Source organism: Chiloscyllium plagiosum, unplaced genomic scaffold, assembly GCF_037043375.1.
Source record: "Chiloscyllium plagiosum isolate Xiang-an unplaced genomic scaffold, Cpla_swu_hap1 HiC_scaffold_7, whole genome shotgun sequence".
Lineage (NCBI taxonomy): Eukaryota > Metazoa > Chordata > Chondrichthyes > Orectolobiformes > Hemiscylliidae > Chiloscyllium > Chiloscyllium plagiosum.
Genome location: NW_028270145.1, coordinates 12,534,944 through 12,607,032, shown reverse-complemented (window position 1 = coordinate 12,607,032; position 72,089 = coordinate 12,534,944). Strand labels below are relative to the sequence as shown.

Below are 72,089 nucleotides of genomic sequence, written 5' to 3'. Positions count from 1 at the left end.
TGCTACCTCTCCATGCAGTTGGTGGGATGATGGTGAGTGACAGCAAGTGGGACAGAGATCCTCCCTATTTCTCAAACCCTTCCTCCAAACATCAAAGCTTAAAGATCTCTACAGACATCTCCTTTGAATGTACATAGCACTGATATATATTATCATGAAGTTATATTTTGTTCCATTGTTGTGACAGGAGGAGATCAAATTACTTATGAAAATAACTCTGTAGAACCATGTATTTCAAATATCAAGTTAATTACAGGTATCAACAACTATCTCTGAACAACTGAACTGCTCATACCTCAGTTATTGGGCAGTTTGACAGCAGATTGTAGAACAGAATGCAGCAGAGACTTATAACCTTTGCTTTATATGTAAACTCTAAAACTGTATTGCGTCTGGAGTATGATTACAAGTTGCAGGATGAGGTAAGCAATCACACTGCACTGTCCATCAAATGTACACAAGAAATATATAGATGAATAAAATTGTGTTTGGTTGATCTTGCTGATTTTCCCAATAAGGCTCACTTCCAATGAAGAAAAATAATTTTGTCCTTGAGGATATTCATTGTAGAAATTACCTCCTTTAAACAGTGAGACACAAAATGCTCTTCATAGATCAATTTAGCAAGCTGCACAGCAAGATATCAGCAAAAATAGAATGATTCAAATGCATCAGTTCCTTTTCACACAGAAAGCAGCAATTAGTGCACAATGTATGCTCTAAATCTGCTTCACTTTAATTACTAAGATGAACATTGGTGACAGTGTTCAGTCTTTTGTTACAAGTGTCACTACCATAAAATAAAGCATTATATTTAATTGAAAAGCCAAAAGAAATTAACTTTCTCACATCTTAAATGTCTACTTCTGGCCTCTGAGATGACAAATAACTCAGCTTCTTGGAGTTTAGAAACTTCATGAAAATAACTCTTACATCTACCATGCCCTGAGTCTGCAGACTTAGCTAAAAAATTTCCTCACACTTTGTGTCTTTCACAACCATCAGTACTTCACAGTCATTGAAACATTTTTGTGGTGTGGTAATGTAGGAAATGTGACAGCCAATTTACACTCAGTGAGCTCCCATAGACTACAAAATGACCATGACAATTTTTTTGTGATATTTGTTGCTGCGTAAGTTTTGGTAAAGGTGCTGTAAACTGTGGGAAGTATGTGAATGATTTTTCATGTGATATGTGTAAGTTTTGGTTTCTGTTTTTTTGATTTAATAACTGATGGGTTTTCAGTATGCCTGAAGTTAGTAATTAATTTGCAAATATTTCCTTTTTAGAACAGTTTTTTGAGTGCTGGTTTTAGAGTGAATAAGTTTTGTGCGTCACAAGAAAGACTTTTGTTGATTTAGATTGTTTACGACCCGGTAAGTTAAATAATCTGCTGTCAAACGTCCCAATAACTGAGGTATGAGCAGTCCAGTTGTTCAGAGATAGTTGTTGAGTTCTAGAACTAATGAGTTCTAGAAATTTTTTTTTGAAGCTATAGGGAAGCTTCATGGAGAATTACCAGGCGATGTGGAGAGTTCTTCAAGAAATTGATCTTTTATTTGCAAACAAAAGCTGTGACAACCAGAAAGCGAATTCATAATTGTCCCCGAATCTCGGGGTCCATTTTTTAAAATACTTTTTAGTTATCATGTTTTCTTTGAGTTTACTAGCATGTTCAATTGTGTTAGGGCTACCTTTCTGCAGTTATGCAACAAACCAATGATGTTAGTTCATGTTCTCTCTGCTTCTTCCACTATGGGTTTTTCCTACTTCAAACTTAATCCATAACATAGTGATTATGTTTATTACATCTGCCACAATGGTTTCCCTACTCCAAGCTCAATCTTACTCTGTTATATTATGATTAGATATTTATTATTACATCTGCCACATGGTCTTGCCTTAGGTTGACCCTATTACATCATGCTAACATTTACTTATATGTCATGTGCTTTGATTAACCTGATTAATGCTGCCATTGCTACTTAACCTAATTGTATTACCTAACAAACATAATTATACCACCATTGTTCTATACCTGATTAATGTAGTATTCCACAGATCCTTGTAACATTCCACCAATCCTCATGTTTAACCCTTCTCATGCTCTTATCTCTTTATTTTCCATAGCACCTATAGCTGAGAGAGACTTTGAGATTCATTTTTGACTTTTAATTTCACTTTCGACTTTGAGTTGGGCAGTTCTGTGAAATCCTTGGAATAGAATGGTTTTGTGGACCAGTGTTACAGAGAAGTAAAATATATATATTGAACGAGGTTACCTTAGAGTGAGGAATTTGTGTTTGTCAGAAATATTGAGATAAAACCCTGAAGAGATTGCTCAGAGCTCTCATTACATTTAACAGGAAGAAGCTATCTGCAGTAAAAGTTGAAGTGACAAGTAGCTTAAATCTATCAAGGTGTTAGACATACTGATTTGAATATTGTATGAGTGGTGCTTTTGGTATCATTCAAAAGCTGCTGTTTCTTTTCAATTTACAAAGGAGTGCTTGGGGTTGGTGGGATTCTACTTTTATTCTGTATTTAAACATTTTGAATTTGTATTCCCAGTAGAAAGTTTGGATTCTTCAATTTCATCTTCACTTCTTTTGTTGACAAACTTCTGTTTTATTGACAAAGGAAAACCTGCAGCTTATGTTTAACGGAGAGAACACTATGTTTAAATCTAAACAAATCGCAATATTGAAACAAGGTTTTTGTCTGGAATGTGATTTGCCTGGTAATGATATCCGCTGGGATCATAACAACAGGAATGTCAGCCTTGCTTTTAGCTTCAGCCCTGGAGTGTGACATAAACATGGAAATTTGTGGCTCAGAAACAGGAATACAACCAATTGAGTCAGGACTTAGTTAAAAGCAACATCTCCTGGACTCCCTATTGGATTTATGACTGATAGTCTCATTTTTGTGGCCTCCCAAGTTCTAGTCCTGCCCACAAGTGGAAACATCATGTCCATGTACAAACTACTGAACACCTATAATAACCTTTAACACTCATATCAGCCAGCTCTCTCTTTTCCAAAGGAAAGAAGCCTGTCTATCTAACTATCCAAAGACTATTACACAACAGCCTAACAGTATCATTCCCACAACCATACCCAGACACCTCCATCTCTATCTCTGGTAAGTCCTCCTGTCCCACTGGGTGTCTATTTGCTTTTGTGTAAAGGGAAGAAAGGGAATCATTTAGTTGTACATTAATCGATGTTTAATTACATTCACATGAAGGGTATTAATTCCAGATGGCCTTGTGCTCGTCTGTGGTGCAACAGTAGTCTCCTTACCTCCAAGCCAGAACTGCTTGGTGCCAGTCCCACTTCAGGATATGATGACCATCGAAGTGGGGGTCATAACACTCACATAGACTGATCACTTTATTTGGGTCTTGTGGCACAGTGCCAGTATCATTATACCTGGACCAGAAGGTGCAGTTTTAAATCCCATATGTCCTGGAGCTGTCTAACAGATTGATTATACCTAGGAGCAGTGGGTCTTGTGATAGTGTCCTTGCCTTTAGGTAGTATGTGTTCAAGTTCCACCTGCACTGGAAGTGTGTCATAACAGTTTGATTAAAATCAATTTTAAATAGGAATAAGGTTAAAGAGAGCTTCTGCTATGCATTGTGTTTCTTTGCAAAACCTGATAAAATGATCAAGTCTTGGCTTGCATGTTCTGTCATTTATCCCCCAGCAATTGATTCCCGACAGCTCTCCTGTCAGATACAAATCGAGCAACTTGTCACAGAGTCACCACATTCGGAGGAACATGGCAACATGTGGAGTGTGTGGGGTCATTATTGTCCTGTAAATGAAAAGTTGATGTCTCCTAAGAGAATATTACTAATTTCAGGCAGTTTAAACAGGTTAAACTATCTTGTGACTCTCCTGCAGCCTCAGATTTTCCCTGAAATGACTATGGTCTAAACATTTCTAAGTGTTTGGACAACAATGTGTGAAATGATGTGGACTAAATAGAACAACTTGATGGATGCAATAGATTTGTACAGAATAATGGGCTGGTAAAGTCTAATTATCTCTGCAGATTGTGCATTTATCTGGGCTCTGCCTGGTGAGTGTGGCTCAGGGACTTTAACTAGTCAGTAGCTGAATCTATTCACAATCCCCAGATTGCAATGTCCCATTAGAAAATTCAGTTTGTCCTCCATTTGTTCTTCTCTAGGATCCATGCACAAACCAGACCACACACAGTTCAATAATTTTCCTTCCAAGTTTATTTCCACACGTTACAAATTTCATTAGAGCGTTGAAATAAAACATTACCTGCTACGCAAGTTCACCTCCGTTATCGTGACAGTGGTTTACACCTACCCTATGTGGAAGCAAAAAAGCACCCTTGACAAAGTATACACTGCTTCAAATAGCCTTGAGATGGAATACCCCAGGGCCTTATTCATTGTAGCTGGTGACTTCAATGCTCCATCATTCAGAATACTATTAACACATCTTCTGTCCCACCAGAAGTCCAAACATACTTGATGATTGCGACACAACTAACAATGATACCTACTATTCTATTCTCCGCCCACATTTTGGAAAGTCAGACTGTGCTCCTTCTCCTAGTTCACGAGCAGAACTTGAAACGTGAGGACCCAGTATAGAAAGTAGTGCAGTATTGGTCTGAGGTAACAGATCAGCTCCTGCATGATTGTTTAGAGTCGGTGATCCGTATTCAAGAACTCAATGGCCAACATTAATCATTATGCCACCACCGTTACTGACCTCATCAGTAAGGGTGTCGAGGACTGTGTACCAAAGAAGTTAATCCAAGTGACCCCCAACTGGAAGCCATAGATGAAAAGGGGGACCCACTCTCTACTGAATTCCAAATCTCAGGCATTCAAGACAGGTGACCCTGACCTATACAGGGGGATATCTACATATGATTTTCGCAAAGCTATCAGAGATACCAAGAAACAATACCAGGCAAAGGGAGTCACAGACTAACCGCATGAACACACATTCATTCTGGCAAGGATTACGCAACATTCCAAAACTACAAAGCAAAGTTAAGTAGAATTGCTGGCAACAACACATCCTCCCCAATGAGTTCAATGCATTTTATGCTCGTTTTGACCAGAAGGACAGTGAAATGATGTTACTGGCCCCAATAGCCTTGGGTGAGCCTGTATCCAGAGTCACTACTATAGATGTTCGATCAGCCTTCTTGAGTATGAACCAGTGGAAAGTGCCCTACCCAGCTGGAGTTCCTGGCCATGCACTCAGATCCTGTGTGGACCAGCTTGGTACGAGTATTTGCAAATACCTTTGACCTCTCCTACTCCAAGAAGACTACTATCATCCGGTGCCAAAGAAAATTCATGCAGCGTGCCTCAATTACTACTGCCCATGGGGAAGGGGGTTCCTGCTCCTGGAGATCTCAGCAATAAGCTATCATGACAGCCTGAGCCTCCTGATGCAGCTTCATCGCCTGGTTCTGGTGCTCAGAGTGGTTGGAAGAGCTAATTCTCTGTCTGTCGACCCCATTGTGGGAGAGATCTCCCTTACTCCCAGCTGGGTCTCAGTGTCTATCAGTTCTGTCCTGGGGAGCAGCACGTGGCTGAGGGGAAGAAGCAGCTGCTGTTGCTACTGGTGTTAGACTTCCAGCTCCTCTTGTTCCTCATGCTCTGGTGAATTTTGACGGCAGTGAATGCATATTGATTCATTAATTCTGGCAAATTGATTAATCCTGTTCGGATTTCCATGAATTCAGATATTCCTGTCAAGCTGTCATCGTAACTTTCAGAAGAAATGTTATGTACAATAACACCTCACTCTGTCACAGTTACAGATTGATAGCCTCAGAAAGTAGCAAAGTTTGACTCCTATCACTGGAATATATCATGGAATTTATCTCCAGAAATTCACTAAGTTCTCAGATCTCCAGCTTATTAAGATTTCAGTTCTAACAGCTAAGGGTTACAAATACCCTAACTCTTCAGCTCTTTAGCTTCACCGTCCCTTGCCTTTCAGTTTCACTGCAATGATTGGTCCCCTTTCTGAGCTGTTACCTGGTTCTGGTGAGTCCCACTTTGTGCAGGAAAACCTCAGAGAGAGAGAGAGCAAAGTGGCTCAGGGTTTATGTGTTGAAAAGAAGATGCAATATCTATGAACCTTTGTTAACAGTCATCCATCCCCGTCAATATTTAGGAATGCCATCCAAATGCACAGCACTATGTAGGGTCCCCTGCACATACTGGGGCCTTGTAGAATAATAAGGAAGACTCCTCTATTGGCTCTGTAGTGGCAGTGTATGCTAGCACAGAACCATCTCCATTCACTCCCTTTCATTCTTACCAGAGACATCCACAGGCCCACTGGTGACACCAGCACAACCCTGAAAAGCTGATATTGAGAAACAGATAGGACACAGTAGGATAAACATAAGGAGAATTTCACTTGCGATGCTCCCTCGTTTGCGATATCTCCACTGGCATCTGACTTTTACACTGCTCCTCTCTTGGAGGTCTTGACTAAACTCAGAGGACTGCAACAATTCTCTCTCCTTGAGACTCTCCTGTGTCATCACAGGGTGAACGTTGGTTTAGAGATGATCATTTGGATTATCCTTAACCTGTGACATTGCAGTTAGCTCCAAGTAGTGGTCAGACTGAGACTGAAATGTGAGCAGGGTTAGTTCAAAGTGGCAACTTGGTGTGAAACATCCAGCCTGCATTGACCGGCTGTTGGAATTATACAATGCACAATGGAAATCCGTGTCAGAATGAAGTGTGGCATTGATGTTAAAGATAAATGTCCCAATGTCCAGAATACAGCTCCCAATGGCTGCAGGCAGCATGCATCCTAATCAACTACTTCAAATATTGATCCACATTCTTCCTGAAGGATGCTTTGAACAGTGTTTCCCTCAACTATCCCATTTAACAAGGCATTCCGAAAGATTGATGGGGATGGTTATTAACTGTGAATTAAAAAATAAAGTAAAGGGTGTAGAGCTGACATTGAGAAATGGATGGGATTCAGTGCGATAACGTGAGGAGAGTTTTAGTTGCATTGCTCCATTATTATCATATGACCACTGGCATTGATTGTTTTTTTGGTGGGAACTAACTCTTTCTTGTTTGGATCCACTTGTCTTTGTTGTTTTGTTTCTCAAATCATGTCTGTGGACTGTTTGACAGAAACTGCATTTAGTTCATTCATCCTGACATCAGTTGTGTACCTGTGGCAGAAGCAGAAATTAGAGACAGAAAATACTGGATTGCAACAAGTACAACTGGTGTTTATTGTATGACCTCCTTCTATATAGTGAAATCATTTAAACTGTAAAAATTGAATAGATTCTAGGAGGAAAAGCCGTTCATAGAATCCCTACAGTGCAGGGGCAGGCCATTCAGCCTACCAATCTGTGCCAAGCCCCTGAGGAGTATCCCACCAATACCAATTCCCTGTAGTCCTGCATTTCCCATGACTAATCCACCTGACTTACACATCTCTAGGCATTGTAGTCAATTTAGTATGGCCAATCCACCTAACCAGCGCATCTTTGAATTGTGGGAGACAGGGAGAATGTGCAAACTCCACACAGTCACCTGAGGGTGGAATCAAACATGGACCCCTGGCACTGTGAGGCAGTCGTACTAACCACTGAATCACCATAATGTCCAATTATTTTTTTCCCTTCCTTGTAATGTTATTTGTGCCTGCTTAGTATTAAAAGGGACTTCCCGTTGTTTTTGAAGTTAGAAAACCGATAACTTCTTCAGATCAATTCACAGTTTATGTCTCAAAAGCCACTTACTCAAATCATCTTTGACGAATTTCTTTAGCACCTTATCCCCTTCATTGTCCAAGTTTTAAAGCTGCCCTCTGTGTTTCTGGATAATCTGTAAAGCTGATTATTCACTTTTTCATACCTTCCCTCTCAGCCTCTGTCCTTACCCATTCACTCTATCCCAATACTACACCCAATATCAGTCATATCAACAGCTCTCGGCAACATATATCAACAAACCTTTCACAGCAGCAACCTTCCCAGTATCAGCTGTTCATGTTCCCTTCACAAAACATATCTGTTCCTAACTGCTATCATCCATAATTGATTGGTGGAGCATTCAATGGGCTGAATGGCACTACGGATCCCATAACCATGCCCACTCAAGCCACTGTCTCCGCCCCCATCTCGAACTCCAGCCCCACTCCAGGTCCGAGCTCCCATCTCAGCTCGAATTCCAGCCCCACTCCAGGTCCTAGCTCCCATCCCACCTCGAATTCCAGCCCCACTCCAGGTCCGAGCTCCCATCTCAGCTCGAATTCCAGCCCCACTCCAGGTCCTAGCTCCCATCCCACCTCGAATTCCAGCCCCACTCCAGGCCCTAGCTCCCATCCCACCTCGAATTCCAGCCCCACTCCAAGCCCTAGCTCCCATCCCATCTCGAATTCCAGCCCCACTCCAGGCCCTAGCTCCCATCCCACCTCGAATTCCAGCCCCACTCCAGGCCCTAGCTCCCATCCCACCTCGAACTCCAGCCCCACTCCAGGCCCTAGCTCCCATCCCACCTCGAATTCCAGCCCCACTCCAGGCCCTAGCTCCCATCCCACCTCGAATTCCAGCCCCACTACAGGCCCTAGCTCCCATCTCAGCTCGAACTCCAGCCCCACTCCAGGCCCTAGCTCCCATCTCAGCTCGAATTCCAGCCCCACTCCAGGTCCTAGCTCCCTTCCCAATTCGAATTCCAGCCCCACTCCAGGTCCTAGTTCCCATCCCACCTCGAACTCCAACGCCATTCCAGTTCCTAGTTCCCATCCCACCTCGAACTCCAGCCCCACTCCAGGTCCTAGTTCCCATCCCACCTCGAATTCCAGTCCCACTCCAGGTCCTCCCTTCTCACCTACCCGTTCCACCCTCCTCTCTGACCTTTCACCTTTACCCCCACTTCCATTCACCTATTGCACTCTCAGCTACCTTCTTCCCAGTTCCACCCCCCTCCCATTTATCTCTCCACCCCCGAGGCTCCCAGCTTCATTTCTGATGAAGGGCCTATGCCCGAAACGTCGACTCTTCTGCTCCTCGAATGCTGTCTGACCTGCTGTGCTTTTCCAGCAACACCCTCTCAACTCTGATCTCCAGCATCGGCTGACCTCACTGTCTCCTACTTCTACTCCTATGTTTTCTGATCTTACATGAGAGTTAGCATTCCCTCTGTGATATCACAGTTCATCCAACTTACCCGAATACTGTAAAAGGTTTCACTTTGCAGAAAGGGTTGGGTAAACCACCTTGGGTTTCATTTAGGTCACAATGCCAGAATGAATTTGAACACAAAGCCTTGCTAACATGCACAGAATAGGTCTCGAGGGCAATGAGCAATGATGTGAATGTTCCGTAGCCCTTATCTTGGTGGAGGATGGTTCCAACACTTCTGAAGCACTGCTTGCCTTTTTTGATTTTGGGTTATTATGCAGCTGAATTATGGAGCAATGCTGGCTTGGCATTATAAGAGATTACTTATGTTTTCTTTGGGACAATAGACTGAAATGGAATTTGGACCGTAGCTGAAAAACAGGAGATTTTGCAATTTGAAAATGAAGTGCTACTCCTTTGCGATACAATGTTGCTGTTTGAACAGTGAAGGGAAGAATTCATGATTGATGTACCGAGAGCCTTTTGTGTGAAAGAAATGCTACCTAACAACAGTTGTCTGATTTGTTGAGCTAAAAACAATGACTGCAGATGCTGGAAACCAGATTCTGGATCAGTGGTGCTGGAAGAGCACAGCAATTCAGGCAGCATCCGAGGACAGGCAAAATCGACGTTTCGGGCAAAAGCCCTTCATCAGGAATAAAGGCAGAGAGCCTGAAGCGTGGAGAGATAAGCTAGAGGAGGGTGGGGGTGGGGAGAGAGTGGCATAGAGTACAATAGGTCAGTGGGGAAGGAGATGAAGGTGATAGGTCAGGGAGGAGAGGGTGGAATGGATAGGTGGAAAAGGAGCTGGGCAGGTCGGACAAGTCCGGACAGGTCAGGGGATCGAGTTTCTGGAGGTTAGAAGCTAGGATGAGGTGGGGGAAGGGGAAATGAGGAAACTGTTGAAATCCACATTGATGCCCTGGGGTTGAAGTGTTCCGAGGCGGAAGATGAGGCGTTCTTCCTCCAGGCGTCTGGTGGTGAGGGAGCGGCGGTGGAGGAGGCCCAGCACCTCCATATCCTCGGCAGAGTGGGAGGGGGAGTTGAAATGTTGAGCCACTGGGCGATGTGGTTGATTGGTGCGGGTGTCTCTGAGATGTTCCCTAAAGCGCTCTGCTAGGAGGCGTCCAGTCTCCCCAATGTAGAGGAGACCGCATCGGGAGCAACGGATACAGTAGATGATATTAGTGGATGTGCAGGTAAAACTTTGATGGATGTGGAAAGCTCCTTTGGGGCCTTGGATAGAGGTGAGGGAGGAGGCGTGGGCGCAGGTTTTACAGTTCCTGCGGTGGCAGGGGAAAGTGCCAGGATGGAAGGGTGGGTCGTAGGGGGGCATGGACCTGACCAGGTAGTCACGGAGGGAACGGTCTTTGCGGAAGGCGGAGAGGGGTGGGGAGGGAAATATATCCCTGGTGGTGGGGTCTGTTTGGAGGTGGCGGAAATGTCGGCGGATGATTTGGTTTATGCGAAGGTTGGTAGGGTGGAAGGTGAGCACCAGGGGCGTTCTGTCCTTGTTGCGGTTGGAGGGGTTGGGTCTGAGGGCGGAGGTGCGGGATGTGGATGAGATGCGTTGGAGGGCACCTTTAACCAGGTGGGAAGGGAAACTGCGGTCTCTAAAGAAGGAGGCCATCTTGTTGAGCTACTGAGTTCTAAAAGCTGTAATTGGCAATGCAGCAGTGAGTGCAACGTTCAGAGCCTACAAATAGAAAGCATCCATTTGAAAAAGACAGGAAAACAAAGAAAGCTGAAAAAGAAAGAGTTCTAAAACAAGGTTGTGCCTAGGTTCACTTCATCAAATATCTAATCAAAGAATAATTGGTAACTGCTTGCGCTTTGGACAGTCGATCTCCAGAATTTTGCTGTCTCTAACTACATTCTTTTTACCTATATTTTTTCCACTCATAGCAGATGTGTTGAACTGTTTGTCTTTTAGAATCACAGAAACTGTCATATAGATCTATAGCACAGAAAAACACCATTTGACTCATTATGTCAACACCAATCAAAACAACCAGCTAACTCTTCATTCCCATTATCCAGACTTGGCCCATAAACTTGTATAAGGCGAAAGTGAGGACTGAAGATGTTGGAGATCAGAGTTGAAAGTGTGGTGCTGGAAAAACACAGCAGATGAGGCGGCATCCGAGGAACAGGCGAATCAACATTTCGGGCATAAGCCCTTCATCAAAAATGAGACTTAATTCCTGATGAAGGGCTTTTGCTCCAAACATCGACTCTCCTGCTCCTCTGATGCTGCCTGACCTGCTGTACTTTTCCAGCATCACACTCTCGACCATAACTTGTATGCCTCGGCATCGCAAATGCAGAACTAAATGCCTACATAGAACATAGAACAGTACAATACAGTACAGACCTTGCGGCCTTTGATGTTGTGCCAACCTTTTATCCTACTCTAAGATCAAACTAACCTACATATCCTTCATTTTGCTATTATCCATGTGCCTATCCAAGAGTCGCTTAAATGTCCCTAAAGTATCTGACTCTACTACCACTGTTGGCTGTGCATTCCCACACACACATGCCACTCTCTGTGTAAATAACCAACCTCTGACATCTCCCCGAAACTCTCCTCCAATCACCTTAAAATTATGCCCCCTTGTGATAGACATTTCTGCCCTGAGAAAACATCTCTGACTATCCACTCTATCTATGCCTCTCATCATCTTGTATATAGCTATCAAGTCACCTTTCACTCTTCTATGCTCCAACGAGAAATGCCTAAGCTCCCTGAACATTTCTTCATAAGAAATGCCCTCCAGTCCAGGCAGCATCCTGGTAAATCTCTTCTGTACCTTCTCTAAAGTTTCCACATCTTTCCTATAATGAGGTACCAGAACCGAACACAAAATTGCAAGTGTGATCTAACCAGGGTTCTCTCGAGCTGCATCATAACCTCGTGGCTCTTAAACTCAATTCCCCTGCTAATGAAAGCCAATACACCATAAGTCTTCTTAACAACCCTAGCGTCGAGATTAGAGTGGTGCTGGAAAAGCACAGCGCTCAGGCAGCATCCGAGGAGCAGGAAAATCGATGTTTCGGGCAAAAGCCCTTCATCAGGAATAGAGGCAGGGTGCCTGCAGAGTGGAGAGATAAATGAGAGGGGGGTTGGGGGTGGGGGAAGGTAGCAAAGAGTACAATGGGTGAATGGGGATGGAGATGAAGGTGTTAGGTCAGAGAGGAGGGTGGAGTGACTAGGTGGAAAGGAAGTTGGGAGGTAGGACAGGTCACGGGGACGGCACTGAGCTGGAAGGTTGGAGCTGGGGTGAGGAGGGGGAAGGGGAAATGAGGAAACTGGTGAAATCCACATTGATGCCCTGGGGTTGAAGTGTTCAGAGGCGGAAGATGAGGCGTTCTTCCTCCAGGCATTTGGTGGTGAGGGAGCGGCGGTGAAGGAGGCCCAGGACCTCCATGTCCTCGGCAGAGTGGGAGGGGAAGTTGAAATGTTGGGCCACAGGGTGGTGTGGTTGATTGGTGCGGGTGTTCCAGAGATGTTCCCTAAAGCATTCTGCTAGGAGGTGTCCAGTTTCCCCAGTGTAGAGGAGTCCGCTTCGAGAGCAACGGATACAATAAATGGTATCGGTGGATGTGCAGGTAAAACTTTGATGGATGTGGAAGGCTCCTTTAGGGCCTTGGATGGTGGTGAGGGAGGAGGTGTGGGCGCAGGTTTTGCGATTCCTGCGGTGGTAGGGGAGGGTGCCAGGAAGGGAGGGTGGGTTGTTGGAGGGCGTGGACCTGACCAGATAGTCACGGAGGGAACTGTCTTTGCAGAAAGTGAAAATGGTTGGGGAGGGAAATATATCCCTGGAAGTGGGGTCCGTTTGGAGGTGGTGGAAATGTCATTGGATGATGTGGTTTATGCGAAGGTTGGTAGGGTGGAAGGTGAGCACCAGGGGGTTCTGTCCTTGTTACGGTTGGAGGGGTGGGGTCTAAGGGCAGGGGGGGGATGTGAATAAGATGCGTTGGAGGGCATCTTAAACCACGTGGGAAGGGAAATTGCGGTCTCTAAAGAAGGAGGCCATCTGGTGTGTTCTGTGGTGGAACTGGTCCTCCTGGGAGCAGGTACGGCGGAGGCAGAGGAATTGGGAATACAGGATGGCATTTTTGCAGGAGGTAGGGTGGGAAGAGGTGTAATCCAGGCAGCTGTGGGAGTCAGTGGGTTTGTAAATAATGTCAGTGTCAAGTCGGTCGTCATTAATGGAGATGGAAAGGTACAGGAAGGGGAGGGAGGTGTCAGAGATGGTCCAGGTAAATTTAAGGTCGGGGTGGAATGTGTTGGTGAAGTTGATGAATTGCTCAACCTCCTCACGGGAGCACGAGGCGGCGCCAATGCAGTCATCAATGTAGCGGAGGAAGAGGTGGGGAGTGGTGCCGGTGTAACTACGGAAGATGGACTGTTCCACGTAACCAACAAAGAGACAGGCATAGCTGGGGCCCATACGGGTGCCCACAGCTACCCCTTTGGTCTGGAGGAAGTGGGAGGATTCGAAGGAGAAATTGTTAAGGGTGAGGACCAGTTCAGCCAAACGAATGAGTGTGTCGGTGGAAGGGTACTGTTGGGGATGTCGGGAGAGGAAGAAATAGAGGGCTTGGAGGCCCTGGTCATGGCGGATGGAGGTGTAGAGGGACTGGATATCAATGGTGAAGATGAGGCGTTGGGGGCCAGGGAAATGGAAGTCTTGGAGGAGGTGGAGGGCGTGGGTGGTGTCTCGAACGTATGTGGGGAGTTCCTGGGCTAGGGGCGATAGAACAGTGTCGAGGTAGGTAGAGATGAGTTCAGTGGGGCAGGAGCATGCTGAAACAATGGGTCGGCCAGGATGGTCAGGTTTGTGGATCTTGGGAAGGAGGTAGAATCGGGCAATGCGGGGTTCCCGAACTATGAGGTTGGAAGCTATGGGTGGGAGATCTCCTGAGGTGATGAGATTCTGTATGGTCTGAGATATGACAGTTTGGTGATGGGGGGTGGGGTCATGGCTGAGGGGGCGGTAGGAGGAGGTGTCCTCAAGTTGGCGTCTGGCTTCAGCGGTGTAGAGGTCAGTGTGCCAAACTACCACTGCACACCCCCTTTATCTGCTGGCTTGATGGTGAGGTTGGGATTGGTGCAGTAGTTTTTAACCTTTTTACCTACTTCTTAACAACTCTAACAACTTGGGTAGAAACTTTGAGGGATCAATGGACATAGACCCCAAGATCCCTCTGTTCCTCCACACTGCCAAGAATCCTGCCTTTAACCTTGTATTCTGCATTCAGATTTGACTTTCCAAAATGAATCACTTCACACTTTTCCCTGTTAAACTCCATCTGCCTCTTATAGCCAGCCCAACTCTGCATCCTGTCAATGTTCCATTGCAACATATGATAGTTCTCCACACTATCCACCACTACACCAATCTTTGTGTCATCGTCAAACTTACTAACCCACTCTTCCACTTCCTCATCCAAGTCATTTATAAAGATCATAAAGAGCAGAGATCCTGGAACTGATCCTTGCAGAACACCACTGGTCACCCATGCTGAATATTTTCCATCTACTACCACCCTCTGTCTTCCATGGGCCAGTCAATTCCATATCCAGACAGACAGGTTTCCCTGTATCCCATGCCTCCTTTCTTTCTGAATGAGCCTACCATGGGGAACCTTATCAAATGTTTTGCTAAAATCCATGTACAACACTTCGACTGCTCTTCCCTTCATCAATGTGTTTTGTCACTTCTTCAAAGAATTCATTAAGTCTTGTGAAGCGTGACCTGCTCCTGCCAAAGGCAGAAGTGGGTACTGCAGATGTTGGAGATTAGAGTCAAGATTAGAGTGGTGCTGGAAAAGCATAGCAGGTCAGGCAGCATCCGAGGAGTAGGAAAATCAACATTTCGGGCAAACACCCTTCATCAGGAATGAATGCCCTTGCCCCTCACAAAGCCATGCTGACTATCTCTAATCAAACTATGCTTTTCCAAATAATCATAAATCCTGTCTCTCAGAAACCACTCCAATAAACTGCCCACTACAGACGTAAGACTGACTGGTCTGTGAACCCAGGATTATCCCTATTCCCTTTCTTGAACAAGAGAATAACATTTGCCACCTTCCAATCATCTAGTACTACTCCAGTGGACAGTGAAGATGCAAAGACCATCGCCAAAGGTGCAGTAATCTCTTCCCATGCTTCCTATCATAACCTAAGGAATATCCCATCTGGCCCAGGGGACTTATCTATCCTCATGAATTTCAAAATTTTCAGCACATCCAGCTTCTTAACATCAACATGTTTGAGCATATCAGTCTGTTTCACGCTGTCCTCACAAATGCCAAAGTCCCACTCAGTAGTGAATATTGAAGCAAAGTATTTATTGAGGACGTCCTCTACCTCCTCCAGCTCGAGGTACAAATTCCCTCCACTATGCCTGATCGGACCACATAACACTTGAGAGGTGTTATGAGGACTTCTGCCTCTGCCAATATTAGAGGCAGGCGAAAGTGAGGACTGCAGATGCTGGAGATTAAAGTCAAGATTAGAGAGGTGCTGCAAATGATCAGCAGGTCAGGCAGCATCTGAGGTGCTCCTGCCTGAAACATCGATTTTCCTGCACTTCGGATGCTGCAATCTTAGAGGCAATAAGTTCCAGACTTTCACTACTCTCTATGTAAGAAATGTTTGCACATATCGTATCTACACCTTCTACCCCTTACCTAAATTTTATGCTCCTAGTTATTGATTCATCCATCAAGAGGAAAAGTTTCTTCGTGTTCGCCTTATCTATACCCCTCATAATTGTATGCAGCTCAATCATGTCCTTCCTCGATCTCTTCTGCTCTAAGGAAAACAACCTGTCTTCATAACTGAAACCCTCTCGCCCACTCAACATCCTGGTAAATCTGCTCTGCACCCTCACCAGTGCTATCACAACCCTTCTATAATGTTAATGCTAGAGCTGTCTTAATTGTGACCGACATGTGCATAATTGGGGATTTTAAAGAAGTACAAAGTTGATTAGTAGCAGATATTTTCTTTCTGTCATTTGCTGAGATTATGCATGAGAACCAAACTTAGTGAGATGGTTGTACAGATCTCTGGAGAGGAACCTTATTGTGGGTTTAATTTATCAGAGATCAGGGTCCAGACAACTGACTGCCTATGAGCACTGACATGGAAGATGTTGTTCCATCATAAAAGCTTTCTATTGCTCTTCACAAATTACAATTCTAAATAAAATGTTCCAACAAACTCTTAAGATCCACAACTTTCCATCCAATTGATCGGTTGATCTTCCACACCTGTTCAGTTCTTCAAGCCAATCACATTCTTTCCCAGATAGATACCTGTTAGTAACAGGTACTGATCTTCATTCCTACTTACTCTACTTGTGCAGCATCCTGTCCCAAAGTTTACCTGATTTACTAATGTATTGTGATATTTCGTTGGTGTATGTTTTGTGAGGGTGCAGCTAGCTCTGGGATATTACTGTTTGACCACTCCGTTCAAAAGGCCTTCAATGAAGTTGTGTTTGGTGAGCTCCTGGCCTTCCTTTTCTCTTTAGGAATTAAATGCTAGAATGCAATAAAAGGTTTCCATATCATCACATCCCAGGGAACAGGGAGAGTGGGCAATGAACAACAATGAGTTTCTTAGTCTTTGTTAAAAAGTTAATTATTATGGACAAAGCCTGGTGTAATTTCCTTTTGTCCAGAATAGCAGTCAGTCAGGGAAATTGTCATTTTAGTGGTCTCATTATGATTTTGTACATATGTATACTTTATGGATGGTTTGTGGAACTGTGAGATTTTATTATCTGCATACTCTTCCCAGTTACTGCGTGATGGTATTAAATAAGGATGGGGCTTTGTGGGGCGGGGTTGTTGATTAGTGTAAGTCTTGCATAGAGTTGAAGCCCATGTGCTGTAGTTTTGTTGAGATTGCCACTTTTCAGCATGTTGTAGCCTGGGAGACCAGGCTTGCTTGATAAACCAGTCCAATAAGCTCCACTATGTACATTCAGTTTACACAACAGAACCAGGGATGGAGAGTGAAATTGGGAGGGCCAGTGAAGGCTGGTAACTCCTGCCCATCCCTTCAGACTGATGCCTGCAATACCAAGGAGATCTACCAATGATGTTAAGCAGCTGTATGCACAAAATTCAGGGAAACTCTTCTGTGTCTCCACACTCTCATGGGGTGGCATGGTGGCTCAGTGATTAGCACAGCTGTCTCACAGTGCCAGGGATCCGGGTTTGATTCCAGCCTTGGGTGACTGTCCGTGTGGAGTTTGCACATTCTTGCGATGTCAGCATGAACTTCCTCCAAGTGCTCTGGTTTCCTCCCACAATCCAAAGATGTGCATGTTAGGTGAATTGGCCATGCTAAATTGCCCATAGTGTTCATGGATGTGTAGGTTAGATGCATCATTTAGGGGTAAATGTAGAGTAGTAAGGAAATGGGTCTGTATAGGTTATTCTTTGTAAGGTCATTGTGGACTTGTAGGGCAGAATGGCCTGTTTCCACACTGTAGGGATTCTATGACTATCCAGTAATAATGTTAAGCAGCTGTATGCACAGAATTCAGGGAAAGTCTTCTTTATCTCAACAGTCTCATAATCTCTAAATAGGAAACTTCTATAGAGACTCCCCTTCCAGCATGTTAGCAACCTCCTCAAATTTCTTAATATCTGTTAGATGTGGTGTGATGCTAAGTATCTACATTTAGCAACATAGAGCAGCACATGAACCAACCTTATAAACTGGCAGTGAGATACTCAGTCAGGGACTCTGAAGACTGAAGTTAAGAGTGAAACTGATAAACCATCAGAGATCCATCTGATCCTAGTTCCTGGCACCTGACTATCTGTGAGTAACAACAGGGAAGGTTTACTTGTGACCACAAATACAACAGCGCCTTCTAAATTGTAACAAGAAAACCATATTTCAAATTAGATAAGCACTTCATTACCAGCATCTTTTCATTTTGAGGCTGTTTTCCCTGGAGTGTTGGAGTCTGAGGGGTGACCTTATAGATGTTTCTAAAATCAGGAGAGATGTGGACAGGGTAAATAGACAATGTCTTTTCCCTGGGGCGGGAGAACGCAGAACAAGAGGGCATAGGTTTAGGATAACGGGGAAAGGATTTAAAAGGGACTTACAGGGCAACTTTTTCATACAAAAGGTGGTGTGTGTATGGAATGAGAAGCCAGAGGAAGTGGTGGAGGCTGGGTACAATTACAGCATTTGGGTACATGAAAAGGAAGGGTTTAGAGAGAAATGGGCTAAATACTGGCAAATGGGACTAAGTTAATTTAGGATGTCTGGTCGGCATGGACGAGTTGGACCGAAAAGGTCTGTTTCCGTGCTATAGTTCTCTATGACTCTATCAGTTGATGAAGCTTTGGACTTCAGAAAGTAAAATTATTGAGATCTTTAGAATTACCACATTCGGGTCTAAATAGACTGGCCTCCAATTCCTAACTTTCACGGCTGCTCCACCATTTCCTTCCTTTGAACCGTTTGTGCAGTCGCTTGCCTCAAATGTATCCAGTTTACCAACACATTGTGATGTTTGATATCATTAGGGTACACTTTGTGATGGTGAGACAAGCTCTGTGATGGCATGGGTCAAGAGTCACACCTTGATGATGCTGTGTTTGGTAAACTCGTGGTCATTTACACTGCAATCACGCACTGTTCTGGAACACAGCAGCAGGTTTCCATGTGATCACATCCCAGAGAACAGGGAGCACGGGCAATGAGCAACAATGTCTTCCTCAGCATCATATTGACATAACGTAGTTGTACACGTTTGTGGGCCATTCAGCTTCCTAAGAGTACTCCAGCATTCATTCAACAGCACTTCAATACTTTTTATCCTCTCAATCCATATTCCATGATGAACCTTGGGACAGAGGGACAGGAGTCAATTCTGCTCTTTCAGCCTGTTCCATTATGTTATGGTTAAAGTGTATCTTGATTTCAGAACATTGCTGAAAAAACTCAGCAGGTCTAGCAGCATCAGTGGAGAGGAAGCACAGTCAACTTGCAAATCTATAATCTTTGAGCGTTTTCTGCTGATTGATTATGTTATGGCCAATCTGTATCTTAATTCTAGAATCGTATTTTGCTTTTATATTCTACAATAACCTGATTAATACAAATCTATTATTGAGAGTTTAAACATTTTCAACAAACCAAGCCAAAATACAGATAAAAAAAGGTGGTTTATGATTTGTACTGGTGTGACAAAGTGCTGTTTGTCATCATTCCTCAACAGTCTAACTCTAACTTTAAGAATATCCCATTGTTCTGAACACCATCTGACTATTTAATCCATCATATTTTCCTGGTTAAATCATTAAACCTCAACAAGATGAATGCTTCAGCTTCAAAACTCAAGAAAAACACAGGGATCGGTGCTCGTCCACTACTTTTCATCATTTACAAAAATGATTTGGATGTGAGCCTAAGAGGTATAGTTGGTAAGTTTGCAGATGACACTAAAATTGGAGGTGTAGTGGACAGTGAGGAAGGTTACCTCAGATTACAACAGGATCTTGATCGGATGGGCCAATGGGCTGAGGAGTGGCAGATGGAGTTTAGATAAATGCGAGGTGCTGCATTTTGGGAAAGGAAATCTTAGCAGGTCTTATACACTTAATGGTCAGGTTCTGGGGAGTGTTGCTGAACAAAGAGACCTTGGAGTGCAGGTTCATGGCTCCTAGAATAATGAAGAAGGCGTTTGGTATTTTTCCTTTATTAGTCAGAGTATTGAGTACAGGAGTTAGGAGGTCATGTTGCAGCTGTACAGGACATTGGTTAGGCCACTTTTGGAACATTGCACGCAATACTGGTCTCCTTCCTATTGGAAGGATGTTGTGAAACCTGAAAGGGTTCAGAAAATATTTACAAGGATGTTGTCAGGGGTGGAGGATTTGAGTTATAGAGAGAGGTTGAAAAGGCTGGAACTGTTTTCCCTGGAGCGTCAAAGGCTGAGGGGTGACCTTATAGAGGTTTATAAAATCATAGAACATAGAACACTGAAAAGTACAGCACAGAACAGGCCCTTGTGCTGAGGATTATTCTTAATCTTAAATAAAATAACCTAAACTATGCATTCCTCAATTCACTGCTGTCCATGTGCATGCCAACAGTCACTTAAATGTCCCTAATGACTCTGCTTCCCTTACCATCCTGGCAACACATTCCATGCATTCACAACTCCTTGTGTAAAGAACCTACCCCTGACATCTCCTCTATACCTTCCTCACAATATCTTAAAACTATGACCCCTTGTGCCAGTCAATCCTGCCCTGGGGAAAAGTCTCTGGCTATTGACTCAATCCATGCCTTGCATTACCTTGTATACCTTGATCAGATCACTTCCCTTCCTCCTTCTCTCCAGAGAGAAAGGCCCAAATCTGGTCAACCTCGCCTTGTAAGACAAGCCCTCCTGTCCAGTTCAGGCAGCATCCAAGGAGCAGTGAAATCGACTTTTTGGGCAAAAGCCCACTAATCCAAAATCTGGTTTCCAGCATCTGCAGTCATTGTTTTTACCTAAGCCCTACAGTCCAGGCAGCATCCTGCTAAACCTCCTTTTCACCCTTTCCAAAGCCTCCTTATCTTTCCTATAGTAGGGCAACAAGAACTGGACACAATATTCCAAGTGTGGTCTCACCAGGGTCTTGTAGAGCTGCAGCAAAACCTCACAGCTCTTAAGCTGATTCCCCCTGTTAATGAAAGCCAAAACACCGTATGCTTTCTTCACAACCCTATCCGCTTGGGTGGCAACTTTGAGGGATCTATGCACTTGAACTTCTGTTCCTCAACACTGCCAAGAATCCTGTCTTTAATCTTATATTCAGCATTCAAGTTTGACCTTCCAAAATGCATTACTTCACATTTATCCACGTTGAACCCCATCTGCCATTTCTCAGCCCAGCTCTGCATCCTGTCTATGTCGCGCTGCAGCCTGCAACAGCCATCAATACTATCAATGACACCTCCAACCTTTATGTCATCGGCAAATTTACTAACCCACCCATCAACCTCCTCATCCAAGTCATTTATAAAAACTACAAAGAGCTGAGGCCCAAGAACAGAGCCCTGCGGGACGCCACTCAACACTGACCTCCAGGCAGAATACTTTCCATCGACAACCACTCTCTGTCTTCTGTCAGCCAGCCAATTCTGAATCCAGACAGCCAAGTCTCCCTGTATCCCAAACCTCCTGACTTTATGAATGAGCCTACCGTAGGGAACCTTATCAAATGCCTTGCTGAAGTCCACATACACCACATCCACTGCTTGACCTTGGTCAACCTGTTTTGTCACCTCCTCAAAGAACTCAATAAGATCTGTGAAGCATGACCTGCCCCTGACAAAGCCATGCTGACTGCCTTTAATCATGTTATGCTTTTCCAAATAGTCATAAATCTGATCCCTCAGAATTCTTTCCAGAACATTGCTGACCACAGACGTAAGACTGACTGGTCTGTAATTGCCAGGCATTTCCATATCACCCTTCTTGAAAAGACGAACAATATTCGCCTCCTTCCAATCCTCCAGTATGACTCCTGTGGAGAGTGAGGAAGCAAAGATCTTTGCCAATGGCTTAGCAACCTCCTTTCTCGCTTCCCCGAGCAACCTAGGATAAATCTGGTCTGGCTCTGGAGACTTATCAATCTTAATGTTTGCCAAAATTTCCAGCGCATCAACATCATCAATCTTGATCTGATCAAGCGCAGCAGGTCAGGCAGCATTCAAGGAGCAGGAGAACATCATCACTCTTGTTCTGATCAAGCCTATATCCCAGCTCATCAAAGTTCTCATTCACAAGGTCCCTTTCCTTCGTGAAAACTGAAGCAAAAGACTCATTTAGGGCTCCCCGTACCTGCATAGTCTCCATGCACAAGTTGCCTACGCTATCCCTGATCAGCCCTACCTTCTCCCGAGCATTCTCTTATTCCTCACATATGAGTAAAATGCCTTTGGGTTCTCCCAAATCCTTCCTGCCAAGCCTTTTTCGTGTCCCCTCTTGGGTCTCCTCAGTCCATTTCTGAGCTCATGAGGGACGTGAAAAGACATGGACAAAGTCTTTTCCCTGGGGTGGGGGAATTCAGATGTAAATGGTTTAGGGTGAGAGGGGAAAGATATAAAAGAGACCTAAAGGGCAACTTTTTCTCACAGAGGGTGGTGAGTGTATAGAATGAGCTGCCAGAAGAAGTGGAGGAGGCTGATACAATTGCAACATTTGAAAGACATTTGGATGGGTATATTAATAGGAAGGGTTTGGAGGGATATGGGCTGGGTGCTGGCAGGTGGGATTATATCCAGTTGGGATATCTGGTCGGCATGGACGAGTTGGACTGAAGGGTCTGTTTCCATGCTGTACATCTCTGATTTAAAGAGTCTAAATACAAGTTTTAGACAACACATGTGTTATTATTCATCCATTCATTATTCATCCATTCTTATTCATCCATTCCACCATTTCATCTTGTGAATCACTACTACCCACACGACACCATTGCCCCCCACAATGCTCTCCACAACTCTTACAAGGTGGTGCCCACAACTCAATCTAGATATGTTGTGACAAAAGACAGGAATTCAGCATATTTTGCATGCCTATATTGTGGGAATCTGTACTTTTAAATGAAATGTATTCCAGACTTTGGAAAGAACATATCATTATGGAGTCATATCTACTGCTGCAGAAGCATCTGTCTCTTCCCCGCCCTAACAAATCCCTTACCACCTTATCCCTTCTGCACCTTATCTGAACCACCCACAGAATAACGGCCTTAGTCTGGTTGGCCTCCACAGAGGGACTGTCACTCTCGCTGATTTTCATGGCTGGAAAAGGGTTTCCAGGTGCAAAAGGCTCAAGAGATCCCCTCACCACCTGCCTGGCCCCTTTCTTCAGTCTGGTAGTCACCCATTCTCTCTTTGCCTGCACTTGCTTAGGTTGCAGGGTGATCACATCCTGAAAAGGAATTATCCATGAGCCCCTCAAACTCATGAATGCATCTTAGTGCTCCCAGCTGCCCCAACACGGGAATTTGAGTTGCTCCAGCTGGAGGCAGCTCCTGCACACACGGTCACGCAGACCTTTGGAGGGTTTAGGATTTTTTATATCATACAGCATGTGCAAATCAGGGGTGTGAGTTCTAAAACAACTTAACTAAATAGAGTATGAAGTCTTGTTTTGCTCCTATCTTTTATCCTACTTATGTACAGACTACAAACAAAATCCTGTTCTTGTTTGGCCTGAGTCCTTTTCCGGTCTGCTGCTGACCTCCACTTCTCTGCAATAATCCTCAGCTTGCCAATTCCTTACTCTCAAGATGTGACTCAGCGTCCACAGGGATTGCACAGTGGACATTCCGGAGAGTACTATCATGGATAGATACATCATGGCAGATAGATTAATGAGGGAGAGCTCAAGTGGGTTTCCTACAGCGCCCAGTTTCAAAAAGTGCTGTTGAGGGGAGCCTTGGTGAGCTGTTGTAATTCATCATGTGGATGGTACACATGACTGTCACTGTATGTCAGTGAAGAGGGAGTGAATGTTGGAGGTGAGAGTTGAGGTACCAGTCAAGCAAGTTGTTTTGTCCTGAATGTTGTGGAGTTTCCTGAGTATTGTTGGGACTGCATTCATCCGAACAAATGAATAGTATTCCATCACATTCCTGACCTATGCCTTGCAGATAGTACAACTGTTCTCAAACATGTTGCTTTCCTTATAAATCCTCAGCTTTCAAATTTCTCATTTTAGAGCAGTTAGATAAAGCAAAAAAAAGACTTGGTAATTGCATGTGTAGGAGTGTCATTAACTCATTAACTCAAGGAAGCATAGATTAAATGTAACTAGAAACTTGGTTGTTTAGTTAAGCAAAATAAATATCATTGAAATCTAAGCTGATCAATCCTGATGATATAACATAAGATTTGAACACACAGGTGGCCCAAAGGTCATGAACAGGAATTCATTATTCCATTGGCATCAAATAATTATAAATTTGAAGGGAAGTTAAGGTTAACAGGGAAGTATTTATACAGAATAAAATCTATGGCTTACTTTGGGATTGAAGAGCCATTTGTTTGTCTGCTCTTTTCCCATGAGGCCTCTTTCATTCAAAGACAGACATTTTCCCAGACAGAGTCCATTTGACTGCTGCAGCTATCCTTCCTCAACCTTGCCACCTACTGATGGAGATCTCAGCACAACGGTTTGAGTGCCCCTGCTTAAGTGTGCTCCCTCACTGTCACCACCTACTGTGGTCTTGTGGGGAACATTTAACATTGCATGATAGGAAAAATTGGCCATACTCCAGGGTTACAGATCAATAAGTTAAAAGGACTGTGGCAAAAGGTCAGAAACAGCATTCATGACAGGCTGAATGTAAACAAATTCTGCAATTTTGGTAATAGTTCAGTAATCTTCTTAACGACTCCTTGTATATTTTGAACTGCAGATTTTAGTCTAAACAAAATACCCATACACAGAAAGAAAGTTATGGAATGACGCAAATGAATAATGTTTCAGAAAACCAAGAAGGCCAAAGTTCAGTGTTATGGATAATAGGCATTTCATGATAATTTGTCACTTCTCAGCATATTTTGAAGTATATAAATGTTACTTTTTCCTTTGTAAAGGCGTGAAACTTGGAAGAGAAATTGAGAACAACTTGTATTAGTTCCTCTCTCAAGTTTTAGCCAAAACTACTGCAGTATTATCAATAAAAGCTGATTATTGTCAGTTCAAACTGATTTTTTCGAGTATTGTTGATTTCCTTTGCTCTTAAAGATCCCTGCTAATTAAAATCCGATTCAACACTACTGCTGGAGCTTCCACTGCAATGATATACATATTCTTTTGGCGGCCAGTCTTTTTTTAAAATAATTTACCAAGCTATGAATGATGTGTGAACCTGCCTACAATTTCGAACTTCATACTTTGTTACATTGTTCAATATCATATTGGTAGATTTTCATAGAATCCCACAGTGTGCAAAGAGGCCAATCAGTCCATCAAGTCTGCACTGACCCTCGAAAGAGAATCCCATCAAGGTCCAGCTCCACCTTATCTCTACATTTCCAATGGCTAACCCGCCAAGCCTGTATACTCTCAAGACTATGGGGCAATTTAGCATAGCCAAACCACCTAACCTGCACATCTTTGGACTGTGGGAAGAAATCAAAGCACCCAGCAGAAATCCACTGAGACAGAGCATGCAAACTCTACCAGAGTCTGGAATCGACCCCAGGCCTCTGATACATTGAGGCAGTGGTGCTAACCACTGAGCCACTGTAGTCACCCTTGGTTTTGCAGCTAAGTGTCAAGCTCAATGATTGGAACAGCGAAAGCAACATAACTTGCAGTCGATTTTCTTTGTTCCACATTTGAGTGTTTTTGGAGATGCAATGCAATGTCGCAAATAGAATTTAGTGACTTTACTGAAATATTTCTTTTCAACAGTAAAGTGGAGTCTGATGCAGGAAAAGTAAAGCACCCATTTTCCCTTTCCTGTTCATGCAACACAAGCAAAAAGGGAAAGAATGGTTGGGACATGATATGTTTCAGGTGTTTTCTACCGTGAACACGACACATGTTTTGTTCATTTTTGCTGATTTCAGTCCTGAAATATTACAATGACGAAGCATTGCCAAAGCAAATGTGTTCAGTTAATACCAATCTGTGTGAAGTAATGTATTAAGCTGTCAGTTCAAAAATGGGAATGATAAGGTAAACTCACATTTCGTTATATTAAAATAATTTGCTAATTATGTCTTATTTTAAGAAATTGATTTTTAAACTTCTGTTTTTTTTAGGTCATGTTTGACAGGAACTTCCAGGGTTGGCACTATGATTTGATTTGATTTGTTTTGATTTATTGCCATGTGTACTTAAGTACAGTGAGACGTTTTGTTTGCGAGCAGAACAGGCAGATCATAATAAGCAAGAGCATACAGATGATAAGGTGTAAAAATTCTTGAACAGTGTAAGGTTACACTGCACAAGATATGCGCTAGGCAAGATAAACATTAATGAGATCAGCATTATTTGAAGTTAGAGAGTTCATTCATCCGTCTAATAACAGCAGGGAAGAAGCTGTTCTTGAATCTGTTGGTGCATGTGTTCTAGTTTCTGTATCGTCTGCCTGACAGAAGAGGTTGTAGGAAAGCATTACTGAGTTGGGATGGGTCTTTGATGATGTTGGCAGCCTTTCTGCGGTAACAAGACATATAAATAGAGTCCATGGATGGAAGGTTGGTTTCCCTGATGGTATGGGCTGTGCGCACAATCTTCTGCCGTTTCTTAAATCCTAGACAGAGCAATTGTTGTACAAGGCTATTATGCACCCAAACAGTATGCTTTCAATGGTGCATCCGTAAATGTTGGTGTGGGTCCTTATGAACATGCCAAATTTCCTGAGCCACCTGAGGAAGAAGAGGTGTTGTTGTGCCTTCTTGACCATTGCATCTACGTGGGAAGTCCAGGATGTATTGTCGGTTATCATCACTCGTAGGAACTTGACAGGCTCAATCCTCTCATCCTCAGCTCCTTTGATTAGATTAGATTCCCTACATTGTGGAAACAGGCTATTCGGCCCAACAAGTCAACACCAACCTCCGGAGAGTAACCCACCCAGACTCACATTTACCCCCGACTAATGCATGTAGCACTATGGCAAATTTAGCATGGACAATTCACCTGACCAGCACATCTGTGGATTATGGGAGGAAACTGGAGCACCTGGAGAAACCCACGCAGACATAGGGAGAATGTGCAAACTCCACGCAAGCAGCCACCCGAGGCAGGAACCGAACATTGGTCCCTGGCGCTATGAGACAGCAATGCTAACCACTGAGCCACCATGCCACCTTGATGCAGATGGGGGCGTGTTCTCTTTTTTAAAATCAATCATCAGTTCTTTAGTTTTGCCGACATAGAGAGAGAGTTTGTTACCATTGCACCACAACACCAAGTGCGACTTCCAGGGACGGCACTATGAGTGCAGCAGTGACTGTGCCGACCTGTCCCCTTACTTCAGCCGCTGTAACTCCATCCGTGTTGAGAGTGACTGGCGGGTGCTGCATGAGAGACCCAATTACATGGGATACCAGTATGTTCTGACCAGGGGAGAGTATCTTGACTCCCAGCGCTGGATGGGATTCAATGACTGTGTCAAGTCATGTCGCTCCCACCCATAGGTAAGTTATAGTTTGACAGTTTGTGCTTGTGAGAACATGGGAACATAAAAAAACTGGAAGGGGCTATCCTGCTCCTCAACTTCAATCTGACTTTTAAGCAAATTATAGTTGATATTTTTCAAATCTTTATTTCTCTAGTTGGTCCCAGTGCCTTTCATGACCTTGCCTAGCAAAAGACTATCAAGCTCAGTTTTGAAATTTTCGATTGACCGAGACTCAATAACTTATTGGGTGACACAGTTTCAGATTTTTGCTGAATATTCTATTGAAAGGTTCTTTTTGGTCTGATCTGTGTGGCCCAATTCGTACTCTGGAATCTCCCACCAGAGGAAATACTTTCTAAAAGCACTTTAAACTTCTATATTAAATGGAATAGCAGCCCTCAGAATTTAATCCTCTTACCCCCAACATTAGTGCTGAATTTTCACTATATTTCATTCAAGGCCAATATTATCTTTCCTTTGATGATGTGCCCTGATTTAAATGTCCTTGAGATGGAGGTATCTTGCTGTAACATGATTTTAAATTCAAACTCTCTTTGGACAAATCTTCAAATCGACTCACCAAGTTAATAACTGATTGAGGATGCAGAACATATCACTGCATACAGCAAAGTGTTTAATTATTATAGATATGTAAACTCTTGCTGCATAGAAGGAGGCCATTCAGACTTGATGAAATGTGCCTCCAATGGATTTCTGAAAGATTAGATTAGATTAGATTAGATTAGATTAGATTACAGTGTGTAAACAGACCCTGCGGCCCAACAAGTCCACACCGACCCGCCGAAGCGAAACCTACCCATACCCCTACATTTACCCCTTAACGAACACTACGGGCAATTTAGCTTCGCCAATTCACCTGACCCTGCACATCTTTGGACTGTGGGAGGAAACCGGAGCACCCGGAGGAAACCCACGCAGACACGGGGAGAACGTGCAAACTCCACACAGTCAGTCGCCTGAGGCGGGAATTGAACCCGGGTCTCTGGCGCTGTGAGGCAGCAGTGCTAACCACCGTGCCACCGTGCCGCCCACGTCAAATCCAAATTCCCTCCTTACCCTTGCTTTTGCCCCAAAGCTCTACAGATCAGCTCCATGACATAAAGTCATAGAGCCATAGAGGTCTACAGCACAGAAAAAGTCCCTTTAGCTGATCAAGTCTGTGTTGGTCAAAAACAACCATCTAACTGTTCTAATCCCAATGTCTAATTATCTTTTAAAGTTACTTTGAATCCAATTCTTCCTCTGGATTCTGATTTTCAAATCAGATCATCCAATAGCTGATATTTATATGACACCTATAAGGTAATAAAATGGTCAGGGTGATTTACAGGAGTGTTTTAAGGCAGAATTAGACATGGAGCACAGAGGAGATATTAGGACAAGATGCAAGTCAAGAACATAGGCTTTAAGTAGAAAGAGCAAGGAAACTCCAAAGAAGGCTTTGGAACCAGGTTGCTGATAGCATTGTGACTAATAGTGGCGTGATTACAATTGATGGTGTTCAAGCAGTCAGAATGACATTACTGAATGTATAATTACAAAAATGAATTACCAATAGCATTCTTATATTCCACTACTGAGGAGGCTCCTACAAACTGGAGATCTGGGAGTTCAAGTCCATTGTACCCTGAAGATGGCTACACAGGTGGATAGAGTGGTCAGGAAGGCATATGGTATGCTTGCCTTCATCAGATGGGGTATTGAGTATAAGAGCTGGCAGGTCATGTTAAAATTGTACAAGACTTTGGTTCAGCCGCATTTAGAATACTGTGTACAGTTCTGATCACCACATTACCAAAAGGATGTGGATGCTTTGGAGAGGGTGCAGAGAAGATTTATGAGAACGTTGCCTGGAATGGAAGGTGCTAGCTATGAAGAGAGGTTGAGTAGGTAAGGATTGTTTTCATTAGAAAAAAGGAGGTTGAGGGGGGACCTGATCGAGGTCCACACAATCATGAAGGTTATAGACAAGGTGGATAGAGATAAGGTTTTTCCCAGGGTGAGAGATTCAGTAAAGAGAGGTCATGTGTTCAAGATGAGAGGTGAAAAGTTTAAGGGGGATATATGCAGCAAGTACTTGGTACTCAGAGAGTGGTAGATGTCTGGAACACCTTGTCATCTGAGTGGTAGAGGCAGGCATGGTAGATTAATTTAAGGTGTGTCTGGGCAGATGCATGAGTAGGTGGGGAGCAGAGGGATACAGATCCATAGGAATTAGCCAATGGGTTTAGATAGTGGAGTTGGACTGGCTCAGGTTTGGAGGGCTGAAGGGCCTGTTCCTGGGCTGTAAAATTTTTTTGTTGTTTGTTCTTAGAACAAGGCCTGACTTTGGAGGACAGATGATGGAATTCATGGATGACTGTCCATCTGTCTACGATCGTTTCCGTTACTGTGACATCCACTCCTGCCATGTGATGGACGGTTACTGGATCTTCTATGAACACCCTGACTATAGACGGTGACAGTACTTCATGAGGCCTGGTGAATACAGGAGATAGAGCGACTGAGGAGGCTACAGCTCAACTGTTGGAATTTCTAGATTGTTGCTAAAAACTATGATTTTTAAAAAAATTGCTAAGCATTTCTGAGCATGAATAAAACACCTTTTCTTTGAATGTCAGTTATCTTAGTTCATTTCTTCATGGAGCTACATGGGGCGGGGGGTGATCAGGTGATAAAGTGGTAAGTTAAACAAATTGGTCGTGTGGGAATGTGATGGAGATCAAAGCTAGGTTAAGGAGTATATGAAGATTTGTGCCCTGTGTTGCCTTCCACCCTTATCCAAACAATGGAGAAGAAATTGGCTACCACCACACCCAGAATGGGTAGACTAAGTGCTTCATTCTTTAAGGGAGAGGTTTCTCTTTCGTATGATGCAAGACCCTTCAAAGGACAATAGCATTAAGTACATACCCATTCAGTACAGGTGAAAGACACAAAATGCTGTGTGTGAGCCAAGCACGTTTTCTGACTGTGTCAAATAAAAGTCTTGGCCATAAACGCTGTTGACTACATCATTCGACATCATGAATCAATCTTGCTGTTGGTACTTGTGACTTGTGACTTGTGACTTGGAAATATTCACTCTAGTTGCCAAATTAGCAATCACCTTCCAAGGTCCTATAGCCTGCACAGGACGCAGGAGCTGTTCACTTCACTCCTTAGACCGTAAAACCCCCACACTATTATCCTGCATGCCACACTGCATTTTGTGGTTAATGAAGGAGTTGGGGGTATGGTACAGGACCTCAGAATTGCTGCCAGAGATAAAACCTCTCTTTGCATGTGCGCCAAAAGACTTGAGCAAAAGACATCTGAATCAGTGTCATAATGTGCAATGTCCAAGTGGAGGTATCCCACTGTGTTAGACTCACTCATGCCCCAGTGTTTGGAGGATGTTGATTGAATGTTATTTTGTGTGCTGTGACTGCTGAATGATCACATGACTGATGAGCTGCTTTGTTGCTGATATTGCCAACATGGGCCCATTGGAACTGAGTGAAAGTGAGGCCTGCAGATGTTGGAGATCAGAGTCGAGAGTGTGGTGCTGGAAAAGCACAGCAGGTCAGGCAGCACCTGAGGAGCAGGAGAACTGATATTTCAGGCAAAAGCCATTCATCAGAAATGAGGCTTTGAGAGATAAATGGGAGGGGGAGGATTGGGTGGGGCTGGAGGGAAGGTAGCTGAGAGTGCAATAGGTCGATAGAGGTGGGGGTAAAGATGATAGGTCGGAGGGGAGGATGGAGTGGATAGGTGGGAAGGAAGATGGACAGATGGGACAGGTCATGAGGGCAGTGCTGAGCTGAAAGGTGGGGGAAGGGGAAATGAGGAAACTGATGAAGTCCACATTGATGCAAGTATCCCGAGACGGAAGATAAGGAATTTTTCCGCCAGGAGTCGGGGGGTGAGGGAGTGGCGATGGAGGAGGTCCAGAACCTGCATGTCCTTGGTGGAGTGGGAGGGGGAGTTTAAGTGTTCGGCCACAGGGCAGTGGGATTGGTTGGTGCGGGTATCCTGGAGATATTCTCTAAAGCGCTCTGCGAGCAGGCGTCCTGCCTCCCCAGTGTAGAGGAGACTGCATCAGGAGCAACGGATATAGTAAATGACATTTGTGCAAGTGCAGATCCGACCTATCACCTTTACCCCCACCTCCATCCACCTATTGCACTCTCAGCTGCCTTCCACCCAGCCCCACCCACCCCTCCCATTTATCTCTCCACCCCCTAGTTTCCAAGCCTCATTCCTGAGGCTTTTGCCCGGAACGTCAATTTTCCTGTTCCTCGGATAGATTAGATTTTTTAGATTACATTACAGTGTGGAAACAGGCCCTTTGGCCCAACAAGTCCACACCGACCTGCCGAAGCGCAACCCACCCATATCCCTACATTTACCCCTTACCTAACACTACGGGCAATTTAGCATGGCCAATTCACCTTACATGCACATCTTTGGACTGTGGGAGAAAACCAGAGCACCCGGAGGAAACCCACGCAGACATGGGGAGAACGTGCAAACTCCACACAGTCAGTCGCCTGAGACGGAAATTGAACCCGGGTCTCTGGCGCTGTGAGGCAGCAGTGCTAACCACAGTGCCACCGTGCCACCCACAGGATACTGCCTGACCTGCTGTGCTTTTCCAGCACCTCACTCTCGATCCATTGGATCTGACCCCAGTGGATCTGAGCACAGAAGATATGATTGGCCCTGTGTCTACTGTGCTAAGGGCTGCTACATGAATAGATGAGGAACACATCCAGGACTAGCACCTACCTTCACCTGATGTGGAACTACGGAATGTCCAGCCATGAATGCCCTCATGATGCAGCCGAGCAACAGTCACTCGTCTTACAATGCATTCAGAGCTGATGAGAGAAGGGTGATGATAGTAGAGTCTGAGCAGAGGGGGAAGTCAAATCTGTATGTGATGACACTCTGTGCATCTGCAATGGAGCACCTCCTTCCACTGGGGCTAACAATGGATACAGAATGGCCTCTTGACATCAGCTTTCCATGCAGGTCCTATCTGGAGTTTATGTTGATACTGTCCAGTCAAAGGACACTGCTTGGTCCTTGGAGTCTCTGCTCCCAGGAACTGGCGAATGCACTGACGCTATGGGTTAGAGATGGGGGTCAATGAGAGTTAGAGCGCTGAGATGATGTGAATTACACCTTGAGTCTCTTAAAATGGAACTCAGGGAAATAAATAATGATGTCTCGAAAAGATTCCACATTGCAGAAGAGGAGGGGCTGGAGGTCTTGAAAAGCATGAGGGTAGATAAATCCCCAGTACATGATTATGTGTATCCCATGATATTGTGGGGAGTGAGGGAAGAAATTACGGGACCCCTGGCAGAGATATTTGTATCATCAGAGCCATGAGTGAGGGGCCAAAATTTGACAAGCTGAACCCAGTTCCTTGAAAGTGGAGTCACAGGTAGACAGCGTGGGGAGGAAAGCGTTTAGCAAACTTGCCTTCATCGGTCAGAACACTGAGTATAGGACTTGGGAAACCATGTTACAGATGTACAAGACATTGGTGAGGCCGCATTCACAGTACTAAGTATAATTCTGATTTCTCTGCAAAAGGAAGAATGTTATTAAACTGGAAAGAGTGGAAAAAAGACGAACAAGGATGTTACTGAGACTGGAAGGTTTATATTATAGGGACAGGCTAGGTAGGCTGGGACTTTTTCCCTGGAGTGTAGGAAGCTGAGGGATGACCTTTTAGAAGTTTATCAAATCACGAGGGGCATTGATAAGGTGAATTGCCAAGGTCTTTTCCCCGGGGTAGGGGACTCTGAAACTAGAAGGCATAGGTTTAAGGTGAGAGAGGCAAGATTTAAAAGGGACCTAAGGGGCAACTTTTTCACGCAGAGGGTGGTGCATGTATGGAAAGAGTTGCCGGAGGAAGTGATGGAGACTGGTACAATGACAGCGTTTATAAGACACTTGGACAGGTACATGGATAGGAAACGTTTAGAGAGATATGGCCCAAGCACAGGCAAATGGTACTAGTTCAGTTCAGGAAACCTGGTCAGCATGGATGTGTTGGTTCAAAGGGCCTGTTTCTGTATCACGTGATGACTATGACTCTATGATGGCAGACACTGTGCAGATTCCACTAAGAGAAAAGAGAGAACAAGTTGTGAAATATGGATAGGAATTTGGATTGTTCAGAATACATTCACAGTGACAGTAATGGGAGAGTCTCACTGAATGGCTGTCACTTGGTTGCCAGGACCTAGTGTTATCAGCAAAGGGAGGGATTGAGTGATATGATGGTGGCTGGCATAGTTCTTACATCTGGTACAGATGGGGAAAAGGTAGTGGGTGAATAGCCAATGCGGAGTGAGGGTAGACATTTTATGCAATGGTGATAGGGATAGACCCATAAGCCTTGGTCGGAGGGGGGTATTCAGTAGAAATAGATTGAGTATGAAGTGGCTGAGGGAAAATGATGGCACTTGCAGGTTAGAGAAGTTGATTGACCTTCTTGCAGCATTGCTGGGCATTTCTCCAGACCGGTGACATTGCATTGACCTGGGTGGAAAATTGATACCAGGCTGGCATGGTCTTCTCTACCAGTGTTGAGAAAAGCTAACAACCCTTCTCTAATCCATTCTGGTGTCCACCAGGGCTTCCAGCAAATCAGGGTGGCAACTTTGCCTCTGTCCGACATCTCTGGGGCAATTCTTCATGCACAAGAACCATAGACAGGACAAGCCCGAGCAGACAGTGCTTGATCTGATGCAAAATGGCATTCTAATGATGGTGCCAGCTCTGGGAATCCTGGGAGGTCTTGGCAGCAGTGAGCACTTTTGCCCCCTGGTAAGAGGGAAGATAGGGAGAGCAGTGCACTTCTGGTAAAATTTAGCTGAGAGTTTTAAAATGCAACAATCTTATTTGGTATTCTGCCACATTATGTACTGAGCTCTTCCCTCTTATTTTACATACATTATCTCAATGATATACACCTTATTTGAAGTTTTGTCAGTCAGAGGGATAGGTGTACCATTGAACTGTAACTGAAAGTCTGTAAGGTAGTGAGCTAAACGGTGCAGTTTTCGTTTCCCCTATCTTAGCTAATTTGGGAACTGAGCTAGATTGGTAACTTTGGAAGTAAGTTCTGGCAAATGAATTTTTTTGACTGTTGTTACAAAGCAGTTAGTGTATAGAAAATGCAGTAGACCCTCCCACTTTGTTTACACATGGCAAATAAAATGAAAAGTGAAAGCGAAGTGAAAAGAACTGGTCATGAGACAAGCAAAACGTCAAGTGATGTGTTTTTTGCTGATGTTCAGCATCAAATCATTTGCATAACAAGAGTCTGGAGTAGAGGGGCAATTTCATGCAGTGTATAAATACACACTGGAGATAATGTTGATTGTTAGATCAGTGACTCAACTAGCTTCAAGCTCAAAATGGGAAAGGTAAGGACAAGTCTGATTTTGTACATGATGCTATAGTTTTTTAGTATTGTACTTTGATTATCAAGCTCATTAACATCTCTTGTGTCTCTCCACAGATCATCTTTTACGAGGACAGGAACTTCCAGGGGCGGCACTATGAGTGCAGCAGTGACTGTGCCAACCTGTCCCCTTACTTCAGTCGCTGTAACTCCATCCGTGTTGACAGTGACTGGTGGGTGCTGTATGAGAAACCCAATTACATGGGATACCAGTATGTTCTGACCAGGGGAGAGTATCCTGACTACCAGCGCTGGATGGGATTCAATGACTGTGTCAGGTCATGTCGCTCCTACCCACAGGTAAGTTGGATGTTTATGCATTCTGTTCAGACTGAGATCAAGGAAATGCTCATTGAGCTAAACAACTAAACTTGAGGATGTTATTGTGTTTTACACACCAAGTATTTGTAATAACAGTAAAACTATGCAGTCAATTTTATACATGCCCAAATCAGTACAGTAGAAACTGGAATTTCTTTCAGTTTAAATGGCATATGGAAGTGTTTCAGGCATTCCTTGTGGGCATCTAAAACAAAGGTTGTTTCACTTGATATGACTGAATAACCTGAAACAAAGAGTCTGGATCAACCTTATGCTTGGACTGGAGAAAAGTGTAAGTTTGGGTTTCCCAATCATGAAGGTACACTGCTTTTCTTGACAGGCTGGTTAAAGGTTGGACACATCGCAGATGAAATCCGAAATGAACTACCTGAAAAGTGCAAAATGATGCATTTCAGTAGAAGGAATGAGGAGGGGCAATATAAAATAATGAATACTTTTCCAAAATAGGGTGCCTTGGCAGAGGGAGTTGGAGGTAAGTGTGTAGGTTGAAAGTGGTAGAGGAAGTTGAGAGTTGGGGGAAGGAGAGATTGGAGAAGTTGGGATTGTTCCCCTTAGAATAAAGAAACTCCATGTGGCGATTTGAAAGAGGTGTTCAACACCAAGAGGTGGCCAGGAAAGATTAAAATAGGGAGAAGCTGCTCTCATTGGTGTAATTGTGACAAACCAGAGAATGCCAATACAAACTGAATTGTTAAAAGGAACAGTGGTGAGACAAGGAAGATATTTTTACACTGCAGGACATTAAGATCTGATTGCACTACTTCAGAGTGTGGTGCAGGCAGATTAAAGCAGGATTTTCATTGTGGAACTGGCTAACTATCAAAAGGCAAAAGGCTCACAGAGACCAGGCAATGGACACAATTGGCCAAATGGCCTCCCGTTGGTGTTGTAACTATCAAATGTCTGTATGAAACGCAAGTGAGGAGCTAACAAGCGAAGATGGACTGTAATCAATTCTTACATGGCCGCTGTGACTACTGAAGAACAGTAATGCTTTGATGAAAGTTGTTGTTGTTGGACTCGGAAGAAAAAGGTGTGCTGGCCTGAATCCACAGTCATTGCAATGGCATTTTGGTATTTTCTCTACTCCCACCTTCCCCCCCCCGCCAACCACCACCACCACAGCACCCCTCTATCTTTCCAATTCCTGGTGTTTGCTTTAGCTGTCATCCTGTGCCCTTCAAAAAATGCCAACTGCCATTTGAGGGAATCTTTGTCAGACTCACTTTCAGGCCAGTGAAAGTCCACTTAGTTGGTGCCAATTGTCTATGAGGATGGACCCAAAATATGAATGGATCCTTAACATGTAAAAACCAGTATAATCTATCTGAGATTAATATAGAGTTTATAATACAGAAAACCCATAAGTCTATTCAGTCCTCACGGTATGTAATTCTAGCACCTATCTGCATCCATCATCTGTTATTATATACTTCCACCTGTTTCTCTCAAATCTGTTGTTTCCATGTCATGCTGGTTATTGTCCTGGTAAACTATTCCCATTCCTCACAAAGCAGATCAGACTGATATATTCCAGACCATCGCAGAGACAGTCGAGTGAACTGCACCCATTCCATCATCCCATCATCTGTTAAGTTGCCCTTATACCTTGAGTTTACATATATAGCGAATACAATAATGCTCAACAAAATACAATTAAAACTTGAGATGTGCTGATTCCACAAAAAGCCCAGGGAAGTGAAATAGTCAGGTTGTGTGAATTCTGATTCCATCTATAAAGTCAGAAGTCATATGACACCAAGTTATAGTCCAACAGGTTAATTTAAAATCACAAGCTCTTGTTGCGTTGCTCCCTTGTCCGGTGAAGTTACTATAACCTGGTGCCGTGAGCCTTCTGACTTTGTCCACCCCAGACCCCGGCATCACCACATCACAGTCATCCATCTATAGGAATGAAATAATATTAATCAGAACAAAATAAAATGGAATTTTATTAAGTTTATGAAACCTACAGTCTACATGAGTCAAATACATTAGCCTTACATTCGCTGTGATCACCATTTCCTTTACATCCTACAAAGGTACACACGGAAGCACAAGTGATAATCAGGTGAGAATTCAATCCAAATGTCCTGGACAAGACATTGAGTTATCTCAGCTTTACTCTCAATATTAATCAAAAGTTCCTTCAAATTATCCCTTCTAACCAGCCAGTTACTTTCTTACACATTTCATCACTAACATAATCTCATTTCTATTCTAGTACCGTGGAGGCTCCTACAGAATGAGGATTTACGAGAGGCCTGATTTTGGAGGGCAGATGATGGAATTCATGGATGACTGTCCATCTGTCTACGATCGTTTCCGTTACCGTGACATCCACTCCTGCCATGTGATGGACGGTTACTGGATCTTCTATGAACATCCCAACTACAGAGGGCGACAGTACTTCATGAGGCCTGGTGAATATAGGAGATACAGTGACTGGGGAGGCTACAGCTCAACTATCGGATCTTTCAGGCGCATGAGGGATTTCTAGATTGTTCTTGGCAAACATGGTTTTGTTTATCTGACATATATATGAGCAGAATAAATATTCATGAATTGACTGCTGTTGCTCTCAGTTGACTTTTGTTTGGATTGTCAGAGACTTTTTTTTATCCTGTTATTGAATAGAATAGCAAAAGAATATCTGAGAGAGTGACTTTAGCTAATGTCCAGGATGATTTAGGCCAAATTTATGATATATCAGGAATTGTTTGTCCGTGATGCGCCCAGTATCATTTTCTATTTGTGGTGGGCAGATTATTTGGCAGAATAATTTCTGAAGTCTCAAGGTACAAGTCAATATTCATTTATTGGGCCAGTGTTGGGAGAGTCCACTCCAGAAAAGGCTCTGAGGTAGCACTCTAACCCAATGAGGATACCTCAGGTATTTATACATTGTAAGTCACATACATAGTACGTTGGTCAAATTCCAAAATGGTCACTTTTAGAAAAATATCCTATTTGTCCTCCATTCCAAAAGTGGTAACGCACCTATTACCCCAGGTTTTACCACTTCCCATCTTCCCAGGTGCCATCCAACTCCTCTCTGAAACTTATGCTTTGCTCCCATCCTTGATTACACCCCATTGCTTTGTCTTACTTGGTGTGGACAGGGTAATCTTCATGTTCCATTTCCAAATAAGGCCTCTGGCTTCATGCTGGTTCAGCTACATTGCATTCTCACAGAAACTCAGTCTGTCTGCTGCTTTAGCATCCGAGCATTTTGATGCAGTTTAATAACTTTTTTTTTGCCCTATTTCTTTGAATGAGAGTAAATGGAAAATTACTCCTGATTGATTTTTATGATTATTTTTCATGAAGTTAACTAAAACTTCCTACCTCATTCTAACCGCAGCAGGAAATTCATACAGATTTAAAGGTTCACTCATGTCATTCTCAAATTTCCACCTCATACACTCCATGGAATTTAAGTTCAAAATTCCACCCCATTGACAATTAGATAAACCAATTCCATGATAATTTAAATCTACTTCCCTGTGTGTCTTCTCTAAATGGATCTAGAAGTTTCATTCCTTAAACTTTCAGAGTACAAAATGTGGAAATTCAAAAGCATTAACAATCAACACATACCCCGTCCATAATAGCAGGTTGCTATGCTGTTCTGAGTTTACATTTTATCACAACTTTAGTGAAGAGAGTCATTGGAGTTTTATTCAGTGCATTAATGCACAGAACAAAATGAAGGAAGTTACCATGACTTTGAAGTTCTCAGTATTGTGGGTCTGGATTCATACATTCCACATTCTCTCTCAGCTCAGACATTCTCAATAATGTTGAGCCCCAGAGCCTTTCGCGTGTCGATCACTTAGGTTCCTGCACAATTTTGCAAAGGCACATGTATGAAACACAGTCAAATTTTGACAGAGTCTCCCCTTGAGAGAGATTTATTTCAAATGAATGAAGCAGAAGAGCTGAAACAAAATAGCATTCACACACCAATTGGCATTAAGCTTATATTATTTGTGATGAATCCTTTTTTGTAAACATTCATAAAGGTATGAATACTGTAACAATCAGCAGTACAGAGAGTTCCAGGGTAATGAAGTAGCAGAATTGCTGCTCCGAGATAGGGCAGTGGCTTCTTTTCAGTTAGTCTCTCAGGGCAGTTTTTGGTCACTGCAATATAGTCCTAAGGAGATGGATAATTGGAGAAAGGACAGATATAAGGGCAGATTCCACGTCAGCAGTGCTGATTTTTAGCAGGCCTGCAGTGGGAAGGCAGCAGCGTTTGAATGGCTCTGTTTTGAATGGCTGATAGAGAAAATAAATTAGGAGAACTTCAAGGGATCAGTGTGCAATTGAAAGTTACAGTCAGGACTGAGATAAAGTGCAGGAGAGCTCAGAAAGTATGAAACTCCCTGGCTCTGTACTGGGAAAAGTCAGGAATGGCTCAGAAGAAGAACGTAAGCATGAATGCATCAGTGCAGCTTTGAAATGGCATAAGAAGTGTCTGTTTGATTCAACTAAGCAAGACTGGGTCTCAGGGAATACTCAGGGGCAGTTTTAGCTTGGTGAAGCTGGCTGTTGGTGAAAACCGGGGGTTGTGCCTGTGAATAAATGCTGGAGTGCAATTTTTGGTGTGAAGGGAAGGAAGGACACAGGAACAGAGCGGGATCGACTAGATTAGGCACAATTATTTCAGATCTCCTTGATGATGCAGCTATTGACAGGGAGTTTCAAAGCCAGATCAACAAAATGGAAGAACCACAATCGCTGGTGAAGTTTAGTGAGATTCAATGACCTGTTAACATCTGGGAGGAGATGCTGAGAAAGCTGTGGGATCTGTCCAGATTGTATTTGCTATTTAAAATGCACTGTGGAGCGTTCAATCATAGTACACAGCTGAGAAAGAAAATAAATATTAATAAAATATATTCCAAAACATCATTTGAATGGCAGTTACTACCCATTTATTTTAAAATAATCAAGGAAAGTGTTATGATCCAAGACCAGACCAACGGCTCATTATCATCTTCTCAAGGCAATTAGGGATGTGATCCCAACCAGTGATACTCATGTGCCAAAAGTGAATGAGAAGGAAATATATGACCCAGATAAACCACGTGTCCATTCTGGGCTGCGTACTGCAACCGTCATTCGTGTCGTAAGCAGATGGCAGCTTGTAACCCAGCGGCCACTTTTTAATTTCCTGGGATGGATACAAAAGCAGTTTACACAGTGGAGTGCCAGAGACTGAAGGCATCAATGACAGCTACTCACCGGACGCTTAGCAGCACCATTTCATGGAAATGATAGATCAGTTACAGCATTGAATGAGGCCATTTGTCCTGCTGTTCTATGTCTACTCTCTCCATGGGCAACACGCTGAGTTGCAATCCTCCGGCAATTCCCAGGAACCCTGCAATTCTTTGTTAATGGCAAACAATTATAAAATTCCTTTTGAAAATCTCAAATGAATTGGCTCCCATTCTGGTCTCAAGGAACGGCATTCCAGATTCTAACTACTCATTGTGTCTTTGTGAAGTCTTTTGCTAGTCGTCTTCAATTAGTAACCTCTAGTTCTCCACCCACTGCAATTGAGCATTCTATCTGTACATTCTCGAGATGCCCTGCATGGTTGAATCGTCTCTTCAAAAGAGAACATTCCTAGCTTCTCCAATATAAAATTCCTCATTCATGGACATATGATCCCAAATATTCTTTGCAGCTGCTCTTAATGCCTTCACATCCTTCCTGAAGTATAGGGAACAGAATTGGACACAACACTCTGGCTAATCCAGGCTAAACCAGGCAGTTATATCGATTCATCATTAATTCTTTTTTTAAATACCCATCACCCATATTCACAAGCCTGGGAAACCATGTGTGTTATTCAAACATACCCTCAGGGCTGTTTTGTTTTAGCATCCACTTAGCATCATACCTTTCATTTATATCACCTCTCCTCATTTCTTTGTCTAATTAGTTAACTTCACACTTTTCTGCATTAAATTTCATTGGCCTTTCAACCAGCATAGAACCATAGAGTCATAGAGATCTACAGCAGGAAACAGACCCTTTGGTCCAACTTGTCCATGCCAATCAGATATCCTAACGTAATCTAGTCCCATTTGCTAGTGCTTGATCCATATCCATCTAAACCCTTTGTATTCATATACCCATCCAGACACCTTTTAAATGAGCTGCCTGGCAGCTCATTCCATACATGTACTGATGAAGTTTAACATAGTAAGTACATGAATAGGAAAGGTTTGGAGAATATGGACCAGGAGCAGACAGGTGGGACTGGTTTAGTTGTGATTATGTTCTGCATGGACTGGTTGGACCAAAGGGTCTGTTTCCATATGACTCTATGACTCTGTGATTCTATGATCCTTCTCATAGTTCACAGTATATCTACGTTCCACATTATCTACAAATGTTGAAATTGTGCCCTGTCCATGAAAGTGTAGACAGTTGGTATTGATCAGGAGAAGTGAAGAAATCACCAGAACGTAACATCCTCTAATGTGAAAAACAGCCAGCTAGCATTCATTCTGATTTCCATCACTCAGCCAACTTTCCACCCAAGTTCCGCTGTCCATTTCATTCCATGACGTTCTAATTTGCTGACAAATTTGTTATGAGACGCCTTATCAAGGAAAGCAATAAGCAACAGGAAATAAAATCAGAGATGGAGTCATTCAATAAAAAAAGTCATCGGCTTACCTACAAAATTCTTCCAACTTCATTCTATATTATGATAATGTGTGCTGTTGTGGAGTTGGGTAGATTGGAAGACAGGAAGTTAGAATTTGGTGTTTGCAAAATTGTAAAATGGGGAAAGCATTACATAGTCCATTAAACGAAGATGGAGATTTAATATGGATGTCTGTGAGCAGCAGCTTGAAAGTTTGCAGGTGCACAGACAGTACCCAAATTGAAACATGTGTACAGTTAGTAGGCCAAGCAGCAGTTTTTACCAAGACAGCAGGCTTTTGAAGTTATCCAATCAATTTGAACCAGGTACTTAGATACCACAAAACTATTAAATTTAAATCGGATGATTTTGACAAAATAAGACCAATCCCATTGTCAGAAATATTGATATGTCATCATGGGTAATAAAGAAGGGGGCAGTTAGACAAAGACCCCAGAGCAGACCGCCATCCGCCAGAGCTAACGGCCCTCAGCTCTCTCTCTCTTGAAAGAATTGTTTGTTCTCACAGCCTCCGCTATGTATTAGAGAAAGCACCATCGAAATAACAATGGTACCAACGATGGAGAAGGCATTCCTGACTGAAGAATTGACAGAAAAGGTGCAGAACATTTTGGAAGACACATTACCAGGCTGTAATTTCGAGAGACCAAACTTAATTTTTTTGTTATATGAGTGGGACTTCTATTTGTTGGAACAGTATACCATTAGAATCTTGTTTTATTCAGGAATAATCAGCAGTTAGAAGGACTTATTCAGTTTGTTAATAGTTTAGTTAAATTGTTCGCTGTTAGAGTTAGATAAACAAACTGTTACTTCATGATTTTAAAGTGAGTGTTAGGGATTTATTCTATTTAACTACTAGAAGCTGCTGAAAAGCAGGTTACACCACTTTTCATGCTCTGTTTTACAGATTATAGGGTGAGATGCTCCTCTTTAGGTTTTAGTTCTCAGAGGGGGGTCAACCTCCACTTTATGACAGCATTTTAATTGGATCCAAACAGATCAGCAAATCTATTTCAGTTCTAATCTAAATGTAAGTATTTACAACAATGATCACAACAGTTTTTGTTTCACCTCTCTTGATTAATTTGGGAGCTGATCTAGCTGTTTATGTTTTGAAGGCCTTGAAAATGTTTTCTGTGACCATTGGTTGTTTTGATAACTGCTCAAATGTTGAACACGCAATAAATTCTTCCACTTTGTTTTCAAACAACAACTAAAATGAAGTGGAAGTACATTGGAAAGAATCAGTCACATGTCAAGCAACATGTCAAGCGATGTCCATTATTGCTTTTGTTTTGATGACTTTCAGCACCAAACCATTTGCATGACAAGAGTCTGCGGTAGAGAGGCCATTTTGTCCATCATATAAATACTTTGCTGTAGATTATACTGCAAAGATAGATCAGTTACTCACCTAGCTGTGAGCTCAAAAATGGGAAAGGTAAGAACAAGTCTAATTTTATGAATAATGCTAGATGTTTTTCACATTACATTTTGATTTTCAAGCTCATTAATTTATTTTGTGCCATTTCACAGATCATCTTTTACAAGGACAGGAACTTCCAGGGGCGGCACTATGAGTGCAGCAGTGACTGTGCCGACCTGTCCCCTTACTTCAGCCGCTGTAACTCCATCCGTGTTGACAGTGACTGGTGGGTGCTGTATGAGAGACCCAATTACATGGGATACCAGTATGTTCTGACCAGGGGAGAGTATCCTGACTACCAGCGCTGGATGGGATTCAATGACTGTGTCAGATCATGTCACTCCTACCTATATGTAAGTTGCATGTTTATGTTGTCATCACAGATTGAGGTCTTAAAAATTGCCATTGAGCAAAGCTGTTACATTTGGGGATGTTTTTCTCTTCTTCACACTTCTCATTGGCAATAACAGTGAAAACATACAGCTGACCGATAGCAGTTTGAACAATTACATCTTGAAATTGTCTGAAGTAATTTTTCAGGCATTGTTGGTCACCATGATAAACAGGGTTGAATTACTTTAAATGTAAGTGAGTGGCTTATGGTTACATTTCAGTTACCACCAAGCAAACGGGATTATGATAGATTCTTAGATAACTAAACACTGTCCTAAGCAGTGTCCGACAGGAGATTATTTTGAGGAAATACTGCCAGTTGTGCTAAAACGATATTGGGGATGTCTGTCTGAATTCATGGTCTTTGTGATCTGAATCTTTTGCAACCTTTACATAACTTTGGGTTCCCCCATTTCCAGTCTAATCCACTTTTGTGTGCTTAATTGTGATTGTTATGATGTGCCCTATCCACTTGTAATTCTGGGAACAAAATTGGCACAAATTACATTTGTGCCTCAGAAATACCATTAGTTAATGTCCATGAGCATCTGACTATGATTAAATAACTTATTTAAATTGAATTGAATTCACCCAAATGGGCCATTCAGCTGCACAAGTGTATTCAGATGTTATGGACACATTGCACATGAATATTTCTCTGCATCTATTCATCTAACTTTGCCTTTTCTATTTTTTTTAACCCTTGTATTGACTTTTAACCTTTGAATGTAGGTTTAGACTCAGAGGCTATTGGCTAGGAACTATTGATACAAGTTAGTATAGTTATTGCTTTCTGGTTTTAACTCGGAGCATTTGAGATCAGGAGCAGTTCAAATTCAGTAAAAGAGAACAAAGGGAAAAAACTGGGTTTGGTATATTACATTATTAGAAGGCTACCAATAAAGTCCCATGTCAGAGATTGGCCAACAAAACAAGATCACATGGGAATGGTGAAAATATACTGTCATGAACTGAAGATTGGTTGAAGACAAAAAGCGGACAGTAGAAATAAATAAGCCATTTTCTGAGTGACATGCTGTGATTAATGAGGCAGAACAAAGATGAGTGCTTGGGTCTCAGCACTTCAAACCGTATCTTGATGATTTTTGTATAAGGATAACCTGTAACATTTCCAAGTTTGGATATGACACATAACTGGTGGGAACCGAGGACACTGCAAAAACACTTCAGGTGTATTTGGACAAGTTAAGTAGAAAGGCAAGAAATTGTCAAATGGAATACAATCTGGAGAAATATTAGGTTTTCCCGAAGGAATGTGGGAAAAAACAGAAGTACAGAGTGTTTCTTAAATGGTGTGAGACTTGGAAGTGTTGAATTTCAAATGTTCCTGTGAGTTCAAGATTATGAGTCAGTGAACATTAATTTGAAGTTACAGCAACCAGTCAGAACTTCAAATGGTATATTGACTTATTACGAGTACAGCATCAAGGATATCTTTCTGTAATTGCGTAACCACATGTGGAGTATTGCATGCAATTTTGGTCTCCTTACCTAAGGAAAGATATACTTTGCATAGAGGCGATCACAACTAATGCTTACAAAATTAATTCCTGTGATAGTGGGATTGTCATATGAGGAAAGAATAAATAGACTGTATCTCCATTCTGTAAAGTTTAGAGAACAAAATGTGAACTCATTCAAGCATAGAAAATTCTTACAGTAATCGACAAAGTACATGCTGGAAGGATATTTCCACTGGCTGGGGAGTCTAGAAACAGAAGATACAGTCTCTGAATATGGGTCAAGCCATAACCACTGATATATGGAGGATTTTCCTCATTCAGATAGTGGTGAACCTTTTGAATTATTTGCCGCAGAAGTCTGTGGAACCTCAGTTACTGTGTTTATTCAAGACTGAGATTGACTGATTTCCACATATTAAAAGCACTAGCAGAATGGCGGTGAAGTAGAAGGTCAGCTAAGATCGCATTTAATGATAAAGTTTGTCTGAAGAGAAAGATGGCCGACTTCTACTCCTAACTCTTATATTTTGTTTGTATTCCAGTACTGAGGAGACTCCCACAGAATGAGGAGTTATGAGAGGCCTGAATTTGGAGGACAGATGATGGAATTCATGGATGACTGTCCATCTGTCTACGATCGTTTCCATTACCATGACATCCATTTCTGCCATGTGATGGATGGTTACTGGATCTTCTATGAACATCCCAACTACAGAGAGTGAAAATACTTCATAAGGCCCAGTGAATACAGGCAATACAGTGACTGGGGAGGCTACAGCTCAACTGTTGGATTTTTCAGGTGCATGGGGGATTTCTAGATTGTTCTTGACAAAAGAATTTCAATTTTTCTGACATAAGTCTAACCAGAATAAATACGCACAAATTTACTGCTGTCTCTCTCAGCTGATTGTGTTAGGAAGTTTAGGGACATCTTTTATCCTGTTAAGAAATTGAATAGAACAGTGTAAGAATCAAAGTGTAAACCTTACCCTGATGTGCCGAATGATGACCATCAAGTTTGGGACATATTGGGGAAGATACACCCAGACCCATATTCCATTCCTCAGAATTAAAGTTTAAAATTGACAATTTTGACATAATTGACAATTGGATTAACCAATTCCACAATGATACAAATCTAATTCCCTGAGTCTCCTCTCTAAAGGGAGCCAGAAGTTCCATTCCTTAAACTTTTAGAGTATAAAATGTGAAATGTAAGTAGTCATGAAATAACAGCAGATGGTCTACATGATCTGGGTTTGAAATTACTCAAAGTTAGGGCAGAGAACTTTGAGTAGAGTATGAACACATGATGAATTGGTTGACAAAAGTTGCATTGAACACTAAGACCTTAATACATCTGGGTTCTTGATTGTTTCATACTCAGACATCCTGATCAAATGTCTCATCTCAGTACTTTTTCATTTGGCACTTTGGATCAAGATTATTTTTAACTCATCCCCTCCCTGTATACTATCCAATCAAGATCTAATCTGCACAGAGAAGAGCTTTACTTGATACGAATAAAAGAATAGCGTGGACACAATAAAAGTTCCATTCACCATAAATGTAAAGTTTGCTTCATTCCTTGATGCTGCAACATCCATAATTCTGACTGCTGTCCAAAACTCCAAAAGAAGGAAGTTTAGACAGAATTTTCCTTTTCATTTTCTCATCATGCACGGAAACAGACTGATCTCACAACACCAGGTTATAGTCCAACAGGTTTATTTGAAAGCATTAGCCTTTGGAGCACTGCTCTTTCATCAGGTGGTTGTGGAGTATAAGATCATAACACACAGAATTTATTGCAAAAGATTACAGAAAGCTAGTTCCAAATGTCTTTAGTAATTATATTTCCATAGTCCTTGTACCATTCTAATGAACCTTCTTTGCATCTCTTCAAATCCTTGCCATCTGTCCGACAGTGAATTCAATGATTATATATTATGTTGAATATAGACAAAGAGGAATGCAAGATGTATCTTGTCCTAAACAGAGTCATAGAGTCAAAGAGATATATAGCACAGAAACAGACCCTTCAGTCCTTTCAATCATGCTGCCTACATATCCTAAATAAATTAGTCCCATTTGGCAGCATTTGGCCCATATGCCTCGAAATTCTTCCTATTCATAATACCCATCCAAATGTCTTCCATACATGCCTACTTCCCTCTGTGTGAAAACGTTTCCCCTTAAGTCCCTTTTAAATCTTTTCCCTCTCACCCTAAACCTATGTCCTCTCGTTTTGGAATCCACACACCTCCCCCCCTACCGCCCCCATTCCCCAACTGGAGAAATACCTTGCCTATTTACCTTATCCATGCCCCTCATGATTTTATAAATCTCTATGAGGTCACCCCTCTACCTCTGATGCTCAAGGGAAAATAATTGTAGTCTATTCAGCCTCTCCCTATAGCTCAAATTCTCCAACCCTGGAAACGTCCTGATAAATTATTTTCAAACCCTTTCAATACTCCCAATATTCTTCCTATAACAGGAAGACCGGAAATTGATGCAATATTTCAAAAGTGGCCTAATCAATATCCTGTACAGCTGCAATATGACCTCCCAACTCCTATACTCAATGCTCTGACCAATAAAGGCAAGCATACCAAGCACCTTTTTCATTATCTTATCTACCCATGACTCCATGTTCAAGGAGCTATGAACCTACACTCGAAGGTCTCTTTGTTCAGCAACATGCCCCAGGACCTTACCATTAAGTAGTTAAGTCCAGCTCTGATTTGCTTTTCCAAAATGCAGCACTTCACACCAACCTAAATTAAACTCCATCTGCTGCTCCTCGGCCCATCAGTGCTGCAGTGACAGATAAATGACTTCTGTTCTAGCAAAGCAAATCGTTTAGTCTCTGAGCTATCTACTTGCTGCTTCATCTACCCACTTCATTGACCTCACCCACCTTGACAATTAACCACCTAATCACTGACACAATTACCCATATCGTCTACCTCATCTATCCTCACCCACCTAGATCCCATTAACCCACACGTTCACTCACCTTTAGTCTTTAGTAATTATATTTCCGTTGTCCTTGTACAATTCTAATGGATCTTCTTTGCATCTCTTCAAATCCTTGCCATCTGTCCGACAGTGAATTCAACAGACAAAAGGAACGCATGATGTATCTTGTCCTAAATAGACTAATAGAGTCAAAGAGATAGGTAGCAAGGAAACAGATCCTTCGGTCCATTCGATCATGCTGACTATATATCCTAAATAAATTAGTCCCATTTGGCAGCATTTGCCCATATGCCTCCAAACCCTACCTATTCATAATACTCATCCAGATGCCTTTCATACATGCCAACTTCCGTCTGTGTGAAAACGTTCCCCCTTAAGTCCTTTATAAATCCTTCTCACCCTAAACCAATGCCTTCTCACTTTGGAATCTAAACACCCTCCCTACCACAGGGGAAATACCTTATCTATTTACCCTATCCATTGCCCCTCATGATTTTATAAACCTCTATGAGGTCACCTCTTAAAAATGACAAATATGAGTTCAACTGTGCAATTATCAAGTTGTCTGTGTAGAGTTTGCACATTCTCCTTGTGTCTGTGTAGGTTTCTACTGCATACTCCAGCTTCCTCCCACAGTCTAATTTTGCGCAGGTTAGGTGGATTGGTTGTACTAAAATTGTTCTATAGTGTCCCAGCATGTATAGGCTAGGTGGATTAGCCATGGGAAATGTGGGGTTACAAGGATGGCTGAGGTGGAATCTGGGGGGGGGGGGGGATGCTCTTTGAAGGCTCTGGATGGGCCGAATGGCCTGTATCTGCATTGTAGCAGTCTATGAACGTTCAGCATCCAACGTTATATTGTTGCAGACTTAATAGACAATACTGTCTTTAAATAGAATGACTAATGGCCAAACATAGATGCTGTGATCACCTGACCAGTGAGCCAAATGAAATCAGGGTGAGATTACCATAACTTGGCCGCAATAAAATCCCCATTGATCTAAAGATAGTCAATCCAAGAAATAATCACGACCAATAAATTTGCAACTTATTTCATTCACATTTAATTCAGAAAAGATTTACAAGAATGTTGCCAGGGTTGGAGGGTTTGAGCTATTGGAAGAGCTGAATAGGCTGTGACTATTTAAATTGGAGCGTTGGAGGCTGACGGACGACTTCATATAATCTTGAGGGGCATGGATAGGAATTACTAGGCAAAGTCTTTTCCCTGATGCGGGGAAGTCCAAAACAAGAAGGCATAGGTTTAAAGTGAGAGGGGAAAGATATCAAAGGGACTAGGAGGCAATGTTTTCACACAGAGGGTGGTACGTGTATGGAATGAGCTGCCAGAGGAAGTGGTGGATGCTGACATGATTATAATATTTAAAAGGCATCTGGATGACTTTACGAATAGGAAAGGTTTAGAGGGATATGGTCCAAATGCTGGCAATTGGGACTAACTTAATATAGGATGTCAGGTTGGCATGGACAAGTTGGACCTCTGTTTCCTGCCATAGATCTTATGACTCTAGAAGTATGATAATTTCACAGATTGGGCTATTCAGTGCTTGCTTGCCAGTTAGCTATCTTGGAGAAACAATGAGCTGACTAAGGAGGTTACAAATGGACCTTCATCTACAGCTGCTTGCATTAATGCAGCAAAGTAGAGAGAATGAGAAAAGATTTGTACATGAGTGCTGAAAATCTCTCTCTCTTCCTCAGTCTTATTATTCAAAATTCAGTGCTCTATGAAAAGCAACCCAGCACAGCCACTAAGTGCAAAACTTCGCCACAGCCGAAGAAACAAGGCAACTACACAATCAACACTCACCCTCATAATTTAAAGAATTTAAGAAGTTTAAATATCAACATTCACTCTGTATAGATACCCTCCCCTTCATTTTGAGATTTTTTCCTGCTGTTTGTGAGTGCCTTGATGATGTGTTTGGATTTTTCGTTTTCTGGTCGCACATAATAAAATTCCTCTTTTTTTTTAAATTAAAAAAACTGCAATTTGGCTTCTTTATTTTAATCTGGTTAATTACATTTCAATTGAAATGTTATAGCCACTCACTGAAAAGATGATAGTTGGTGTGACCGAAGGGGGGAGCCATGTCACCTCCCATGGTTTTGTTGGAACCATAAGATAGCAACAACTGAATGATGTCTGCTCATCGTAAGTGAAAAACTTCAGTATTGAAAGTCTCTGAGAATCATGTAACCTGACTGCACAGCAAGAGGGTACTGGATTCATTCAGCCTCTGCCAACTCAGCATTCAGTTTACCCTCCTCAACAATTTTCTCTGATCCCTAAAAATTAATATCATTCAAGTACATGCTCAATTCCGTTTTAAAATAGCCCATGTATTCTGCATCTACCTTTTCAGGCAGATTTGAACAACCCTCCCTACCCTTTTTTTTCTTTCTCTCACTTTTCATCTTTATTTTTGTTAAACATCTGTGTGTAGAGTGAGTGAACATAAATAGTAATTGCAGGAAAAGCTCAGCAGGTCTGGCAGCATCTGTGAAGAGAAATCAGAGTTAACCAGTGAGCCAAATGAAATCAGGGTGAGGTTCCAGGTCAGTTCTGAGGAAGGGTCACTCGACCCGAATCACAAATTCTAATTTCTCTCCACAGATCCTGCCAGACATGCTGAGCTTTTCCAGAAACTTCTGATTTTGTTTCTGATTTACAGCATCCGCAGTTCTTTTATGTAGAGTGAGTCAAGTGTGTTGTTTGCTTATAAGGGCGAAGTTATACAGCAGGTCACCTTGTATCCTGAGATTTCCTGTGCAGGATTCATGAAGAATGGTCCCCACAATGCAGCACGGATTCAGCACAGTAACCCAGTCCTTCTGGGTGGCAGCATGGCTTTCACAGTCTACACATTGTACATGTGCACATGGGCCGCATACTGGAATCATCAGTCATGTCATGAGCAGATGGCATCTAGGAACCCAGCAGCCACCTTTTGATTTTGTGAGATTGGTAGAAAAACAGTTGGCACAGTGGAGTGCCAGAGACTGAAGGCATCAATGGCAGTTACTCTGACAGCTGGACCACCAGATTTCAAGCTGCATGATTTCATGGAACCATAGAACTATTGCAGCACTGAATGTTCTGTGTCTACTCTCTGCATGGGCAACACAGAGAGTCACAACCCAGGAGACTTGTAATTTTTTTATTAATGACAAATAATTTAAAAATCTCAAAATGAATTTGCTTCTATTCTGCTTGCCATTATATTTTCTTTCACCAGTCACCTTCATCCAGTCAGTGCCCTCTGGTAGTGCAAAAGCAATAAGGACAGTTCCGTTTTATACTCTCTGTCTATGCCCTGCATGATTTGTTTGTCTCTTCGCAGTGAACATCCCCAGCTTCTCAAATCTATATATATGAAGCTCCTCATTCTTGGACCCATGATCCCAAATATTCTCTGCAGTCACTCTTAATGCCTTCACAGTCTTCCTCCAGTGTAGGGAACAAAACTGGACATGATCCTCTGGTTGAGGAGGAACCAAATATTTATACAGGTTCATCATTACTTCCCTACTTTTATACTCATCGTTCATATTTATAAACCCCGAGAATCAACACAAATTACTTTCTCAACCAGACTTACCACTTTGAAGGATTTGAGCAAATATGGGCCTGTCCTGCTCTTGCATCCTCTGTAACATTGTACGCTTTATTTTTATTACGTCTCCTCAGTCCTCCTGTTGAATTGATTCAAGTCACACTTCATTACATCAAATTCCATCACCATGTTCAGCACTTTTCACCAGCCTAAGTAATTTCACTTGAAGTTTAACATAGTTCTTCTCACATTCCACAACATTCACAACCATGGTTTGATTGGAAAATGTTGAAATTAAGCCCTGTACACTGAAGTATACGTCATTGGTACTGAAGAAGTCAAGCAAGTTCCTGATAGCGCCCCCAGAACGCAACATCCTCCAGGGTGAAAAACAACCAGTCAGCATGCATTCTGTATCCCATCACTCAGCCAACTTTCCACCCATGTTCCATTGCCCAATTCATTCCATGACATTCCAATTTGCTGACAAGTTTGTTATGAGACACCTCATCAAGGAAAGCAATAAGCAGTAAAAAATAAAATCAGAGATGAATTCATACAGTAAAAATAAGTCATTACTGTTCCTGCAGTTTACCTGCAAAATGCTTCCAACTTCATTCAAAGACCATTTTAATGAGCACCTTACAGAGCAGCAACCCTCTTTACAGTTGTAATATAAATTAAAGCATTTACAACAATGACCACAACAGCTATTACAACTTTTGTTTCATCACTTTTGATTAATTTCAGAACTGATTGAGCTGATTATGCTTTGAAATTAAAATCTTGAAACCTTTTTCTGTGTTTTTTTTCAGAACTGCTCAAATGTTGAACAGACAACAGACTCTTCCCCCTTTGTTTTCAAACAACAACTAAAATGAAGTGGAAGCACATTAGAAAGAATCAGTCACATGTCAAGCAACATGTCAAGTGATGTCCATTATTCTTTTTTTGCTGTCGTTCAGCACCAATTTATTTGCATAACAAGAGTATACTGTAGAGAGGCCATTTTGTCCATCATATAAATACCACGCGGCAGATAATGCTACAAAGTTAGATCAGTTACTCACCTAGCCGTGAGCTCACAATGGGAAAGGTACGAACAAGTCTGACTTTTTACATGATTCAAGAATTCTGATTACTGAATCGTGATTTCCAAATCCAATAATTTATATTGTGCTATATTCCACAGATCATCTTTTACGAGGACAGGAACTTCCAGGGGCGGCACTATGAGTGCAGCAGTGACTGTGCCGACCTGTCCCCTTACTTCAGCCGCTGTAACTCCATCCGTGTTGAGAGTGACTGGTGGGTGCTGTATGAGAAACCCAATTACATGGGATACCAGTATGTTCTGACCAGGGGAGAGTATCCTGACTACCAGCGCTGGATGGGATTCAATGACTGTGTCAGGTCATGTCGCTCCCACCCATACGTAAGTCATTCATTGTCCTTGTTGGAATAAATGGGCTTATAAACTGATTTATATTTGCAACTGTCTGCTCCTCTATTGTTTACTCAGTGCATGGGATTTATTAGATGGGATTCCATGATAGCATTGGATCATATGACTTCAACCCTTATACAATTTGGTTGTTCACATGTTCGACTCAAATTGAAGTTCAGAAAATGTGCAGAGAGTAAAGCATGTGGATGTTTTCCCATTTTTAACACTTGATATGTTTATCAATTGCAAAGATAATGCTGAGTTTTTATGCGTATAAATATGCATCAGTTGAAAAAAAAGGTACCCAGTGCATCTCAACTAATATTTCAAGTTTTACAGGTGGCCATCCGAAAAAGGAATAGAGTTACCTAAAATGTGAATGAAGGGCTTAAAACGTTGTTTTAGTTCTGTGCCAGGAAGTTGTATTGTGAGGCATTCTTAACTGGCTGCAGCATCCAATGTATTTAATCAACACGACTTGTTTGTTTGATGAAAAGCTGCCGTTTAGCCTAAGGAGTGTAGGGGTGCCTGTCTGACTCCATACTCTTTGTGGTCACAACCTCTTGCATTTGGACCTTGAAGGATAATGAGTGCTAATGCTTAATGTTGGCTCTTAGGTTGCCACATATCTGGCTTCAAGTCTGGGAATAAAAATTAGATTAAATAAACCTGTACTTCCTAAATGCTATTAGTTAAAGATGATGAACATCTATAATTGAGTAAATTATTTACAGAGAGTTCATAGCACAGAAATGGACCATTCAGTTTAATAAGTTTATTCAGTTGTATCTCTCCGATTATGCTTATCCACAATAAGCTCATACATCTCTGCAACCAACACACATCTTTCCATTTCTGTTACCTTCATGCAGTTATTGAGTTTTCCCTTAAACACATGAATAGTATCCTTTCTATTTTTGATATTTCTACCATTTCATTATATCTATAAGCAGGTTTATTTAAATATGCTACAGAACTGCAGCAGGGGTAAACATTTGTGTTAAATATATTGTTTTTCTTAAAAGGAGCCCATGGATTGAGGATCTAGAGCATGGGTTAAGGGTAAGAAGTTGTTGGATAGATCCTACTGATGCAAAATATTAGTGTTCCTTTCCAGATTGCTTTTATGTTAGAGCTTGCTTTATTGCAACATAATTGAAGTTTGTTATTGAAATGTGCTTCATATTTCCAGTGTGAGTGCAGCTCAGAGAACATCATTCATGATTCACATTACACCAGCAATACATAAAAGTAACATTCCAATAGTCACATGGCCCAACAAGAATCCCCACCGCTGCACGTAAATCCATCTAATTATTCTATTGTTTTCAATATATTGCCCTCAAAAACTGCCCATTCCTCACAAACACAGGCAATCAAGTTAATGTATTTCAAACTACACTGGTCACATTGAGTGAATTAGACCAAATCCCATCACCGCATTATCTGTGAAGATACCCTTAGCTTGGGTCCACTTACACAATGAATGAATGTTCAGCAGTAAGATCATGCAACTCATGATGTGCTCATTTCACAAACAGCCCAAAGGTAATCATGAAATGTGAATATTCATTCCCACATCAATCATCTGGAGACATGAGAAAATATTAAACTGAAGGAAAAAGGACATTAGACATTTACAAATGCAAAGAAACTCCTGTCTTATATGTGACCAATATTTCCTTTTCAATTTATATAAAATTGCACAAAGTTGAACAATTATAACCAGATGAGAATATGATCCATACACCTGTTATTGAATTGTTTCAGCTTTACTCTCAATAATCTAGCTCATTTTTTACATATTTTATATATTTAATTGATATTTTCTCACTAAAATGATCTTATTTCTATTGCAGTACCGAGGAGGCTCCTACAGAACGAGGATTTATGAGAGGCCTGACTTTGGAGGGCAGATGATGGAATTCATGGATGACTGTCCATCTGTCTATGATCGTTTCCGTTACCGTGACATCCACTCCTGCCATGTGATGAACGGTTACTGGATCTTCTATGAACATCCCAACTACAGAGGGCGACAGTACTTCATGAGACCTGGTGAATACAGGAGATACAGTGACTGGGGAGGCTACAGCTCAACTATCGGATCTTTCAGGCGAATGAGGGATTTCTAGATTGCTCTTGACAAAAATGTTTTTTGTGACATATGTGTTGGTCAAATAAATACACATGCATTCATTACTGTTTTTCTCAATTGCCTTGTGTTTGGATTTCCAGGAACTTTTTCTAAGATATTGTGTGGGCTGGAGACAGAATCACTGAGACAATAGTTCAGAGATATGTTCAAATTGATACAAAAAACAAGGTTACGATAGACATCAGATCCTCAGCTCATTATACATCCTGTCTCGGTGTCCATTCCATGGTGGCGAATTTGAAAATTCCAGACAAATTGTGTCTAAAACATTAGCAGTTAGACAACCAATTTAATGAAAATTCCCTACAAATCAGGACTCTTGCTTCATTAAAGGGTTGAAGAAAGAAGCTCTGTTCCTCATAACATCTAAGTTTGAAAGATGGAAGGCAAATACACCCATAGTTTGAGTCAGTCCTGAGTTTGCATTGCTTATGAGGTTAGGGCAGATAGCAATGTAAGATTTATTCTTTACACCACCACATGCAAGATAATCAAAGAAAGGTTTAGATGACTGGCAAGATCTCAATACATCTCGGTTAATATACTCCAAGCCTTACCTTAGCCTACAATATATCCAGCCCCGGAGCATCTAGTTCATTTTTCAAAAGGCTAAAATCTATGAAACCCAGTCAGATTGGAGGAGAGATTTACATAATGTTAATGAAACAAATAGTTGGACTAAACATAAATTAAGTGTTTTGTAACTACTCAAGTAGCTGTGATCTAAGTCAGAGGTTTTGTGGATATCTTTCTTGCATTTTCTCACCATCCATTGAAGCTGTCTGGTCAGTTTATCACTCCCTATGTGACAGACCCTATGTGACAGGAATTAAGGGCTGCGGGGAGAATGCGGGTAAGTGGAGTTGAAATGCCCATCAGCCATGATTGAATGGCGGAGTGGATGCGATGGGCCGAATGGCCTTACTTACGCTCCTATGTCTTATGGTCTTATAGACCCTGACCATAACAAAGCAGGCTGCTCAATATTGCATGAAATAACTGGAAGCAAACAGTCTTGAATTACAAATAATTCTTTTTAAAACTGCAAATGGAACACATACTTGAATCATAACATACGGCTGTCTGTTTCATTAATTTAGAAAAGAACACAGTGCAGAGGGAGACTATTTAGCCCACCTTTGAAATATCCAAACATGTAGTTCTACTTTCTTAATTCATCGTAACACTGAAATTTCTTTTCACTTTTGAGTAAGTGAAGACTTTCATTTGTAAAACTCCATTCATTAACACATGAAATTTTGAAACAGAGTTACTGTTGTAATGCAGGAAGTGATAGCAATGAGCAAGAAAAATTTCAAAGGACAGGATCCACCATGCATGGTTAACTAGAAAAGTTAAAGTTTGTATCAACATCAAAAACATCTAATTGTGGAAAGAGAGATGCCAGGTCAAAGGATAGGGAAGAATGTTTTAATAAACAAGGACTGACTGAAAGAATTAATAAGGATTGAAAAGTTAGAGCATGTGAAAAAGCTAGCCAGAAATATACAAAAAGAGAGCAAGAGTTTCTATAAATATTTAAAAGAGAGTGAACAAAAGTGAGCATTGATCTTGTAGAAAGTAAGTTTGGGGAATTGTTAATGGTAAATCAAAGGATGGCAAATGAATTCAACCAATATTTGCTTCAGTATTCAGTACAGAAGATGCAAGTAACATCCCAGAAGCAAGAAATTAAGAAATTAAAGCAAATTTAGGGAAATTTCATCACTAGAAAAGTAGTGTTATGTAATTATTTGGAGCTGTGAATGTATATGCATTCAAATCCTAATGGAATTCACCCAAGGTGAGTGAGATAATTGATGCATTGACTTTAATTTTCTAACACACTATATTGGAAGACCACAAGTGGAACTCCTGTAGTCAAAAAGGGAGGGAGATAGAATGGACACCGCTACAGGCCAGCTGACTTAATGTTTGTCATAGGAAAACATTAGAAGCTATTATTAAAGAAGTTATAAAAGGACACTGAGATAGGTTCCAGGAAACAGGACAAGCCAATTTGGTCTTATAAAAGGGAAATAATGTTTAACCAAACTGCTGAATGCCTTTGACAAGTAACATACTGAAGAACTGTACCTAGGTACCTTTGTATCTAAGATGGTGCTGTTACTGGTAACTTGTGAAATCTTTCATTATACTTATCTGAGTGCATGTGACAACAAAGCCAATTAATTCATTCATGAATAGGTTGGCGCTGTTTTTCCTGAAGTGTCAGAGGCTGAGGGGTGACCTTATAGAGGGGCTTGGATAGGGTAAATAGATGGGGTCTTTTCCCTAGGATGTGGGAGTCCAGAATTATAGGGCATAAGTTTAACGTGAGAGGGGAAAGATATAAAAGGGACATAAGGGCAACTTTATCATGCAGAGGGTGATATGTGTATGGAATGAGCTGCAAGAGGAAGTGGTGGAGGCTGGGTCAATCACAACTTTTAAAAGGCATCAGGATGGGTATATGAATAAGAAGGGTTTTTGAGAGATATAGGCCATGTGCTGGCAAATGGGACTAAATTCATTTAGGATGTTAGGTCGGCACAGCCGAGTTAAACTAAAGGGTCTGCTTCAGTGTTGTACACCTCTATGACTCTGACATTCATTCATGTGCTGTGGAGATAGGAGAACTAGTGGATGTACTGTATTTAGATTGCCAGAAGACACTTAATAAGGTGGCACATCAACAGTTATGTGGAAATTAAAACTCATGGTGTACAGGGTACCATATTGGTATGTATTGAAGATTGACTGGCCAACAGGAATAAATTGATCTTTTTTCAAGTTAACAAGGTCAAATAAGTGATGTGCCCACAGAGATCAGTGCTGGGAACTCAACTGTGCATAATTTATAAAAATGACTTGGATGAAGAGTCAGAATTATTGCTGCCACAAAAAATAGGTTAGAAATCAAATTGTAAAGACGTAATAAGAAGGCTTCAAAAATAGCTTAAGTGAGTTGGTAAAGATCTGACAAATGGAGTATGATCTTGGCAAATGTGAAATTGTCTATTTTGCAGGAAGAATAAAAAAGATGCATATTATTTAAATAGCGAGAATGCAGAACTCTGACATGCAGTGGGATTTGAGTATCATACTTCATAAATCACAAAAGTAGTATGCAGGTACAGTAATTAATTAGGAAACTTGTAGAGTTTACAATCTATTGTTAAGGGAATTGAGTGCAAACATACAGAGGACAAAAGCCTTCAGGGCTCATGCCCGAAACGTCAATTTTCCTGCTCCTTGGATGCTGCCTGATCTGCTGTGCTTTTCCAGTACCACTCTGATCTAAACTGTGGTTTCCAGTATCTTCTGTCCTCACTTTTGCCTAGGCTGAGCTTATGTCTGTTGGAGTTTAAAAGAGTAAAGGCTAATGTAATTGAAACATATAAGATTGTGATGGATCTTCAGCCTTTTACCTGTTCATGCAGCTAATATTACTTATGGTCCCACACCTCTGGGACACCCGGACCAACAAACCCAACCACCCCATGGCTCAACACTTTAACTCCCCCTCCCACTCCTCCAAGGACATGCAGGTCCTTGGACTCCTCCATTGCCAGACCATAGCAACATGACGGCTGGAGGAAGAGCACCTCATCTTCCGCCTAGGAACCCTCCAACCACAAGGGATGAACTCAGATTTCTCCAGTTTCCTCATTTCCCCTCCCCCCACCTTGTCTCAGTCCCAACCCTCGAACTCAGCACCACCTTCCTAACCTACAATCTTCTTCCTGACCTCTCCGCCCCCACCCCCACTCTGGCCTATCACCCTCACCTTTACCTCCTTCCACCTATCGCATTTCCAACACCCCTCCCCCAAGTCCCTCCTCCCTACCTTTTATCTTAGCCTGCTTGGCACATCTTCCTCATTCCTGAAGAAGGGCTCATGCCCGAAACGTCGATTCTCCTGTCCTTGGATGCTGCCTGACCTGCTGCGCTTTTCCAGCAACACATTTTCAGCTCTGATCTCCAGCATCTGCAGTCCTCACTTTCTCCTAGATTAAAGTCAGGATTCTTGGCAGTGTGGAGGAGCCGTGGAATCTTGGTGTTCAAGTGCACAGATCCCTCAAACTTGCTACCCAAGAGGATAGGGTTGTTAAAAAAGCATATGGGGTGTTTTGGCTTTCATTAACAGGGGGATCAAGTTTAAGATCTGTGAGGTTTTGCTGCAGCTCTGTAAAACTCTGGTGAGACCACACTTGGAATATTGCATCCAATTCTGGTCGCCCTATTATAGGAAAGATTTGGAAGCTTTGGAGAGAGTTCAAAGGAGGTTTGCCAGGATGCTGCCTGGACTGGAGGGTTTGTCTTCTGAACAGAGGTTGACTGAGCTTGGACTTTTCTCTCTGGAGAGAAGGAGGAAGAGAAGTGACCTGATCGAGGTTTACGAGGTAATGAGAGTTGATAGCCAGAGACTTTTCCACAGGGCAGGATTGATTGCCACAAGGGGTCATAGTTTTAAAGTGTTAGGAGGAAGGTATAGAGGAGACTTCAGAGGTAGGTTCTTTATGCAAAGAGTTGTGAATGCATGGAATGCGTTGCCAGCAGTGGTGGTGGATGCAGAGTCATTAGGGGCATTTAAGCGACTGCTGGACATGCACATGGACAGCAGTCAATTGAGGGGGGCATAGGTTAGATTATTTTATTTTAGATCATGGGCCGAAGCACCTGTACTAGGCTGTACTTTTCTATGTTCTACGTTCTAATGGAATAATGTAGGTTAGATAGGCTTCAGATTGGTTCCACAGGTTGGCACAACATTGAGGGCCGAAGGGTCTGTACTGCACTGTAATGTTCTATGTTTTGTGTTCTAACAGAATAAACTGAGCATGGGTATTAGGGTATTGAAAATACAACAGATATTTACTACAGCTAACTATTATATACAAACATTAGATTATATTATAGCAGTGTGATTTCAGCCTGTCAGCCTTCAATTGATCCCAGGGTAAAATGGAGAATGAGATTGTATGCCCTCAGGTTACATGTGATAATGTTATCAGGTGTCTCTTAAAAGCATAGTGACAAAATGACTGTGAGAAACAGTACAATAATCCCCACTTCTGACATGATCATAGAGGGAAGGTGATTAATGGAATAACTGAAAATGATTGGACTTAGTCTTGTACTTTGAAGAATTTATGTAGCGCTGTCCTGGGACTGAGATAATTTATTTCCAAAAGCCACAATCATCTTCCTTTCTGCTCAAAATGATTCCAAGCAATGGAGAGTTCTGCTAGTACTTTATGATGCCCAAATTGTACATGAGTGAGCAAGTTAATGCTGTGAAAGTGCCACCTGAGGGTACTGTCAACAGCAGCTTCCATTACTCTGCTGAGGATTGAGAGGATTGTGATGGAGTGGTAATTGATCAGATTTGAGTTGTCCTGCTTTTTGTGGATATGACATATTGGTGCAATTTTTCATATTGTCAAGTTTATTAGTTTATTTCAGCTCTAATAATAAATAAGCCTTATCTGTTTTTAACTATTTGCCCCAGCCACTTTCCCCAATTCATGTGAGATTTTGAATATATCGGTCAAATCCAGTGATCGTTTGTTGCCAAATAATCACAGCTACAATTGTCAATGTAAAATTCACAATTTTGAAATTGCTGAAATGAAAGGAAGATTTCCCTGTGATAATTATAGTGACTCCTGGTGAAAATAAAAAACTTATAACTTATTTAAATAGTCGATGGAATCTATAATTGATTTTAACAACATTTGGAAATTACTTTTAGGAACTTGCATCAATTGTAAATAGATCAATTACAATTTTCTTCAGAAATACTGCTCCATGAAACCTGGTGACCAAGACCAATGGGAAGTTAAGATACAAAAGCCATACAGCTAGACATAGAGAAGAAAACAAAGAAGTTATTGCTGTTAAAAAAAAACAGTTGCATTTGATAAAGAAGACAATCAGTATACATATGCACACACAAAGAGAAAGCAGAGAAAGACAGAAAGAGGAACATATCCAAAATTCTTGTGAGGAGCAGAAATAAATTTCTCTCAGGAAATGAGCAAATTTTGTTACTTGACAGGAAACGAAAAGGAAGCTTTTAGATACAATGCATGAACTGGCTTAAATTGTGCCCAATGTGGAACAGCTCAGAGATTCTAAAGAGTTAAGTGTTTCCACATGAGTGACCAAACTGTGAATTGGGGTCAGATTGTTGGTTGGTTGGTTGGAAAGGAACTCCAGATAGCATAACTGTCAGGACTGTCAAATTCTTACCTTGGTGATGACAGTAATGACCAAACCTGGAGATGAAATCTATTGTTATATGTTGTTTTTTTTTATGAAGTATCATTTGCTTGATAATTCATACTTGATCCATGTTTGTTACTATTCAACAATAAAGTCAACATTATAAAAGACATTAGTAATTCCTTCTGTTGGTGGTCATTCAATAAAGTTAGTTGTTTGGGTCTTTGTTTTCCCTACAGGGATGCAAAACAGTGATGTTTAAGTGAAACTGTGAATACTACGAAAATTAAACAATCTCACTTTTTCCAAGTTATTTCTCTGAACATATTGGCCTTGGGGTCTAACAATAAGTAACAATTTTCCATGAGAGGATTTCTCTTTGTTCATTGTGTTGCTGCACACCAGTATCTTTCCTCCCTTTGTCCAATTTCTGATGTTTTCCATCTATCCAGTTTTTTTTGTCCTAGCCAGCTGTTTCCTGATGTTTAACTTTCTATTTGTAAAACCTCTTCACTTAGTCTAAATAATCTCAATGTTTACAACCATGTTATTATTTAACAATAGTACAGATTCACAGAATGTCACTGGCTACTGACAAATCCCATGAGTCAGGGTTTGTGTCACGTGGTCAATCCACCCTCAGATTTCCTGATATGTCTTTAGAGCAGTTGGCAAAGCTGTTCTATCCATCTTCAGTGAGTTTATTTTTGATGTCTTTTTGTAAACCATTTCCCAGCAATGACAATGTACCATTTAAGATTTTCATCTATTTTCAGCCAATTTAGTTGGCTTTTAATTGTATCACTATCCTGTATGAAGCCATTATTTCTCTGGTCATCCTTTTTAGTGTTATGCTTGAAGAAACACAGGCGGCTATATAGAGAATTACCTCTAATCTCCAAAGTTTGAGTGAAGAAGACATATTTATCATTACAGAAACAATGGGGCACGGATCACTGACAGCTCCAACACAGCTTAAAATTACTTTACAGGCTTTTAGCAAAAACCTTTGGCTTGTCTTTGCCTTCCAATCTTGCCTTCATGTCCTCATGTTCATTATTCAGTTCCTCAATCAGGAAGCTTATCTTCAATGTTTCATTCTATCGCTAGAAGACGAGACCAGAGCACAATGACTTTACCATAGCCAGTTTACTTTCAATAACAGAGAAAAATAAAAGCACAGACACATGTTTCAAAATGATTAATGTGACACAAGAGTAAATAATACATTGGCTTACAGAGCATGAGTGTGTGTGTGTGTGTTTTAACATTGTCTTACATATTGTCAATAGCATGAGACGTTCATCCTATTACCCACAGATAAATATAGCTAAAAAGTTTGTTTTAATTCTGTCACTTGACATCTTAACTTTCTATTGTTATCTTACCTGTTCCCATATTTATTTTTAGTTGTCTCTAAATTTTAAATCAAATCAATCCAGTACATTTGTATGCAGGACACTGGTTAGACTGCATGTTGTGTCAATAACCATCACTCATAATATCAATATCAGCAGATTAATGCCATACATGGTATCACTACATGACAGGTTTTGGGAATAGATGATTGAAGAATCTAGGAAATAAATCCCCTTACAATTATGTATCAACTAGGAATGGACATGATCATTTCCAAAGTTAGATTCTCTGGATATCCATGGCCTCACCTTTACCATTTGGGAGCAGGTGATTACACTAAAGAGATCTGGGCGATTTAGGAGGTAGGACTGTTTCAGACAACATTTCCAACAACCATTAAAGTGACATGAAGACAAATGGAAAATAATCAAAACACATGAAATGTCTTTGAAGTGTTTAACTACCATCAATACAACATGTATCTTGTGAATTTAGCTGATTTTTCAGGATTGAATTATTGGAATAGCAAAGTATAGCACAATGAGGCATTTTTGCCCAGTCTGTACAAATACCAAGCTTTGTGAAGCAGTGTAATATTCAGTCAGTTAGTAAACCAACTGTAAATTCAAAATAGAAAAGGCAAGGATAACTCTGTGTTTTTGCATTTCATTTGATTTCGTCGTCAAGGATCAACTGGCTAGAGAAATGATTAACTTGCAGCAACATATCTTTCCACAGATCATCTTATATGAGGACAGGAACTTCCAGGGGCGGCACTATGAGTGCAGCAGTGACTATGCCGACCTGTTCCCTTACTTCAGCAACTGTAACTCCATCCGTGTTGAGAGTGACTGGTGGGTGCTGTATGAGAAACCCAATTACATGGGATACCAGTATGTTCTGACCAGAGGAGAGTATCCTGACTACCAGTGCTGGATGGGATTCAATGACTGTGTCAGGTACTGTCGCTCCCACCCACAGGTAAGTTACTTTTGCTGATTTGTACATTTCACTGCAATGGAAGACCAGGAAATAATAGCTTGTGGGTCAATTAAGTTTATCGATATCGACCATAAACAATTTTCATGTGGACTAAAGCTTTGTTATGGAGAAAGTGAGAACTGCAGATGCTGGAGATCAGAGCTGAGAAATGTGTTGCTGGAAAAGCGCAGCATTCCTGAAGAAGGGCATTCCTGAAGAAGGGCTTATGCCCGAAACGTCGATTCTCCTGCTCCTTGGATGCTGCCTGACCTGCTGCGCTTTTCCAGCAACACATTTTTCAGCTCTAAAGCCTTGTTATGCTCAGCCTGGAAAGAGGTAGGTAGTGGAAAGTTATCAATTCAGTGGGAGAGTGGGCAATGCCAGTTAAAGACATTTTAATGCTCTCTTCCAACTGCCACCATGTTAAAATACACCCCATGTGCTGTCTTCCCTATGGGTTCAGTTGGCTTGCTTCCAGCTCACAGTCAATGTGTGGTCTAGTTAAGGTTCCCCAACCTTAAGTTCTTCCCCTGCTGGTAGACCATGCCTCTGCCCTTGCAACTCACCTTCACCCCACTATGGCCTGCCTGGCTGGTCTTGCCAACATTTGAACATATTTGCCTCTCTGAGCCTGTTTGATGGCTTCTGGCCATCAACAGTGGCTACCGCTTCCACTGGCAAAGGGACACATTGTCTCAGAAGAACAGAAGCTATGACTGTTGACAATGATGAAGCTGCTCATGAAATTGAGGTGTGGTTTCTACAGCCAATGAGAGTGGACATACCTCTGATTCTTTGACCAGCAAATGGGGTACCATCTGCACTTAAAAGCCCAGCCTTTGCATGTGGTATATCGCTACCTGTCGCTATATTTATAACAGTAATAAAGATTTGTTTCTACGAATGCAATTATCTACACTTAACATACTAAGTGACATGCATTGTATATAGCAGCAATGGATTTTATATAAAATACAGAAATATATTTGAACAAATGTGGATTCTACACAGTATACGTGGAGATAATGTTTTCAACCCTGGGACAATCCAAAACTAGTAGTCAAGATAGTTTACCTCTGACCTGCTCTTGTTGCCACTGTGTTTAGATGGTGAGTCCAGTTGAGTTTCTGGTCAATGGTAACCCCAAGCATGTTGATAGTGAGGGATTCAGTGATAGTAATATGATTGAATGTCAAAGGGCAGCAGTTAGATTGTCTCTTCTTGATGATGGTTATTGCCTGGCATTTGGTTGGCACAAATGTTACTTACCACTTGTCAGCCTAAGCCTGGATGTTGTCCAGATTTTGCTACATTTGAAGGTGGACTGTTCCAGTATCTGAGCAGTCATGATTGGTGCTGAATGCTGTGCAATCATCAGCAAACATCCCCACTTCTGCCCTTATGATGACAGGAAGGGTTTTGATGAAACAGCTGAAGATGGTTTGTGTTTAGGACATTACCCGAAAGAACTCCTGTCGAGGCAGCCTGGAGCTGATATGATTTATGTCCAACAACCACATCCATATTGCTATGTGTCAGTATGATTCCAACCAGCGGAGAGTTTGCCACCTGATATCCATTGATTGCAATTTTATGAGGGCTCCTTAATGCCACACTCAGTCAAGTGTAGCCTTGGTGTCAAGGGCTGTCACTCTCACTTCACCTCAGGAATTTACTCTTATGTCCATGTTTGAAACAAGGCTGTGAGGAAGTCAGGTCCTGGTGGAACCCAAACTGGGCGTCACTGAGCAGATTATTGATAGCTGCTTGATAACTCTGCCCATGGCACCTTCCATCACTTTACTGATGATCAAGAATAGACTAATGGGTTGGTAATTGTCTGAGTTGGATTTGTCCTGCTTTATGCATACAGGACATACCTGGGAAATTTTCCACATTGCTGGATGGATACCATTGTTGTAGCTATACTGGAAGAGCTTGACTGGGGGAGCAGCACGTTCTTGAGTTTTTGTCTTCAGCAGCATTGCCAGAATATTGTCAGGGCCCATAGTCTTGCAGTATCCAGTATCTCCAATCATTTCTTGATATCAAGTGGAGTGAATCGAATTGGCTGCAGACTGGTATCTGTAACGCAGGGGGCCATTGGAGGGGGCCGAGAAAGATCATCCTTTGGGCACTTCTGACTGATGATTGCTGTGAATGCTTTTGCCTTATCTTTTGCACTGATGTGTTGTGCTCTTCCATTTTTGAAGATGGGGATATTTGTGGAGGCTCCTCCTACAGTGAGTTGCTTAATTGTCCACCACCATTCATGACTGGATGTGGCAGCTCTACCATTTTGTGTTTTCACCTTTGAATTCTAGTGAAAATTGCACAGATATCACGGGTTCACAGACAAAATATTTCATCACTTTGTCTCAGCTCTCATTCATATGGCCTCATGGAAATGATCAAATAAAATGCACTGTGGAGATTTGAGGTACCTACCTGCTAAAAACGAAAATGACACTGTAAAACACCGGGAATGAGGGCCTCATGAAACCAATTGACATCAAAAGTGATGTGGCACAGTGGGCCAATGGACAGCATGGTGGCACAGTGGTTAGCACTGCTACCTCACAGCACTTGAGGCCCGCGTTCAATTCCCGCCCCAGGCAGCTGTCTCTGTGTGGAGTTTGCCCTGTGTCTGCGTGGGTTTCCTCCTGCAGTCCAAAAATGTGCTGGTTAGGTGAATTGGCCATGCTAAATTGCCCATAGTGTTGGGTGAAGGGGTAAATGCCGAGGGGTGGGTTACTCTTCGGAGGGTCAGTGTAGACTTGTTGGGCGGAAGGGCCTATTTCCACTCTGTAAGTAATCTTTTATCTTTGATTAAAAACTGACATAAAGAAGTTAAAGTAAAGTTATTTTTAAAAATTAAGCCAAGCTTCACTATGCACATAGCTCCAAAAGAACGCGTATCTTTATAGCACAAGAAAACTATCCAAAGATCTGTCATCTACCAAATTTCCATTTTTGAGCCCTTATGTAGGAGTAATTACAAACGTGCTGGAATTTCAAACTGCTAAATCTTAAATAGTTTTTCCAAAACAAGTAACATCACTTTTATTTCTAACTGACAAATTACAACTTACATATTTGCTGTAGGCTATTATAACTCATGATATTTCTAACAAAGTTCTGTTTAAAACATGAGCAAATAATATGCAGGGACTGTAGTCAGTCACACTATATATGGAAATGTAATTTTAATTTTAAGAATGCAAGCAATAAAGTATTAAATGTATATTAACCATGAGCAGAGGCATTTGTACAAACTGATGTGGAGGAAAGGAGAGCAAAGCAGGTAGATATTAGATTATTTTGTAATAAATCTAAAATCAAAAAATTGACAAGTAGTTAGGTAATAAAGTGTAGCCAAATGTGCTGGAGAAAATAAAAACAGAAAAATCGCATAATGGAATAAACGAAAAAATGAAAGCAAAACTTAAAGCCTTATTGAAGTTTATAAAATCATGAGGGGCATGGATAGGGTAAATAAACAAGATCATTTCCCTAGGGTGGGGGAGTCCAGAACTAGAGGGCGTAGGTTTAGGGTGAGAGGGAAAAGATATAAAAGGTATATAAGGGGAACTTTTTCACGCAAAGGCTGGTGCATGTCTGGAATGAGCTGCCAAAGGAAGTGGTGGAGGCTGGATCCTTGTACAACACTTACAAGGCATCTGGCTGCGTACATGAACAAAATATCAAAGAACAAGGAAATTTTACAGGCCAGGAACAGGTCCTTCGGCTCTCCAAGCCTGAGCCAATCCAGATCCACTGTCTAAACCTGTCGCCCAATTCCTAAGCATCTGTATCCCTCTGCTCCCAACTTATTCATACATCTGTCAAGACGCATCTGAAATGAATCTACCGTGCCTGCCTCTACTACCTCTGCTGGCAACGTGTCCCAGGCACCTACCACGCTCTGTGTAAAGTACTTGCCACATGTATTCCTCTTGAACTTTTCATCTTTCACCTTGAAAGCTTGACCTCTCGTTATTGAATCTTTCACCCTGGGAAAAATCTTATCTCTATATACCCTGTCAATACCCTTCATGATTTTGTAGACCTCAATCTTCTTTTTTCTAATGAAAACAATCTTAACCTACTCAACTTCTCTTCATAGCTAGCACCTTCCATACCAGGCAACATCCTCGTAAACCTTCTCTGCACCCTCTCCAAAACGTCCAAATCCTTTTGGTAATGTGATGACCAGAACTGTACACAATATTCTAAATGCAGCCAAACCAATGTCTTGTACAATTTTTACATGACCTGCCAGCTCTTATACTCAATACCACGTCCGATGAAGGCAAGCATACTTTATGCCTTCTTGACCACTCTATCCACCTGCGCAGCAACCTTCAGGGTGCAATGGACCTGAACTCCCAGATCTCTCTGCTCATCAACTTTTTCCAAGGCACTTCCACTTACTGTATAGTTTGCCCTAGAATTAGACTTCCCAAAATGCATCACCTCACATTTGCCAGGATTGAACTCCATCTGCCACTTCTCCGCCAAACTCTCCAGTCTATCTATGTCCTCCTGTATTTTTTGACAGTCCCCTATGCTTTCTGCTATTCCTCCAATCTTTGTGTCATCTGCAAATTGCTAATCATACAAACAGTGCCTTCTTCCTGATCATTTATATATCTCTCAAACAACAGTGGCCCCAGCACTGATCCCTGTGGAATACCACTGGTCACCTTTCTCCATTTCGAGAAACTCCCTTCAACTACTACTCTCTGTCTCCTGTTGCTCAACCAGTTTGTTATCCACATAGCGAGAACACCCTGCACACCATGTGACTTCACTTTCTCCATTCATTTACCATGGGCAACCTTATCAAATGCCTTACTAAAGTCCATGTATATGACATCTACAGCCCTTCCTTCATCTATCATCTTGGCCACTTCCTCAAAGAACTCTATTAAGTTGGTAAGACACAATCTCCCCTGCACAAAACCATATTGCTTTTTTTTAGGAAGGGTTTAGAGCGATATGGGCCAAATGCTGGCAAATCAGGCTAGGTTAATTTAGGATATCTGGTCAGCATGGATGAGTTGGACCGAAGGGTCTGTTTCCGTGCTGTACAGCTCTATGACTCTAAATAGGGTGCCACAATTAGGAGAGGCAATGGCCTCGTGGTATTATTGCAAGACTATTACTCTAGAAACTCTGCTAATATTCTGGGGACCTGAGTTAGAATCCCACCATGGCAGATGGTGGAATTTGAATTCAATAAGATAAAAAATTTGGAATTAACAATTGACTGACGACCATGAAATCATTGTCGGGAATAGCTCATCTGGCTTACTAATGTCCTTGAGGAAAAGGAATCTGCCATCCTCACCTGGTCTGACCTCCATGTGACTCCAGACCCATATCAATATAGATGACTCTCAATTGCCTAGCAAGCCATTCAGTTCAATAATTGCTGGCAAGCCCCCAGTGACACCTATTCCCATGAGTGAAAAAATTGTTGGTGCAACACATCAAGTTAGAAAATCAAGAGCTAAAGTTGGAGGAAGATGTAACAGGGATTACTAACTAAAGTCCTCTGCATCATATCCTCATTTCTGAAATCTCTTTCCATGACTCTGGAGCTGTTGATCATTGAGGTTTACGTGTTCCTCACCCAGAGAACTGGAAATATACAGAAGTTGTATTAATCCTGAGATACGTTAGCACATCTGTTTGTGAATCATAGAATCCCTGCAGTGTGGTAACAGGCCCTTCGGCCCAACAAGTCCACACCACCCCTCCGAAGAGTGACCCACTCAGACCCATTCCTTTACATTTACCCTAATGCACCTAACCTAAATATGCCTGAATACTATGGTTAATTTACCATGGTCAATTCACCTAACCGGCACATCTTTGAACTGTGGGAGGAAACTTGAACACCCGGAGGAAACCCATGCAGACATGAGGAGAATGTGCAAACTCCACACAATTTCCTGGGAAATTGAACCTGAGTCCTTGGCGCTGTGAGGCAACAGTGCTAATCACTGAGCCACCATGCAGTGGTTGAAGAACTTGCAGCTGACCTTATGATCATCAACCCATAGATTGATGGGGCACCTGAAATCACAAGAACATTTGAAAACAAAACAGTGAGACGTGAATTTTGACCTTGTGGGATAGTGCAAAATGGTCCTTATGACTTAAGAACAAAACAAAATGCTGAAAAACTCAGCAGGCCAGGCAGCATCCGTAGCAAAAACAGATTTAATGTTTCAGGTCGATGGCCTTTCATCAAAACACTCTATCTCTCTCTCTCTCTCTGTTTCTCTGTTGAATGCTGGTGCTGCTCCCAGCATGCTCTCCTACTCTCCTCACTGACAGAAGTTAGCCCCTACAATGATGGTAATGGTAGAGATGCAAACCTGTCAGGGCAACAACATGCAAAGCTGAGAGGCCAGCAGTACTTCATGAAACCTGGCGAATTAAGGCAACACTTGGGCTGTACTAGCAACTATCATTGTAATGCAGAGCAAGGACACTGTGCACTCAGGAGCATGCATCCCAGCTCGCATAATGCACCCAGCTGTACCTCCAAGCTCTCTAGTTGCTGTCAGAGCCAACCTGGATGCTCACAGTATCCCAATTCATCATTGCCATGCTTTGTCTTTTTGCACTTTACCCATTCAGAGATAGATACCAGGTTCATATTGCTTCTGTCGTGCTTTGCCAAACATAAAGTTAGAAAGCTCATCATAGTTGACAGCTGGCCTCAGTCAAGTCAGGCAACCCAGGGTCATGTCAGCTTTGATGAAGAGTTGCCTAGACTCAAAATATTAGCTTGCTCTCTCACCAAGGTGAGACCTGTTGTAATTTCCAGCAATTTTTGTTTTCAATTAGTGAAATGAATTTAGTAAGATAAGACAAGAAATCTTACTTAGGCCTCAGGGAGAGAATCTCCTTAAAAGTCTTAACACAATTCACACGCATCCAAAAAGTATAACATCCAGCCCACTTCTACTTCTTTAGTGAATTGGATTTTCCTGAGTTCCTCCCTCCCTTCTATTTCCTGATTTATTACTGCTACAGGAATGTTATTTCTATCCTGTAATGAAGCCTCACACAGAATATTTGTCCAATTCATATTCCACTTCCTTACTTTACACTATTAATTCTTCATTCTCACTTTCCAGAGAATCAATGCTCACCTTATTCACTCTTACTGCTTTAATAGTAACAGAAATGCTTACCATCTGTTTTTATATTTCTGGCTAGCTTTCTCTCATAGTCTGTTATTTTCCCCACCTATAAATCTTTTTGGTCATTTTTTGCTTTTCTCGTATTCATCTAATCTCCTGACATACTGCAAATTTGCACAATGATATGCATTTTCTTTTAGTTTGATATTATTTTCAACATTTCTAGTTAATTTCTGATGTTGAGTCTGTCTGTTGGAATTTTTCTTACTTGTTGGAATGTTTCTGTCATGTATTCTGAAGTGTCCCCTTAAATGTCTCCCATTGCATCTTTAATGACCAGTCCTTTAGCTTAATTTGTCATCACACTTTAGCCAGCTTTGCTCTATGTATTTTATTTGTTGCTACCTATGGGTGCTTTTACTATTAAATCATTAACTAAAACTATCTCATCACACAATTGCATGTCTAATATAACCTCCTCTCTGGTTAGCTTCAAAACATGCCATATAGGTATAAAGTCACAGTGTTTTTACAGCATGGAAGAAGGCCTTCAGCCCATTATGTCTGTGCTGGCCATCAAACCTCCATCTATGCTAAGCACTTGGCCTGCTGCTTTATGTATCTTGGTATTACAAGTACTCATCTAAATGCTTCTTAAATGTCTTGAGGCTTCATGCCTCTACAACTCTTGTAGGCAACTAGGAGAAAGTGAGGACTGCAGATGTTGGAGAGTCAGCATCTTTTAAGCAGTTAGTTCCAAATACTCACAACTCTCTCAGTGAGGAAAAGACATTTTTCCTCAAATCTTGTGAAACCTTCAGCTTTTTACCCAAAAATGTGTCTGCTAGTTATTGACTAGGGTGAAAAGTTTCTGTCTATCTGTCTATGTTCCTTAGAACTTTGCACACTTCAATCACATCCTTTCACCATCTATCTGCTGTAAGGAAAACAATCCCAGCCAATCTCGCCTCCCTTCA

General features: G+C 41.8%; 2 protein-coding genes and 1 long non-coding RNA gene across 3 annotated transcripts; all 3 read left to right on the top strand.

The window, feature by feature from the left end:
- Positions 1-25,890: 25,890 nt before the first annotated feature.
- LOC148149560 (uncharacterized) lies at positions 25,891-30,018 on the top strand. The gene is made up of 2 exons (XR_015757517.1): positions 25,891-25,929; positions 29,718-30,018. It is a non-coding gene; the product is annotated as an uncharacterized LOC148149560 (long non-coding RNA).
- A 4,791-nt stretch (positions 30,019-34,809) lies between these two features.
- Positions 34,810-37,782, top strand: LOC122551311 (gamma-crystallin S-1-like). Its single transcript, XM_043693020.2, has 3 exons — positions 34,810-34,833; positions 34,929-35,171; positions 37,438-37,782. Exons 1-3 carry the CDS (start codon positions 34,825-34,827, stop codon positions 37,711-37,713), a joined length of 528 nt encoding a protein of 175 aa, XP_043548955.1. The 5' UTR covers positions 34,810-34,824; the 3' UTR covers positions 37,714-37,782.
- Positions 37,783-52,838: 15,056 nt separating this feature from the next.
- LOC122551312 (gamma-crystallin S-1-like) lies at positions 52,839-55,419 on the top strand. Its single transcript, XM_043693021.2, has 3 exons — positions 52,839-52,869; positions 52,966-53,208; positions 55,080-55,419. Exons 1-3 carry the CDS (start codon positions 52,861-52,863, stop codon positions 55,353-55,355), a joined length of 528 nt encoding a protein of 175 aa, XP_043548956.1. The 5' UTR covers positions 52,839-52,860; the 3' UTR covers positions 55,356-55,419.
- Positions 55,420-72,089: the final 16,670 nt, after the last annotated feature.

Excerpts from the sequence above, each read along its gene's own strand:
- LOC122551311 (XM_043693020.2), top strand. Across the intron at positions 35,172-37,437 it reads CATGTCGCTCCTACCCACAG|TACCGTGGAGGCTCCTACAG; the intron begins GTAAGTTGGATG and ends TTTCTATTCTAG.
- LOC122551312 (XM_043693021.2), top strand. Across the intron at positions 53,209-55,079 it reads CATGTCGCTCCCACCCATAC|TACCGAGGAGGCTCCTACAG; the intron begins GTAAGTCATTCA and ends TTTCTATTGCAG.